Source organism: Panicum virgatum, chromosome 7K (assembly GCF_016808335.1).
Source record: "Panicum virgatum strain AP13 chromosome 7K, P.virgatum_v5, whole genome shotgun sequence".
Classification (NCBI taxonomy): domain Eukaryota; kingdom Viridiplantae; phylum Streptophyta; class Magnoliopsida; order Poales; family Poaceae; genus Panicum; species Panicum virgatum.
The window spans coordinates 7362481-7434569 of NC_053142.1; the positions used below are offsets into that span (position 1 = coordinate 7362481).

Here is a 72089-nt window from a genome sequence, read left to right on the forward strand (position 1 = left end):
TCAAGATATGCGGTCATGCGAACTTTCCAATAAGCAAAGTTCTTGCCCTCGAAGTGGGGCAGCGAACCACCCATCTTGGCCATAGCTCTAGGCGGTGAAGCCTAATGATCCAAATGAGCAACGAGGCTCTGATAACAATTGTAAGGATCGATGGACCAAGAGGGGGGGTGAATTGGGCCTTTTTCAATTTCTAAAACAAAGTAAAGCAACCTTAACCTATGCAAAGCTAGTAGGGCACCAATTCACCAACCGAATAACTAAGCTACCTACACAAGCTAAGAGAGATAAAAACAAAGTAAAGCCTAGCAAGGTAGAGCTAAGTTATGATCTCTAAGTCAAGCACATGAGTAAATTGCAAGAAAGAAAATGCTTGAATAAAGAGAGTGGACAAGAGACGACCGGATTTTTTTTCCGTGGTATCGATGTGTTGGCACACACCCCTAATCCACGTTGTGACACTCACAAAGAGTATTGTCACCTCCCAAGTCACCGAGACGAGGGCGCTCACTAAGAGTCTCCGTTCACCATCCCGGCGTGGTGGAGATCAAGCCACGTACAATCTTCTTCTCCGGGCTCCCACAATCCTTGGCAAGCTCCGCGAGAAACACCTCGATCACCAAGATCGCCTAGGTGATGCCAATCACCAAGAGTAACAAGCTAAGGCCTTCACTTGAGCAAGAACCGATCACCAAGAACGGATGCACACTAGCTTCTCTCTACTCAAGTCCTTAATCTTGCTTCTTGATTGATTGAATGCACAAGTATGTGAATGATGAAGCTCAATGTGGCTCTTGACTATAGTATGAGTGTATGGATGTTGCCTGGTGTCAAGAGTGGGCGAAATGACCCATTGGAGGGGTATATATAGGCAGCTCACACAAATAGAGCCGTTGGAGAAAAGCTGCCAGAAAACTGCGTAGCGCCGGTTAATCCGACGTCCCTCCATTTGTCATCGTCGGTTTAACCGGTGAATGTAAACTGCCTCTTCTGAAAACTAGCCATTATAACTTGGGCAGATTGACCGACGTATCATCGGTTTAACCGGTGAGTGTAGTTGTCCACTGATCAACTGAAAAACCAAGTCTCTGGACAACTGCACCGACGTTAACTCAAACCTATCGTCGGTTTAACCGGTGAGTACAACTTTTGAAATCCACTGAAAAACCATCTCACTGGTCAATTGCACCGACGTCTTGATTCAAACAGCGTCGGTTAATCCGGTGAATAGAACTTGAATTGCCCTGGAAAAACCAACTCTGGACTAATGCACCGACGTTAAATTCAAACACGTCGGTTTAACCGGTGTATGAATTTGTCCAGATTCTGCTGACTTCGTTTAACCGACGTATAGAAAATTGAGAGCGTCGGTTAAACCGGTGTATAGACTTTTTCTGATTTTGTCTTTTCTGATTTGAGTCTTGAATGAAATCCAAATATTCTTGAGATATAGTTTGAGAACCACTTATTTGAACTTCTAGAAACCTGAGTGACCATAGTGTGCATCCATTTTCAAATGACTATGTCCATGCTCAAGTTACAAAGCCTTAACCCCTATTAATAGTGCGATCACTACAAAACTATAAAACCTATACTAACCTAAGTGTCCTTCTCAACCTTGTGACACTTAGGACTAGAAAGATCCTTAGCTTTGACATATATATAAGTTGAAAACCGAGATCGCCTTTTAGAATGACCGAAATTGAGGGGCCTCTTTTGACATATGACCAAATGAGCGATAATGATCTATTAAGCTGCACAAACTCATTAGTCACAATAATGGTTGTCATTAATCACCGAAACATACCTTGAGGGCCTAGATGCTTACAGATACTACACTAGTGTGTGCCCTTGGATGAACCTGAACCCTTAGATAGTATACTCACATTCCTCTGTGGAAACGATACCCCAGAACACTCCTGGGTGAAAGTTACAGCGGTATCCGTGCGCTTGCGGATTTTATTCGTGACATTACAAAATATCAACATGCTTTCTGGCGCCGTTGCCAGGGAACGGCAGCTACATTATCCATAGACTCAGTCGTCCTTGTACCTTTTTCATTTTCTTTGATTCTATCTCAACCCCCGCTACCTATGGAGCAGCTATCCCTTCATCAACTCTCTGCACCCAAGAGCGAGTTCTATGAGCCACCAGCACATGATGACCCAATTCTTTCCACTAGCTGTGAACTCAGCTTAGACTTTATAGCCTTAGTTCAGAAAAATTTCTTTTCAGGAAGAGATTGTGAAAATCCCTACCACCATTTGCGCGAGTTTGAGCAATTGTGTTCGTGTTTGAAAATTTCAGGCATGACACATGAAACTCTTAAATGGAAGTTATTTCCTTTCTCCCATTCGGAGGAGGCGAAACAATGGTACATTCGTATCGTAGGATGTCTAAACAGAAGTTGGAATGAACTTTGGGATAGATTCTATTCCGTGTTCTTTCCGCTCTTCCATATCTGCGCTCTACGAACGGAGGTCTTAATCTTCCGTCAGAATGACAAGGAATCAATTGGTGTAGCTTGGGCCCGATTTACCTTATTGGTTCAATTAGGCCCTGACTTGTCATTACCCGAGCATTTATTGCTCCAGCATTTCTATGCTAGTCTTGACAAGGAGTCTGCACACCACCTCAATCTTACTTCTGGAGGTTCTTTTGCTCATCTTACCCCAACCGAAGGCAGGGAAGTCCTTAACAGGATTTTGGATAGAACTTCTTTCATTTGCATCCACGAGCCAACCCCAGCAGAACCTGAGGTGCATCAAGAGAAAGCCCAGTGATCGAATCAGAACCTTTAAAAAGCCAATCAGTAGATTCGACCTCTGAGCCCTCTCCTAAACTTAAACCCGAGACACCAGAGGAAGAGGACCCTCTGCCCTTGGAGTTTTTTCAAAGTTTCGAGGATGATCTTTTTGAAGATTTCGAAAACATCTCGAACTACCTTTATCAAAAGTGACCACTAGTCCTTATCACTCCTATGGACCCCTCCGAGGAGGACTATATTCGAGAGACAATTCAGGAGCTGACAACTTTAATGAGCAACGAATGGTTGCAAGAAGGAGAGTCATCCTTCGAACCAATCCAGCTTGACTCCCCCTCCTCATCCTTCCATTGCCATATACAAGATCATGATGTGAACGCTCTTTACAACCCCACTGTCAGAGCTAATCTCATGTTAGATGAGTTTGCACTAGCCTTCCTAGGCAATAGGGCTCTAACTCTGACCGATAGAAAATTTAAGAGACCCTCTGGTTCTCTCGTGAATAGCTACGGGGTACTCAAAAATGTGTCCTTTTGTCACGATGATGTTAAGGTTCACCTAAACTTTCATGTTTTCGAAGACCTCAACTTCGATTTTCTGATAGGTCATCCTATCAAGGCTCTTCTTGAGGATGCACCAAAATCAGGGTGCCAAAATATCAACATAGGGAAAGAATCTCTCCTCGTTCCAATCATTCGATCAACCAATTGTTTAGTGGAGGATCCCTCTATTTCTGAGCAAATCGAGGACGTTATGGCAACTTCCACCTTGGATCCACCCGACTCAGATCTCGAAAGGGATGTCAAGGTAAACCTCGAGGAAGTCATTAAGGATGACGAGGATTCTAGCGAAACCTTTGAACTCCCCGAGACTGAAAAGCCATCACGACCCCCGATTGAGCTAAAACCTTTACCTTCTGAGCTCAGATATGCATTCCTAAACAGCGATGTAGAGTCTCCCATAATCATCAGTGATAAACTCTCAGAAGAGGAGACAGCAAAACTTACTGTTGTTATGGAAAAGCACTGACTAGTCCTAGGCTACGCCCTACAGGATCTCAAGGGCATCAACCCTGCTCTTTGCACACACTGAATCCCTCTTGATCCAGAAATAACACCTTCTAGGGAACCCCAACGAAGGTTGAATAATGCCATGAGGGAAGTGGTAAAGAAGGAGGTCCTCAAACTCCTAGACGCCGGAATCATCTATCCCATTCAGCATAGTGAGTGGGTGAGCCCCGTTCAGGTTGTGCCCAACAAAGGAGGTATGACAGTAGTGGAAAATACAAGAACGAGCTTATTCCACAGCGAACCGTCACAGGATAGAGGATGTACATCGATTACAAAAAACTCAACAAGGCCATGAAGAAGGATCACTTCCTACTGCCTTTCATCGATGAGATGTTAGAACGGCTAACGAAGCACTCCTACTTTTGTTTCCTTGATGCATATCCTGGCTACCATCAAATCCCTATCCATCCTGAAGACCAAAGCGAGACCATGTTCACATGCCCCTATGGAACATATGCTTATCGATGGATGACGTTCGAGTTGTGTAACGCACCTTCATCATTCCAAAGGTGCATGATGTCCATCTTATCGGACATGATTAAAGAAATCATGGAAGTCTTCATGGACGACTTCTCCATCTATGGAAAAACCTTCGACCATTGTCTAGAAAATTTGGACAGAGTCTTGCAGAGATGCCAAGAGAAGGACTTAGTACTTAACTAGAAAAAGTGTCATTTCATGGTCTGAGAAGGCATCATTTTAGGACACTTGGTCTCCGAAAGAGGGATAGAGGTGGACAAGGCGAAGATTGAAGTCATCGAGTGACTCCCGCCTCCCACCAACGTGAAAGGAATCCGAAGCTTTCTAGGCCACGTAGGGTTCCAGTGATGATTTATTGCCAATTTCTCTCAAATCGCTAGACCCTTCACAAGCCTACTCGCTAAAGATGTTCCTTTCCGATTCGATGATGAGTGCCATAGAGCCTTTGAGACACTCAAAAAGGCACTCATTTTAGGTTCAATCATACAACCTCCAGATTGGAAGCTCCCGTTCCAGATCATATGTGATGCTAGTGATTATGTGGCGAGGGCCGTACTTGGGCAAACTAAGGACAAGAAGCATCATGCGATCGCATACACTAGCAAGACACTCACAAGAGCTCAGCTCAATTATGCCACAACAGAAAAAGAGCTCCTAACAGTCGTCTTCGCTATCGACAAGTTTAGATCCTATCTAGTGGGGGCAAAGGTCATAGTTTACACAGACCATGCCGCACTCAAGTACCTCCTCACTAAGAAGGATGCTAAACCAAGGCTGATCAGATGGATTCTTCTACTCCAAGAATTCGACTTAGAAATTAAGGATAAGAAAGGAGTAGAGAATTCAGTGGCGGATCATTTATCGCGCATGAGCATTACTAACACACAGGAACCACCGATAAATGACTTCCTTTCGGGATGATATGCTTCTCAAGGTATCAACTTCGCACCCCTGGTACGCGAACATCATAAACTTTATGGTTTTAGGGTATATACCCCCAGGGAAGAACAAAAAAGAAGTTAATCTATGAGAGCAGACACCACCTATGGGATGCACCATATCTATACCGAGTATGTGCATATGGGACTCGGAAGATTTATGCCCACTGCAGAAGGACGTAAGATCATAGAGAAATGCCATACAGCACCATACGGAGGCCACTATGGTGTGTTCCGTACTCAAGCGAAAATCTGGCAGAGTGGATTCTTTTGGCCATCAATGTATGAAGACACTAAAGATTTTGTACAGAGATGTTCAAACTGCCAGAGGCATGGAGGAATTACGGCTCGCAATGCGATGTCCATAACCTACAACCTTCAAGTTGAACTATTTGATGTATGGGGCATCGACTATATGGGACCCTTTTCAAAATTCCATAATTGCGAGAATATCTTGGTCGCTGTGGAATACGTCTCCAAATGGGTGGAAGCCATGCCATGCAGGGCAACAGATGCAAAGCACGCCGGCAAGATGTTCCGTGAGATTATCTTGCCAAGATTTGGCACACCAAGGATGGTAATCAGTGACGAATAGGATGGTAATCAGTGACGGAGGGTCACACTTCATTGACACATCCTTTCGGAACATTCTCAGGGAACTAGGGACCAAGCACAACATCGTGACTCCCTATCATCCTCAGACCAGTGGTCAAGCAAAAACATCCAACAAACAAATTAAAAATATTCTACAAAAGACCATTGACGAAATGGGGAAGGCATGGAAGCTAAAGTTGTCAGACGCTCTATGGACTTACCATACAGCGTATAAGACACCCATTGGTATGTCACCCTACCAGATCGTCTATGGAAAAACATGTCACCTACCTATAGAGCTAGAGCGCATAGCGCACTGGGCTATCTGGAACATGGATCTAAAACAAGCCGGAAAGCACAGAAAGCACCAAATCTCAGAGCTGGAGGAATGGAGGGATAAAGCCTATTATAGCGCCTTGATTTACAAAAAAAGAACCAAGAGATGGTATGATAAGCGGCTGAAGCCTAAGGTCTTCAAACCAAGGAGACAAGGTACTGCTATTTAACTCCAAGGTTAAGCTGTTTGGTCATGGGAAGCTGCGCAGCAAGTGGCTGGGACCATACCATGTCATCGACACATTATCGCATGGAGCTATCACGATACAAGACGACGACGACAACACCTATAAGGTAAATGGTCATCGCCTCAAATTCTTCCTATACCAAAACAAAGCTTTTGGTGATGAAATAGACATGATCAACATAGTCGATCATGCTTATATGCTTGAAAAGGGCCATAAAGGCCAAATAGACAGTTGGGCCCACTTGAACCAGAACATATTTAGCCCAACTTGTCTATCAGAGAAAGCTGGGGCCCATTGGAGCCCAGCCATGGTTGACCGGCTATGGGGTGACTCCAATGTGGCCCATCTTTGGTGCACGGCCTCCTTGGCCCATGTTAAGCCCATCCCGAGCAGGCACGTCGGGTTTAGCGAGAAGAAAAGCGCAAATATTCCCAGTCACGCACGTGACTAGGATTCACGCCATCGCTCAAGCATGCTATTAGACTTCATCTGGTATTTTCTGGCCCGTTAACCATTTCGGGCCCACATCACCATGTGAGATTCAGCGTTTTTTTCTTTTTTATATTTAAAAAAAATCAAAATTTCAAAAATATGTGGCCGTTTCAGGAAATTGTGAAAATGGGCCCCTGTCGCCCATGGGGTGGGCGACAGGACCCCTATCGCCCAGGCAGGGGGCGACAGGCCCTTTTGGTAAAAAATTTTTACAAACAGGTCCCTGGGCAGCGCAGCGCGGGGACTCGGCGGCAGGGGGGCCGGTCGCCCCCCCCAATGGGCGACAGGGTCCCCCCCACTCTATATAAGGGCTCCCCCCTCATTCCCTCCTCATTTGAGCCCAAAAATTCCACCAAAAAACCAGAAAAAAAAGGGATGAGGAGAAGGGAAGCGGCGAAGCCCTGCCGGATTGCGCACTTGTGATCTGCAGGTAATTATATTTAACTTATGTATTTTTTTCATTGCTATTGTAGAGTAATTAAATTTAATTAGTGCTATAGTAGAACCATTTAAGTAGGAGTTTGAGGATATCTTACTTACGTAGTAGTAAATTAGTTTAGGAAATTAAGATTACGCGTTTATTATTATAATTGCAGAACTATTAGAGACGTGTTTATAAATTAGTTATGATTTAGACTAGAATTTCGGATATGCAGTATAGAATTTGAGTGTTATCACGTAGTTATGAATACTTATATGTTGTAGTTAAAATTCGTACTTAGTTTGTACTGATGATTGAATAATGTAGTGAAGTAAAGAGTATGACTCGATAAGTATTTGGTGATGTACAAATATGTCGAGCAAGATGCAGTTTCAAGTATTTTTTGGTAACTGTAATATTTTGTATGGACCAAATGGAGTAGACCTTTCCGCCTTTAAATGCACATCTAGCGCCATAGATAAACCTCTAGAGAGGAGTTTTGGTTCTATATATAAGTGGCTGCAGCATGGGTTCCGTGTTGATCCGGAGACATATGTGATAACCGTCCATGCTCTTGTGAATTGGGAGGTAGAAGGTGATTTATGGGAATTGATGATGATACACAGCACTGATGACTGGCAGAAGTACATGCAAGCAGCTCTAGAGCGTGGGTGGCCTCTGGCAATTCTTGTTCAAACTCGGGAGAAGATACGAAATGAAATCCAACATAGTGCAGATCAAGCAACTCCGAGTATTCAAAGAGATGGTGCAGATCAAGCAACTCCGAGTATTCAAAGAGGTGGTGCAGATCAAGCAACTCCGAGTATTCAAAGGGAGACAAACTATATTGAGCAAGATGAGTCAGAAGAGATATACAACCCAAACATCGGACCACAGGGCCTTGCTGATGAGGGAGAGAGGATACATAGGATCGTGGAAGAGATGGAGGCAGAAGACCATGCCGCAATGGAGATGGAAGAACATGAGGGCTCATCTGATGACGAGCAGTACTCATTGCCAAAAGAGTGGAAGGAGCATGGTTTTGGCAATCATGTCGTAGAAGACGTACGACATCAGGAGTGGGAGTACATAGAGAATGAGGTGGTGCAAGGTGCAACATATCCAAACATTGAAGCCGTAAAAGATGATGTGAGAATGTGGGCAATATCATTGAAGCGATAATTTAGAGTCGTGAAGTCTGGTAGTAGAGAATATGAGGTGAAGTGTGTGAATGCTGGATGTCCATGGCGAGTACATGCATTCAAGGGTAGATGGAAGTCGAACTAGAAATGTTCCATTGTGACAGAGCACACTTATTTGCTGTCAGAAGTTTAGGTATCACATCGCAATATATCATACGACTTTGTTGCAAAGCAAATGTATGGGTTGATTATAGACAACCTAAATTATGAGCCAAAAATGATTGTTCGACATATTGAGCAAACTTACTAGTACAGCATTAGTTATTTGAAGGCATGGCGGGCTAAACAAAAGGTGTTTGAGATGCGGTTCAGCACATACGAGGCATCATATGATAACCTACCTCAAATGTTATCCTATGTTGTTGTTAGAAACCCTGGAAGTTTCTATGACACTTACCTTGTGCCAACCGTGAGGAGGGGACAAAGCTTTCTGCTTCGAGCCTTCTTTTGCCTAGGTGCATGTGTGAGAGCTTTTCAGTATTGTCTTCCGATTTTATGCATTGATGGGACATTTCTGACTGGAAGGTACAAAGGGCAGATACTCACCGCAATCGGGGTAGACTGCAACCACCAAATAGTACCGGTCGCCTTTGTATTTGTTGAGAATGAGAACACAGAAAGTTAGTATTGGTTCCTCGAACAAGTGAAGATTCATGTTGTTGCCGCCCGTCCAGATGTGTGCCTTATAAGCGATAGGCACGCAGGTCTGCTACAAGAAATTATGAAATTACAAGTCGGAAATGGAACAACGCCTCCATTATGGCCAGATGTGCAAAACAGGTGGTGCATTAGGCATATGGGTGCAAACTTCTTTGACCACTTCAAGAACAAGGAACTAAAGGACTTGTTCAAGAGGTTGTGCACTCAGAATCAGTGGAGAAAATTCAATGCTTTGTGGCAGATGCTTGATCAGCTAAATGCGGAGCAAGTGAAGGCAAGGGCAGCAGGAACCAGCAGTAGCCAGTCAGCAGATGCAAGGGCTTCTTTGTAGAAGCCATTTTCGCACTGGATTCGAGGTGCACCGAAGGAGAAATGGTCATTCCTTTATGATACAAACGGAATGTGGTATGGTATCCAGACAACAAACCACGCAGAGTGTTTCAATATGGTGATGCGATGTTGTCGTGGCTTTCCTCTCATGGGAATTGTTGAGTTCATCATGTATGGATGCATGAAGTATTTCAGAGAGCGATACATGGCTGCAACCATAAACATGAGCAACCCCCAAATTTAGTTTTGCACAAGAGTGACACAATATATGCAAGACAAGATAGCAAAGGCCAGACAGCACTGCGTCATATCGACGGGTACAAGGGAGCATAGATTTGAGGTGCTATGCAAGGATAGAACTAGTCGTGGCATCCGTAGAGATAGGGTGGTGCAAGAGAGTTTAATTAGAGAAGATGGCACTGCCCGCTGCACCTGCATGAAGCCAAAGTTATTGCATTTGCCCTGTTCGCACATCATTGCCGCTTGTGCAGAATCTGGGTTGCAGCCCGGAGTATTTGTGTCACCCTATTTCAGCAAGGAGGCAGCTACATCCACCTGGGGACATGAAATATATGGGATTGGCATAGTTGGACCCTTTATTACGGACCGGGAGGTTAAGACTTATGTTTCTGATCCAGCAGCTAAGAAAGGTAAAGGCCGTCGTCAGACGCGTCATATAAGAAATGGTATGGACGAGTCCGAGGCAAGCAAGGCACAAAAGTGTTGCAGCCAATGTGGAGCATTGGGTCACAACTACAAAAGGTGTCCTCAGAATACAATTCACGGTGATGCAGACGCTGGTCCTTCTGGAAATCCAACAGATAGAGCACCTCCTACGTTCAGACCACCATTGCCGAGAATTGCTCGTGGAAGGCACTGTAAGTTCATTCTGTCGACTCGGTGCTGTTGCTTGGTGGCACAATCCAAAACATATAAGGTGTTATATTGTTGAATGTGTTTCTATACGTATGTTTACCTTTGTACTAATTGTGCAACCCTATTTGAATGTTTTAATGCAGGTATGGGCTCACTGCTAGACCTTGTTATCAATGCGAGCCACCGGTCTTTCACCGCAGCAGTTCAGCGCCGAGCCCTTGGAGTGTTACGACTGCGTCCACCAGGAGAGGTCATCCCTATACACCAAGATTGGGTCGAAAGGTATGTATTTAAATTTTATATGTTAGTTCCATTGTTTATTTTATAATATTTGTAATATTTGTACTCACTTTTCTTCGTTTGTTCCATTGTTTCAGGTTACGTGAGTGCGGTCTACTGACTCTGGGCCGTCTTGTGGAGGGTGGGATTGTGAATCTCGACCGATCCCTCCTGACGGCGCTAGTGGATAGATGGAGGCCGGTGACTCACACGTTCCACCTCCCATGTGGGAAGCTGACTCCGACGCTGCAGGACGTGGCCTACCTACTGGGTCTCCCTATCGTCGGTGATGTTGTAGGTCCGCGTGTGGTGCCGGCTTCGTGGAAGGATGACATGGAGGAGCGCTTTGCTCCGGTACAGCGCGTGGCAGCAGCAGGACCGATCAACCCGCACCCGCGAGCCGCAGGTCCTTCGAAGACCTGGTTGCTACAGTTTACAGTACGTATTTCAATTCATCTTTACACTATGTTTTTAAAATTCATATGTTTCATTGTGAGTTTAAATCATACATCATATTTGTGTATGCAGCCTACCCAGTTGGATGCGGATGAGGATGAGTATAGTGTGACCAGATCGCTGGAGGCGTACCTGCTATGGTTGTTTGGTTACATCATGTTCAACAACACCCATGGCAACTCCGTCGATAGGATCCTACTTCCGTACGCACGAGAGATTGCGGATGCAGAGGATGACTTACCGCCCTACAGCTAGGGTTCGGCGGTATTGGCGGCCACCTACCGTGGACTCTGCGACGGGTGCAGCAAGACCGATGGTGAGGCTATTTTCTCGGGGTGCCACTCCTGCTTCGGCTTTGGTCGTACGAGAGAATAGCGGTTGGTCGCCCTATCGTGAGCCAGGAGCCATACGACGACATCTTGTACGGCGACGACGAGGAGGGTTGGCCCACGATGGGTACCCTCTGGAACTGGCGTCAGGTACATTCGCGAAAACTCTACTTCTATCTTGGTTAGTTACTCGATACATAAAGCTCACTATTAATTTCATATGTTTCGATGTGCAGAGATCTTGGGCGCATGCCCAGGTTAGGCGCGCATATCCTGAGTTTGTGTCGGAGCTGGATATGCTGACGCCAGAGGACGTTATCTGGGAGCCATACATCCCAGAGGCGGTGGCGAGACGTGCACCTTTAGGCCTGTCTCCACACTGCTCTGCGAATGCGGGCATGTGGATTACTACAGTCGTCCTTGTTTACGACATCGCGGTTGAGGCGCATTGCCTGCACAGGATCATGAGACAGTTTGGACAGCGACAGGAGTTTTCGGTGGCCACGGCTTTGGACCGAGTCGAACGGCACAACCACAGGTAATTATGAATGCATTTGTATTATTCAATTGTATCGAATCTAACAATTTTTTGGCTACCATGTTTGTAGGTTGTCGAGGAGTGGCATGCCGTGCTCAGCCGTTTGGCTCACCACGATGCAGCCGTGGTTGGAGCAATGGGACGATGCACCTCTCAGCAGCAGACACCGCAGCCTTCTTTGCGTCCTCAGCGACAAATGAGGTCTCCGGATCGTCACACCTACTCGCAGGGACATGTCCATGCCCAGCAGAGGGCGAAGAGGGTCCGACACCGTCGGGGTGGCTAGATATGTCTTATGTTTGTATCTTGTATGTTTCTTTGTAATGACATAGTGGCCGAGCGTTTATGTCTTATGGTACCAACGATGTTGTCTTCTCATTGTTATTAACTACTTTTCATGCATACGCCTCTATTCTCTCACGCATTTTCCATTACGTAAGAATTATAGACATTGAAACCGTAAACTAACATTTATTTATACAAAACAAATGCAAACTTCCATGTTCAGTACAACACATATCATAGATCATGTCATGAAATCATCTACATCGTCATCCGAGTTCTCATAGGGTGGTGCTGCACGAGAGTTTGAAGACTTGGACGAATCTCCGGTTCTCTGATCCTATCTTGGAGGCCAAGGTTTGGGGGCATAAAATCATCATCGTCGTCATTTCAGTTAACACAAGATGGTGCTGAAGGTGGTGCATTACGACTGGACGAACCTCTGGTTCCCTGATCAGGTCTTGGAGGCCAAGGTTTGGGGGGCATGAAATCATCATCGTCGTCCCAGGTAACACAAGATGGTGCTGCAGGTGGTCGAGTACGACTGGACAAACCTCCGGTTCACTGATCAGGTCTTGGAGGCCATGGTTTGGGTGGCATGAAGTCATCTTGGTCGTCGTCGAGGTTAGCAGAAGTTCGTGATGCAGGTGGTGCAGTATAACTTGATGAACTTCCAGATCTATGTTCATGTGGACGCAAAGTTGTATTACCCGACGATCTTCGGCACCTCCTTCGTCTAGTTTGAGACATAGGGCCACCAAAGATTAATACCAATTTACGGAAATTGGGTATTGATTTGTTAATCAACTCTATGTCCTCAGGAAAATCCTTGCATATAAATACAGAATAATATTATAGTTTCAAAAATATGAATTAAAAATACATTTAAATATTAGATCTAAATGAAAGTTACCTTAATGTATATCTCATACACTTCTGGCCGCATCCATATCTTAGCAGTACTTTCTAAGAATCCAATAACATTAGGATGATTTGCAAGTTCACATATACGCATGTATACCTTACGGCGTTCTAGCAGGTGTCCCTTTAGATCTTGCGTTGTAATACCATGAAACAGTGTGCAAACTTGAAACCCTAATACTTTGGCCATAACAATCTCTATCGTACCATCCGCAAGTGGATCCAACTTCTTTCTAAGCACAAGATCTTTCACGATATCAAGTATTATAGTAGATTTCTCTTCGGTCCAGAAAAAACCTCCAAAATTGGAGGAAGCCATGGCGAAATGCTGAAATAACAATAGCTACTATTATTCTAAGATTACGATCCAATATTTCAATATATAATATTTCAATATATAAAGATTACTTCTACTCTGATTCATAAGAAAATCACAATGAAAGGTCAAACCTTAATACCTGCAGATCACAGATGCGCACATCGGCAGGGCTTCGCCGCTTTGCTTCTTCTCACCCCTCTCTTCTTTTTTTTTTATTTTTTCTGGAATTTTAGAGAATAGAATGAGGGGTGAGAGAGGACGGGGTTTAAATAGGGCAGCCCTGCCCTGTCGCCCGTTGGGGGGGCGACCGGCCCCCCTGCACCACGCCCCCTGCCAGGGACCTGTTCGAAGAAAAAAAATTACAAAAAGGTCCCTGTCGCCCGTTGCCTGGGCGACAAGGGGCCACAGGTGGCCTGTCGCCCCCTCCCCCCTCATGGGCGACATGGTCCATTTTTGCAATTTATTGAAACCGCAATATATTTTTGAAATTTTGTATTTTTTTTTAATATTAAAAAGAAAAAAAGGCCGAGATTCACGCGTGTCGGGACACACGATTGCAGAATCTGCCGCTCATGTCGTGGGTTCCAGTTCCAGGTTTGCTTTCTTTTTCTTTTATTTCTTTTTTCTTTGCACTAAGATGCATGTTGTAGGGTGCACGAGAGCTCCTCCTGACACCATGTTTTTTTCTTTTTTTGATAATGACACCATGATTGATGCTAGCCGGTACGTGCTGACCATGACCTGTTTTTTCCCTTTTGTTTCATTCATTCATTCCTTTTTTTTTCTTTCCACTAGGATGCACGGTGCATAGAAGCAATCGGAGAAAGAAGTGGTACGATGCAAGCAACTGACATACCTTGAATTTCGTGCAGGACAAATGTAAATCGGAAAAATACTTTGCAAATCGATTATCCAAATTAAAAACCAATTTTATTTGTTCTAATGGAACTCTAATTAATTAATTCCTTGGGCTTGAGGTTTATTTTGTTCCACATTATTAAATTTTATGGTCCACATGCATTAATAAAATGTTCTACTAGAACAAAATACTAAATCATCACTTTTTTGTGACCCTTAATTTTTTGTTCCATTGTCCTCATTTTGTTCTACTCAAACATTTTCATCAAAACAATAACATTTATGTTTATTTCATCATACATTATTTGTTTTAATGGAATAAATTACTACTCGGACTTTTTGATATTTCTATTTGTTCCATATGATTAAATTTTATGTTCCACAGGCAATAATTAAAAAGTTATACTAGAACAAAATACTGAATCATCTGCCCGTAACTTTTTTATTCCATTGTACTCAATTTGTTCTACTCAAACATTTTCTTCAAAACAATGTTTCATTAAAACATGTATGCTTATTTCCTCATACATTATTTGTTCTAATAAAACAAACTACTCCACTCACTTTGAGATTTTTATATGTTCCACCAATTCCACATGATTATATATTATGTCCGACAGGCATTAATTAAATGTTCTACTAGAACAAAATAATGTGAGTTCAACCTTTTCAACTCAGTGCGCAATGTTAGTATTGATCTCCACCGGGCCAGTCCAACAACTGGGCCAACCTTGACTCGCGTCCTGATCGGGGACGCTCAGCCCAAGATGAGGCTGGTGGGCCCCCGTTGCGCAGCCCTATAAAGTGGAGGTGGGGATTAGAGGCTTAGAAAATGATGTTCGCCGCCGCTACAATTCCCACCATCCAAACCCTAACCCGATCTAGAGAGGGGGCGCTGCTGCAGCGGGAAGTCCACCGAAGCCACCGTCCTCACCACATCGAGGACGTCACCGCCCCTGCGCCACGCCGCCAACGCTGCGACTTCGAACCTCTCCGGCTCGTCCACGACTCCGCCGCCGGCGTTCTAGACATCGCCGTCGGGTTCGTCTTCAACCATTGATGGTGTGTTCTTCAAGAATCAGTGAGTAACCCGCCGATCTACTACCTAGTCGACCTAAAAGGTCGAACAATGGTATCAAGAGCCTACTCTAGTGAGTAGATCGAGATGGGTTGGATTCAACAACCCAAAGAAAATAGAATCTCGATCTTGGATCGAGAAGAAACAAAGAATCGATTCGATCTCGGATCGGAAAGGCTAACCCTAACCCTAGAGAAAAGTGGCGGCGGGACTTACCTGAGCTCCACCGCCGGCCATAGCCGCGCGGCACAGCACCGCGAGGCAACGGCAAGCCGGCGCTCAACCGGCTCCGCGCGGAAAAGCAAGCTCGGGCCGCCGCTTGTCACCGGGATGTCGGAGGCGTGCTCGTGCGGATCCCAAAGGGCACCACCGAGGTGCCGCTCGACGGCGCCGCGCGCGGCTCCGGCCGCACGCGTGCACCGGCGAGGAGCACCACGACGGCGCCAACATCCTCCATAGGTCACCATGCGTGGCCGAGCCTCTGTGCGCTGTGGACGGAAAGGGGGAGGAGAGAAGGAAAAATCGCCGGCATACGGCGGCGCCATGGCGCCGAGCCGAGCCCAGCGGCGGCGCCGCGGGTCGGGCCTGAGAAGGAGGGTGGCAAGAATGGAATTAGGGTTCAGGGGGGAAGAAGCCGGCCGGTGGGTTTTTTGTTCCTGCGAGGATGACGGGCGGCCGTCGATCGGCATCGGACGGCCAGGGGCGGTCGGGAGTTAGAGCACCCAGTGGAGCGGGCCGCGCCTAATTGGGTCGTGGGCTGCGCTAGCGCGCATCTGGCCTGCGTGCGAAGAAAGGGCCTTGGGCCGGATTTTCAGGCGGCGGAGGGCTGGCGGCGCTGGGCGCGTGCGATGCGCTGCAGCTGGGCCGCCAGCCTAGGCGGGTGCCGAGCGGGTCCAGGCGACTGAGCCGCTAGCGGGCCTATTTTGTACATGGGCTGCAAGCACAGTAGAGAAAATTTTATGATTTTGTTCTTTTCAGGAGCCTTTTCTTGATGTTTTATGTCCAGTTTTGTTCCCCATTCAATTTTGCACCAACGTGTATATTGTTTAGAGAATTATAGGAATGCTTCTTAATATAGAATTTTTCATGTTTCCACTGCAAATTTAAAGTTTCATCCTGTTATCGCCATAAATTAACAGCGTTAATTAATGGACCGCGAGTGAGTTGGGCTTAATGAAGAGATTGAAGAAGGCTTACGAATCGGCTCCTGCGTGAGCATTTGGGCCACATGGGCCATGTAACTTTAGATTTAGTTCAAGATTAGAGATAGAGTCCGATCGGGACAAGATAGGATTAGATTGTTTCCCAAGTCTCCGGACTATAAATATGTATCCTATGTTATTCATAAAAAAGAACGTCATCACGTCTCGCAAACAACAACTCTCGGCGCATCGCCACCCCTAATCTTAGGGTTTCATCCAAGTAAGCGCCATGCTGCCCTGATCGCTTCTTGCGATCAGGGCAGCGTTGTTCTTGCTTTTACCTTAGTATTACTCGTACTGAAGTGTTTTTTATGGCGAGTAATGCTAGTTATCCTGATGTTCGTAGCATGGCTTTTAGTAGATTCATTATGCTTTGATCGTTTATCATCTACGAATATCATGTTGTCTCTGTGCAGTCATGTTTCAATCTTATGCTAATTCTTGTTGCATAGAATTAGTTGCACCGAGGCAACACCTTGCTTCTTTTCTGTCTAGTAGATCCAATCTGTTATGGTTTGTTCTTATTTTATAAGGATTAGTTCAATATCCGCTAGGTTAGGCCCTGCAAACGGATTGGATGTTCCGGTGATGTAATAGATGCTTTATCTTAGCCTTGATAGGGATTGTTCTGGGAATCGAATCTTGCTAGTTCTTAGGCCTCTGTTTTCGGTTATGGTTTAGTTATCTGTTACGTTCGCTAGGCCTAGTTACGTGTAGGATGTTCCGATCTAGCAGTGAGGCTTTTACCATCATGGATCGAATCAGCTAGATTTAATTGAAACAAGTTTTTCATAATTATTTGCTTTATTCATTAATATCCGGATAGATGCAGATCCAATCTGACACCGGGACTCGATCGGCTCTTTAAAGCCGATGCAAGAGTCGTCCCGGGGAGCCGACCACGGCTCGGACTTATGATTCCACGTGTTTGTGTATGCAGGCAAATCGTTGCAAGCACGTTCGCACCTTCCTGATCGGGTATAGGTCAGGTGGCACGCCCGACATTCTCTGGAATCTCCGGGCGCGTGATGGAATTACGGGCCGTTGACGAGGGAGCAGTGCCTGCCAGCGCCCCGGCGACCTCCCGGCTCTTCGTGTTGGCTGTCGCTGCTCGCCGGTGGGTTTCGACTGACAACACATTCTAGCACGCCCGGTGGGACCTTCATCAACAACAATGCCCGCCGCAGAGATGACAGGAGCTCTGGACCAAGCACCGGTTCCGCCGGTCACCAAACCTATCACGTATGAAGAGCTGACTCTGGAACATAAGCAAAAATACGACGAGGTCAAAGCTCAGTTCGAAGCCGATCTCATCGGCTCTTTTGAGAGGACCCGCAACCATGGCATCAGGTGGAAGGGGTTCTCACCAGAGGGCGCTCTCGACAACGTTGATCTGTCTGTGCCGTCAGAGGAGCGCACCAGGGCCCTACACCAAGAGATGAACTATATGGTGGCTCATACGCTTCATCGGCACTCAAAAAGCCTGGTGAACGAACTTGAGCACGTGGCACATCGTGTTGTCCAGGAGGTAATCAAGAACCAGTACTCCCCATCGGGACCAATTCTGGGGAGTCACAGGGGGGAAGCTGCATTGCAATCTAGGCTGCCAGTGTCCTACTCGCTCGCGACAGCAGGGCAGCAAAGCTCGCCGATCTACATCATGTACAAGATCGGCGGTGACCCTGGAGAAGGCCAGTTCCTGAACGAGCCACCTAAGGAGATCCCGCATGGCTACACGTGCGTGTACATACCTGACAATATCAGTGCAATGCGCACGGGACAGCTGGCGAGTACTGGAGCCTCAGGAGCAGACGCAGAGAAACAGGCATGGTTGGCAAAGTATGCTACCGGGCCGAGTGCTGAGCCCTCGGCCCCAGGAGTTCTTAGTGTGGAGCAGGTCAGTGCAATACTAAGGGACCAGTTTGGCATCCTGCCCAAGAGAAAGGCGATCGGCTATTCCAAGCCGTATCCAAGTGATTATGACTTGATCCCATTGCCACCCAAGTATCGGCTCCCAGAGTTCACCAAGTTCAGTGGATCAGAGGGGGCCAGCTCCATTGAGCACGTGAGCCGATACCTAACGCAGCTTGGGATGATCTCGGTATCGGATCCTCTGACGGTCCGTTTCTTCTCCCAGTCTCTCATGGGTTCAGCTTTTGGATGATACACATCACTGCCTCCAGATTCGATTCGGACTTGGAGGCAGCTGGAAGATCAGTTTCACACCCAGTATCATTCAGAGGCTGTTGAAGCTGGAATTGCCGACCTCGCTCAAGTCAGGCAGAAGCAAGGGGAAACTGTCTCAGAATATGTATAGCGCTTCAGAGAAGTCAAGAACCGATGCTACTCATCGCGCATCACAGAGAAGGAGGCAGTTGATTTGGCTGTTCTGGGACTCGCTAAGCCGATCAAGGATCTGGCTTTTCAGTTGGAATTCACCTCTCTGGCACACAAGGTGCAGAAGCTTACGGCATATGAGCATTATCATCCGGACCTGTACCAGGAAAAATTCAAGCGCCATGTAAACATGGCCCAAGCAGAGGATTCCGATGATTTTGGCGAGGAACAAGAAGTAGTCGTAGCAGAGTGGACCCGGGGGGGCAAACCCCATCCCATGCAAGTGGGTCAAACAGAAGGGGCTTGTGAAGGGCTTTGACTTTGATGTAGCCAAGGCAGAGCAGATATTCGATCTACTGCTCAAGAAAAAGCACTTGAAGCTCCCAGAGAGTCACAAGCTACCAACGGCACAAGAGCTGCCGGGAAGGCTGTACTGCAAGTGGCACCACTCGTTCACCCATGCCACGAATGACTGCAAGGAGCTGCGTCGGCAGATCCAATCGGCTATCGAGCAGGGCCGATTAATTCTGGCCCAACACATGATGAAAGTGGACAGTCAACCGTTCCCACAAGCTAACGTGGTGGAGCTGTCAGATCTCGGATCCGAGGGCCAGAATTTGGCATTCCAGGTCCACGTGGCGGGACCCATGCGCCGCCGTGACGAGCAGAGGAGACAGGCCGCTTCTGGCAAACGTCCCCAGGATGAAGACAAGCCAGAGCAGCAACACGTGACTGAAGAACAAGTGCGTCACATTCACAACCAGCTCCCAGCTTCCAATCGGTTTCTGGAAAAATACCAGTACCAGTACAAGTTGCGCCGCCGATATGAATCGGAGGAGGAGGAGTATGAGCAACGCACAGGGAGGACGCTGGGAAGATGCCAGGCTATACGAGATCACTGGCATTGCCCGTTCTTTAGGTACTGTTGGAACTCCGGCATGAGCCGATTGCCTACTTTAGATGATTGCTTGGAGTGCAGGCCTCGGGAACGCCAGCAAGGCGAGACATCGGTGTTCCAGCGCTTGGGGCCCAGAACACGTCGCGATGACCGTGTGAGGCGGCCATCCAGGGATGATCTCGAGCCAGAAGAAGAAGACAAGTATCATCGTCCACGATGGTGTCCTGACGGGCTCAGCAAGTATCAGTATGAGCTAGCTACAAATAGAATCCCCATTTCGTCTACTACTGCTCTTCCAGCAAGTATCAGTATGAGCTAGCTACAAATACAATCCCCATTTCTTACAACATGTGAACTACTGTTATATGTTCAACGAAACCATTTTGGCTATCATAGATAGAACAAATTAGATCCAACATGTGCCGAACATTTCCGTTGTTGGTACGGCTTCTCACCCCGCAACTATGCAGCACGGATACGTTTACGTGTATCGGTATCGGAAGGATACGGATACGCGAATACGGCAATTTCCTAAAAAACCCGATACGTGAATATGTTTTACTATTTTTTAAATAAATAAATAATGGAAATTCTAGGAACTAAAATGTGAGGGAATATAAGTTTTAGGGACTAGATTGTGAGAAAAGGGACTATATTGAGAGAAAAAAGAAGTTTCAGAGACCAGAATGCGTCACAACTTCATATATTCATATGTCCTATAATAATTGAAAATTAGAAGGGGTAAAATGATAAAGAACCAATCCTTATCTCTTAGACGAGTGGCTGCTGCTTTGTTCGTCCCCGGGCCTGCCCCTCGTCTTCTCTCTCTCTTGCTCGCTCTCTCTCGCGCCTCGCCTGCCCCTGGCGGCCATGAAGCTCTCCCTCACTGGCAACTCTCTCAGTCCGCGCTCCCTCCCCGCTGCCTACCCTCATCCTCCTCTCCGCTCGGCATGGCGTCCGCCGCCGGATCTCCCCCTCCCCCACTGCCTACTCTCCTCTTCCTCTCCGCTCGGCGCGGACGACTGCGAGGGGAGCGGCGGAGGCGGGAGGAGCGGAGCAGCACACGACCGCGGGCGAGCGGAGCAGCGCGGGCGGACCGAGCGGCACGCACGGCCGGCGAGCAGGGTCGGAGGCTCGTCGCCGGTGGCCGGCGAGCGGGGTTGCGGCGCGAGGGCATGCGGACGGAGGGGCGTCGGAGCGGTGAGCGGATAAGGTGCAAGCGGATAAGGTGGGATGCACCGTATCCACAAGGCAGATACGTATCGGCTCGCGTATCCAATATTCACGAAAATAATAAAAATTCGGATACTCCGAGAATACGTATCCAAGGCGTATCCGACACGTATCCGTATCCAATACGTATCGGATACGCGATCTGCTACCTTAGTGGCGTATCAGTGTTACAGGCCCGCAACAAAAACCACAGTTATATGTTCAACAACACTAAAACAGGCACGTCTGTAGATATTATATGTCAATAATGTTCAACTTTTAAGAATTTATAAAATCCAGATCCTCGATCCAAAACCCAGAATTCATGCCTTTGCTGTAAGGCGTGCATAAAGAATCAATGTTCTGGCCAAATTTGCAGACCACATAACAGCATGTCCATTCAGAATGAGATCCTTACACTGATCATTTGGCGGTCTTACTTATTACCCAAGTTTGCGAGCATGATGATGATGTTATTCCAACAGCACCCCGAGTCAGTTTAAGCATAAACCAGATGATGAAACATCTGCAGAAATCAGAATCGTCGATGTGGCAGTTCACTCTCAAACACCAAACATCAGGCTGAACTTGGTGGCAAGAGGGACGGATATGATGGCAACTCCCAACGCGACACCGAAAATACGGTGCGAGATTGAGAACGTAGCACTGAACTGTGGCTTCTTCAGCGGGAGGTGGGGTGACAATGGGCGGTTTGCAACAGGAGCTGCCATGGGGCGGCTTGTGCGCATGGCTCGGCTTCCAGGTGCAGACACATTTGGTTGCAGGGCTGCTAGAGGCAAAGATGTGTAGCCTCTGGCTTGCTCAAGATTTGAGTTCGAGCCACCAATAGCACCTGAAAAGATGAACGCAATAAATTTAGAATGGCCAACTGTGTGGAATGAACTGAGAAGAGCCACTGCATTCCACCTAAAGCACATCTAAAGACATTGATTTGCACATAATTTACAACAAAGGATGCACTACGTGGACGGTTGTTTTACCATGAAGCTGTACACCAAATTTAAAATTATATCCAAATAAAAAGATGAGACATAATTGGAATGACCACGTGGTATGGATCCTTTGCCTCCAGGTCCCACAGAATTCATGATTAACCATGAACTATTACCTACCAGATATAATAATGCAAAATGACTGGCAACCAATGGACATTATTGATCTTCACTTGACTTAAGCTCAATACACTTATTTCATTTCCAACTATATTACTAAATATTCAAAATAACAATCTACTTGGAAAGATACTAGTGTGCTTTCAGCCTGCCACCATCTCCTAACGAGTACCCAGTGTTGTTGACAATTCGAAACTAAAAGAAGCATAGAAGACAGGTCTCCAGGAGTACTTACCACGGAGAGAAAATGGAGCATCTCTCAAGGGTGCAAACCGAGTGTTGTTGTTATACTTGTCCATGGCTGCACATTCAACCAATAGTCGTGCATCAGCATCAACACAAAATCACAGTTTGGTATAAAATGAATAGAACATTTTGCAAACCTTAAAGTAGAAAGATTAACTAATTAATCAATTAAATTGAAGAATATCCAACCAGTTGATCCTAATAAACATGATTATTTAGAACAAACCAAGTAATGTATTTCAGCAAATTCCTGCACCCTAGTCAGTCTCAAAGTTAATCAAAACCTAAAAACCTGAAATATCGAAATGCAGGACAATCCAACATAACATCTTAGGTTCCTCATTATGTAAACTGTAACTTTGTATGCGGTGCTCAAAAGGATATAGGAACTTCTCACAGTACAGATAACACAAATTTGAGCATTATGTCATTGAAATTTCTAAGCGCTTCACTCATATTAAAAGAGAGCCTGTATAAAAGTCCAGCACGCACACATTTTCTAAATAAGAAAAAGCATGAGTTCTCATATAGTCAAATTATTGTAGCTAACTTACATTTTCCACTTATCGTCAGTGAAGCAAACTACATATGTCTATCCTACTAAGTCCTGTGGATTTAAATGCACGAGAGATATGCAAAAATAGAGCTACCTCACCTGTGGTTTTCTAATACAAATAAATTGAAGGATGCAACTTGTAACTACATTTACAGCAGTGAACAAAGGAGAACATGATTGAAACACTGAACCCCAGAATAATTACAGAGATTTGCACAAAATCAACTCTCCATAAGAACATGCAGTATTTCAATCCTAATACATAAGTCATATCAGGGTAAGATGAGGGATGAGACATTCATTTGAACCCAACAACAATTTTGGGAGAGAAAAAAAACAAGCGCAACAACACGAGATGCATGAAGGCATTCATTCCAGGAAGGAACATTAAGACCTGAGATATCTGCAGAATAAACCGAGATATCCAGTGAAGAAAGGTAGTGCTTCCTTACTGACAATAGAAGAAGCAACATTACATTGTTGTGAAGGCACGCAGTCATGAAAGTTTTGTGTGTTAACGCTACTAAATTATTCACAATTACCACACTTTTGCCAGGGCCCAAAGAGTTAGTATCAAAAACAGTAAATGTGTAAAACCATTTTATACCAGCAACTATATTATAGTAATTTTCATTCATTTGGGGCATGGTACTGAATTGGCCAAATCAACCATGGTATTGGAATGGGCCATGATTCAAATTCAGTTGTTTAGATGACCATTAAATTGGCTTTTGGAATCCTAGAAAGCAGCCAAATTCGATTCCTGATTGTATGTACAGAAACACCGAAACATGGATTGCACGATTGGCATTTGTTCCGGCATGGCAGACGACCACTACTGCAAACAAAGCACAACGACCCTCCATGCCGCCCTGCGCACAGGATTCTCCTTCGGCCCGCCGCCGGCTGGCGGCGCAACTGCCCCGACGAGATCCCACTCGAAGAAGCCGCGTCCGAAAGGAAGAAGAGGGACCGCGGCCGAGAGGAAGAAGAGGAGGGAGCGCTGGTCTTGAGGAAGAAGAGGAGGGTGCCGCGGCCGCGAGGAAGACGAGGAGGGGAAGCCGGCCGCGAGGAAGACGAGGAGGGCGCCGCGACCTTAAGGAAGACAAGGAGGGCGCCGCAACCTTAAGGAAGACAAGGAGGGGAAGCTGGCAGCGAGGTAGACGGGATCTCTGACCTTGGTGCCGGACGACGGAATCTCCGGCAGCGGTGGTCGGCGGCGGAGTGTTCCGGCAGCAGCGTTTTTTGATGCGAGGAGGGCCGATTGCCGATGGGCGATGATGGCTGGAGCAGGAGTGGACGGGTTTATGGGCCTGAACTGCAGAGATAAATGGGCCGAGCCCATTTCGAACTTCCAACGTTTGCAGCCAGCCCATGGGCTGAAGAAGACGACGGGCTTTCTGGAACTTGCGCGTGGTCTCGTCCCGTTCCAGAACACTCCCGTGCAGGTGCGCGCGCTCTACTGGCATGGCGAGCGGCGGCGGCGGCGCTGCGGCGCGGATGGACCCGGAGGCGGCGACGGAGCTGGTGCGAAAGGGCTCCACGCTCCTCCTGCTCGACGTCCCTCAGCGCACGCTCTTCGGAATCGATACGCAGGTAGGCCCGATTCTGCCCCCGACAACCCAATCTGCCAGCGCCGTTCGTGCGGGCGTCAAGCGACTTACGGGACTTCGCCTCTGCCTGCTCCCTGTGCTTGTACAGGTGTTCTCTGTCGGGCCCAAGTTCAAAGGGATGAAGATGGTGCCTCCGGGGCCCCATTTCGTCTACTACTGCTCCTCCAGCAGGTATCAGTATTTCAGTATGAGAACACCTGTGAACCCTGCAGTCCCCATCTTACAACATGTGAACCAACTGTTATCCGGAAATCTGGTGGATTTGGATGATCTTTGTGCAAATAACTCAAAGGCAAACTAATACCATATTGCAATAATCGATTTCCTTTCCGTTTTTTTTTAATTCCGAATCAGTTGCAATTACTTGTGTTACACTGTCATTCTCGTAGATTGTCAGTTGGAAACATCCAACAGGATTAAGCAATAGAAACCATGTATCTTAGAGTTGGGGCTCCTCTTTTTTTTTTTGTCATATGCTAGTGAGATCTCCTACTTTTACTTTGAATTGCTCACAATCTAAGTACTTTTAAGGAGACTATGATACACACTGCATATAGTGTAACGCTGCAATAATGGCACCCAACAGGCTTATAGAGTAGTATTAGATAAGCAGCATCATGCTGCTGCTTTCCTCTTCTCTTGTTTGATCCAATCCTGCAATGTTTTCGTGCTGCATAAAATGGGGGAATATTCGTGTACATGCTCTGTTTGCTTTATTTTCATAATGCCCTGCAGTCTGATGGTCTGTATGAGTAACACCATTTATTTATGTAATACAGTATGCTATACTGTACTGACCATTTACCCCCAACCTAATCACTTTTAGGAGTGGGAATGAGTTTGCGCCTACTGTCGGTTTCTTTCTTATTACTCAACCATCTGAGGTACTTCTCTTTATTGCCCCAAAGCATGTTTATAAGTTCATTGACAGCAGAGGGGTTATTGCACTAATTATTCTTTATAGGATTAAAATGCATCTTTTATTTCTTTTGGCTGTTTCTTACCTGTTTCTTACGGATAATTTGTCTTTGTATGTGCTATCGAATTAACCAATAAATCTATTAGATCAATTGCTTGTATTCCATTAATTATGTATATGCAGGGAGTATCAAATAGGATAGTAAATCATAATGTAAGACGTTTTATGTTTATCTGTACCCTTCATTTTTGTACTATAGTTCTTGATTTGTTCTTTTATTTTAGTCATTAAACAGAAAAGATACATTAGCTTCAGCATTTCAAATAACGCATAGTTCATACTTGTATTTTATATGTATATAGTTACTCCGCCCTGCCCATTTTCGTCCAAATTATCCTAATGGAAGGGACCGGAGAGATTACAAATTTTCGGTTTACAGGATGTAGATATGGAAACAGATAAAGAAGTCAACTAGAATAAAAATCGTAGTCTGTAACAAACAATAATGGGAATGCATTCCATTTTAAAAGATTTGAAGTGTCTCTTCATTTTTTTGGTCAGAAAAAAAGTACGGATGGCACTTAGTTACACTTTACATATACCCATCTTCTGTGTGGTGTTTTTCAGGTGATTGTTCGAAAGTGGGATGCACAAGAGGAGAGGTTAATCAAATTGTCAGAAGAGGAGGTGATATACCCAATGCTATTAGAATCTTTAAGTTATTTCGGGACCTGTACCATTCAGTAGCTAATTAAAAATGCGAAATTATATGTTTATATGATAATGAGCTCTTTGACCAAAGACACTATATCAACAAGAGGTACAAATCAATTGATGTGAGATGTAGCGACACTGTAATTAGAGTAATCTATTATTTCTGATGCTTGCGAGAAGCTCTATTCATGCTCTGCTCCAATTATTCTTATTCATATCTTACTTCTCACTTTTTTATACATACTATACAAGGTATTCTACTGGAATCAGATGACATCAACCTATATTTAGGAAAAGATAAACAAAGTGCATTTTGCTATATGTTATTGTGGAAGCTTCAAACTCCTTTAATTTTTCTTTGCTCTGTGGTTTTATGTCTCGGTGAACTGTCTTTCACTTGTACATTTTTAAGCATATAACTCTAACACAATATGCTTATAAAGCACAACATGGATGGCCTCGACTGGTTTAGGACCTCTCTATATTCTTAGTCTGCTGTGTTTGCACCAAATGTGGCAACCTAACAGATTATATGCAATGAATTTAGTTTAGAGAACTTTATGCCCACATTGTTTTGCATATTTCTGTTGTCAGCGATAAATAATTTATGAAATAAGAAGCAGATAAGACAAGAATATTTATTTATTCCAAAGAATCAACTCAAACATGCCTTTTCATTATACTGAAGTTTATATTTTGGTAGGAAATCAGATACTCTGAAGCAGTAAGGCGCTTTGAGTTTGATGATCAGCTTGGACCATACAATTTGGATTCTTACGGAGATTGGAAACAACTTTCAAGCTACTTGTCACAGAGTGCCATTGAGCGTCTTGGTATGAGACGCATTCCTTGTTTTTTTGCTTTGATTGTGGGAAATAGCCGCATGATAACATGTTTGATGAAATCAGTTAATGGAGAAGAGACTATTACGTTTGATTGATTCATCCAGAACCAATTGGAGGGGAAATTACAATTGCGTTGGAGTCATCATGGATGGATAAAGCTCCCCAAAGTGACATGGAGAGACGCTTGATGGAACAATTGAGAGAGAGCAAGTTTACAAAAACCGCTCCTGTGCAGGCTGAGCAGAGAGGATGCTACTACACAAGTATCCCTGCCTCAGTTAAGCATAAGAACGTCTCCGGTGGTGACTTGACAGCACTGAACTTGGACAAAGTAATGTTATTACCACTTGCTCCCTCTGATTCAAAATCTATGTCCTTTAGCACATTGATACGGTCTACTAGGTGAAGATTTGACCAATAATTTCTTGAAAATATGATATTTCTGTTAATCATGTCAAGGCCCATATATATATTGTAGGCCCATATGACCCATGTGGACTATATATATATATATATATATATATATATATATAGATCCCTCATCCCTAAGGGATGGCTTATCTTCTTGAATTTCCCAAGGTTAGTAACAGTTTCCAATCATGGTAATTAAATATATTAAAAATATGTTTCATGGTGAACCTAGGAATGTCGATCTTATGTTGTCAATCTTCCTAAAAGTTTTTATGTTGATGGTCAAAGCTAAAAAGGTTTGATCAGTAGGAATCCTAAAACGGCCTATATTTTAAACCAGAAGGAGTACAGTTGTCCCATACATATAGCAATCTAGAATTTGATTATGTACTCCTTGTGCTCGGCTGATCTTTTGTGAGCCCCCTATCCTATGGACCAGCCTTGCCAGTCAACTGTCTGATGGCAGCAGGCATGTAGCAAGTATAGAGCAAACATGTGGCCATGCCTCCACTTGCATAACAGTAGGTAGCATGACATAGGGTGTAGTAGTTGTAGAAGTAGTGGGAGTATGCCACTGTGGCCTCAAGCCCTCTCCTGTCACTGTGGCCTCAAGCCCTCTACTGTACTATGGTAGGTAACACCATTTTTACTGAAACTTTTGCATATAAATGTAGAGAAGAGGCTAGCTGGGAAGCTTGATCCAGCAGTACTTTTTTTTCTCGAACGTGCAGGAGAGCTGTGCATCAATATATTAAGAAGAAAAGGAGGGGTGAACCCCAGGTGATACAGTTAGGGGCTTGTATCATGCCCATACATAGGACACCTGTAGAAAAACACTCTTAGCATTGATCCAGCGGTACTACATTCACCCTGTTCATGTGTTCTTCCTACTTCCTAGAGCTCATACATGAGCATTGCTAACAGAATTGAATAGTACAAGAGAGTGCAATCAGAGATTGATTGTCAACACGGTGATCAATAGGCGTGACTATTAATTTATTGCTGCTTAATACTTTCATATGTGAATCATACTACTATCTAAGTTTGCTTGAATCATAATACAATCTGCAAGTAGGTGTTTGCTCAAATTTATCCCTCCTTTAGATGCCATTTATATAACTTGACATTGAATTGATAACTTATAACTGTATATTGATGAGGCTGTTCTACCTCTTCGACAAGCTTGCTGGAAAGTGTTTTGGCAAAAAAATATCAAGGCCAAAAATTTCTGCTATTATTGAATTGTTTGCTCGAATTTATCCCTCCTTTAGATGTCATTTATATAACTTGACATTGAATTGATAACTTATAATTGTTTATTGATGAGGCTGTTCTATCTCTTAGACAAGCTTGCTGGAAAGTGTTTTGGCCAAAAATTATCAAGGCCAAGAAGATTTACTCTTGGGGGAGTTGCAGTTCGCTTTCATAGCTTTTATGGTACTACAGACAGTACTAAATATTTCTATAATGAGTTACAGGTTCCACTAGACTATTCTCATGTATTTGATTTATGTAGATGGGCCAATCGCTGGAGGCTTTCATGCAGTGGAAAGCATTAGTCAGTCTTCTCTTGAGCTGTAGTGAAGCTGTAAGTATTATTCTATTCTTAATCTTAACCAGCATTATTATTGTTATTGATGGATATAATTTTATATGGGGCTTCCTTTTACTGTATAATGTTGCCGAAATATATTTATGCTTATGGCAAATACATAGATTGATTTTTTTTTTTGTCGAGTCCTCTAGCCCATCTTTTATCATATTGGAAAATGTCTTGGTTTCTTATTTTGTTACATCAGTGCTTTGTATTGATGAAATTGAGAGACCATGCTTCCACATGAAATTTTTCAATCACTGTTTTTAAATTTCAAGACCTCATCTGCTACAATTAGTCCCTGTTTGGAACAGGTTCAATGTCTGAACTTCTAACTACATAACCATCTTGATGAAGCTAAGTCACTGTACTTCTCTAAGAATTTTTTGATCAAATTACATGATGACAGGTGTATGTTAGATTTTAACAGCTGATAGTGTCCATCTTGGTTCAAAAGTTTCTGGGTGCTGTAACCTACCCACACATTAAAAAATCATGCCGGGTATTATAAAATTGGATCCTAAAAACCAAGGTTAGAAAAACTCAAAATGGATAGAAGAAGACCACACTATACTAGCCAGGGCGGGTGGGTGGTCTGGGGATGGGGTTGGGGGTCTTGATTATTTCTTTCTCAAATATGATATATGGATAATTTGCATGATTATTGACCTTTTGTTTCCTTATCCCTGGCAGCCTCTTCATACAAGGACTAACCTGTTTGTAAAGGTATTATCTGGCCATTCTACTTTCATGTCTGAGCTCAAGCATGTGTTTATTTATTATCTGGGAGAATATAGCAAACCATGATGACTAACAGATTTCTATTATCTGCTTTCTGTTGAATTTAGTTTCTTAGGACATTTTACTATCAGCTCAAGCATGGGTTTCAACGTACCCAAGATTCCAGAAATGATGATGTGAGCAACTCTCTGTTTTTGGATGAAGCATGGTTTTCAAGAGACATATTCCTGTACCGTCTTTCCAAGGTAATTTTTATTTGTACAGTGTTGGTAGAAAGATATGCACACGTTATTTTTGTCATTTCCTAAACTTGATTATGTGACTAACAGAAATATATATTAAAAACTGGAAACGTGGCACACTAAGAATAGAATTGACCATATCTTGATATGTCAAATTAGCTCCAACAAGCCATCAACAGCAGGACTGAAGTTCCTAACGTGTTCAATTTTAAATTGATTTCTGGCTCATGCATCCTACTCTTAAGAGTATTCAAAGAATTGGGATTAGTAAAAAAATTTATATTCCATCTATGTGCCACTCAAGAAGCATTCTTTTTCACCTTTGCAAGTTTACTTCTGTACTATCTTTTTCGGAAATGGAATTTCCTGTTTCTACAAGGTAAAATATTTTGACTCCGTTGGGTAAAGTATGACACTCAAAAGTAGGTTTTCCTAGTAATCAATGCAGGAGTACTGATACCTCAGGGTTTCCTTGGTTATTTATTCACTATTGAAAACACTATAGAGGGAAATAATTGTTCAACAGCATATTTGGCTAGTTTATTTTTGTTTGGGGTCCCTGAAATCCCTGACATAAAATTTGAAAAAAGAAACTGCTTGAGTAACTCAGCAAGGTAGCACAAAGTTAAATCCTTGAAAAAAGTTTCTGGGTGACCTATCATTCAGCTTATTTTACTTTATAACAATTGTCTCTGAAAGCAATGAAGATTGTGTGGAATATTAGATTAGATTGATTGAGATGTAGGGTATACATATATATAGAGGGGGTGAGGAGATCCTGGGCTTATAGAAACAGAGCCATGCAAGATCTCCTGTCTCTAATAATCCGAATCAAAGGAGGGGAGCTGGCTGGCCAATACACGGCACAGGCTTGGACCCATCCATCCATACACACGAATATGTCTAACAGTTTTATCATGTGATGTTTGCTGTGTAATGGCACTGTTATGTTGGCCTAGCTATACAAAGAAATAAGGATAGGCCAATTTACCAATGCTCTGTCTGTGCAGCCTTTTCTTTCGGGTTTCATCTCTAGCCTACCCCAACTTGCTTGGGAAAAAAGGATATGTTGTTGTTGTTGTTGTTGTTGTCTGTCTGTGCAGCCTTTAAGTATCTTTTAACTAGAAAATACATGATTAGCACTACTTAGTAAATCCAAAGTGATAGAATGTATAGCTGTATGCGTATACTTGAGGCCCATATTGGGCAAGTACATCTTCTTGTATTGCAAGCCACATTGGCTATATAATGAGAGGTCACCCCCCCCCCCCCCGCATTGGGTGTGCGGTGTTTCCCTATTCCCTCTACTATTCTACATGGTATCAAGAGAAGGCAACGATCGGCCTTCCGCTTCCGCTCCCTCCTTCCTTTTCCTGCGCTAGGGTTTCTCCCTTGCGCCCCACCTCTCTGCCCTAGGGCGCGGCCTCCTGGCGCCGCCGCCCCTCCCCCTCCCGCTGCAATCCCTGCTCTAGGGCGCAGCCTCCTCCCCTACCCGCGCGCGATTCCCTCGTGCCGCGTCCACCCACAGGCCGGCGGCCCCTGGATCAATCTGTTCCAGCGCCGCCGCCATGAGCGCTACCAGCGCCGCCACCAGCGCTGCCACCAGCGGCGCCCTGACGGACACCTCCTCGCCTGTGCTCTCCGCCGCACCAACACAGGCCATCTTCGTCCACCCCTACACCACCATCAACGTCAAGGCTCACGTTCCTGTGACCCTGGACACGAAGAGCGCTAACTACTCCAAGTGGGCTTTGTTCTTCACGGCGTTGTGCGGCAAGTTCAGCCTTCGCCGCCACATCGACGGCACCATGGCGCAGCCCACCAACCCTGATTGGGATGTGGCCAAGTGCTGCGTGCGCAGCTGGATCTTCGGCACCGGCGATGACTCCATCCTCGACCTCGCCATCACCGACGAGAACCAGACCGTGCGCGACCTCTAGGTTGCGATCGAGGCCCTGTTCCGCACCAACACGGCCTCCCGCACCGTCTTTCTGCTCGAGGAATTCCATACCCTCAAGCAGGGCGACTCCACCATCGACGAGTACTGCCAGCGCCTCAAGTCGAAGGCTGTCGCCCTTCGACAGGTCGGCAACCCCATCTCCGACTCCCAGCTCGTCCTCAGTCTTCTACGCGGCCTCGACTCTCGCTTCGACTCCACCACCGACGACATCGCCAACGCCACGGTTCTTCCGTCCTTCACGCGTGCCCACGAGCTGCTCTCCCTCAAAGAGTTGTGCCTCGCCAACGACGCGAAGAACACGGCGGCCACTGCTCTCGTCGCCTCCACCGCCTCCTGCTGCACCAGCCCCTGTTGCCGCTCCTCCTTTGCGGGCGTCGCCACGAGCGGTGACAGCAAGGGCGGGGGCAGTGGAGGCAGCAGCGCACCCAAGCAGAAGGGCGGCAAGGGCGGCGGCAAGGGTCACCGTTCCGGCGTCCAGGGCAGCGGTGGCCCGCAAACCGGCGCCGGCGTCCAGCAGGGCATCCCGCAGGGGACCCCCTTTTGCCCCATGGGACCTTGGTTCTGCTTCAACCCGTACGCCCCCCAGGGTCCCGCGGGTCAGCAGGCCGGCGGCTTCTGGCATGGCGGCCAGGGCCGGCGCACTCCTGGGCTCCTCGGCCCCAACCCCCAGGCTCACACAGCGTTCGCCCCGGCGCAAGTCTCCACCCCTCAGATGTGGGATCAGGCTGGTCTCATTGCCGCCCTGAACCAGATGGCACTCCAGAACTCCAACTCCTGGGTCATGGACTCTGGCGCAACCTCCCACATGCACTCGTCGGATGGTATACTTCTTTCCCGCCACCCCCCCTCCCATCCGTTCATCACAATAGGCAATGGTCAAACCATCCCGGTTTCCAGTCATGGCAGCTCCTACTTACCCACCCAGGCGTCCAACTTTTCCCTTCATAATGTTCTTGTTGTCCCTTTCCTAGTGCGCAACTTACTTTCAGTTCGCCAGTTCACAAAAGACAACAACTGCACTATCGAATTTGACGCATTTGGTTTTTCTGTTAAGGATATCCAGACCAGTCGCATGATTCTTCGCTGCAATAGCTCCGACGGCCTGTACACCGTCCCCGCCATCCCAGCAACTCCTCACGCCAGCATCACCATCTCCACCAGTCTCTGGCATCAGCGTCTTGGTCATCCCGGTGTTAGCAGCTCAATTTTCACTCTCATTGAGCTGAGAGGATGACACTCAAGTTGGGGAAGTTTTTTGGGTTTTTTCTTCATTCACACTCACAATGCCATACCATCCAACGGGAGGGGTGGCCACACATATATACAGCCAGCCAAGGGGCTGCTAACTGACTAGTCTAAGATGCTCCTGATGTCCTAGAAAAGTAGATGCTAACTGCTGCTGTCCTACTAACTGCAGCTGTCCTAGCAAACTGAAAAACAGTCCAAGATGCTGTCCTCTAGGGGCGGCACAAACCCACTGCGTGCTGCAGCAAAAAAGGAGATGCTGCAGCCCCACAAAGACCAAGAGTACAAGACTTATTCCCTTCACCCGGGGCCGCCACCATAAATTTGCTTAGAAACAATGCCTCCATCCAGTGTAATAAAACTAGTCATACTCTGTCATTCATGCCAGCTTGGCAAGCATGTGCGTCTGCCATTTACTACATCTAGTTCTGTCAGCACCATGCCCTTTGAACTAGTTCACTGTGATGTTTGGACCTCGCCAGTAGCAAGTATTTCGGGTGCTCAGTATTACCTCGTTGTTCTTGATGACTTCACACATTTTTGCTGGACGTTTCCCCTCGTTCACAAATCCGAGGTTGCTGGTCATCTAATTAATTTCTGCAGCTTTGTCCAGACACAATTCGGCCTGCCCATCAAAGCTGTTCAGGCTGATAACGGCACTGAGTTTGTTAACAATGCCCTCTCCTCCTCGTTTGCGTCCGCGGCATTCACCTATGTCTCTCGTGCCATTACACCTCCCAGCAAAATGGCAAAACCGAGCGCGTTCTTCGGACCCTCAACAATAGCATTCGCACCCTGCTCATTCATGCTGGCATGCCGCCCAAATACTGGGTCGAGGCCCTCGCCACGGCGACCTACCTCCTCAACCAGCGCCCCTCCTCCGCTGTTCGCAGCAGCGTTCCCTATGAGCTGCTCTATCGCCAGCCGCCCAACATGACTGCCACTGCCAAACACAAGTTTGCTCCTCGCTCCATAGCCTGTGTCTTCCTCGGTTACCCCTCTTCCCACAAGGGGTACCGTTGTCTCGGCCTCACATCCCGGTGGATCATCTCTCGCCATGCCGTGTTTGACGAGACGTGTTTTCCGTTCAGTGCTGACACTTCCAATGCACTTCCAAGCTCTCTGGATTTTCTCCTTTCAGGTCGTGCCGCGCCGGTGCCTTGCACTGCAGCAGCGGCTCCTTCAGCGGTCGCTCCGTCGCCTGTCGACGTGGAGCAGTCGTGCCCTGGTGCTCACCTGGAGGAGCTTCCCGAGGATCCCGCTGTCCTCCATATCGGGCCGGTAATCGGCCTCGCGCCGGCTGTAGCACCGGCCGGCCCTGCTCCAGCCCCGGCCGACCCTCCTCCACTCCGAGTCTATACTCGGCGTCGGGCTGCCGGGACCGCTGCGCCTCATGCTCCAGCAGTTCCGGCGGCTCCTGCACCTGCGCCGCCACCGCCGCCCCCCCTCCGCCGGCTCATCCCAGCCGGCCTGTGATGAGGTTCCAGACAGGCTCTCTGAAGTCTGTTCAGTGCTACGGCTTCCCACCACCACCACCACCGCCTCCGGCTCCCTCGGCTCAGGTGGCTTTCACCGCCACTACTGCATCTCCGATCCCAGGGAACTACAGGACGGCGCTCGCAGATCCGCAGTGGCGGGCGGCTATGGCTGAGGAGTACCAGGCGCTCGTCGACAACGACACTTGGCGGCTCGTCCCCAAGCCACCTGGCGCCAATATTGTGACGGGCAAGTGGATTTATAAACATAAATTCCACTCCGATGGCACCCTTGCCCGTCACAAGGCCCGCTGGGTTGTTCGCGGCTTCACCCAGCGCCACGGCGTCGACTACGGCGAGACGTTCAGCCCCGTCGTCAAGCCTGCCACGATCCGAGTCGTCCTCAGCATTGCTGCTTCACGTCACTGGCCGATACACTTGTTTGACATGAAGAATGCATTCCTTCATGGACGCCTGGAGGATCTCGTCTACAGTCAGCAGCCCCCTGGCTTCGTCGACCCTGCTCACCCTGACCATGTTTGTCTGCTGCAGCGCTCTTTGTATGGTCTGAAGCAGACTCCACGGGCGTGGTACTAGCGTTTCGCCACCTATCTCCGTCAGCTGGGTTTCGTCGCCTCGGCCACAGACACCTCCCTCTTTGTTCTTCAAGAGGGGGGCGCCACCGCCTACTTGTTGGTATACGTCGACAACATCATCCTCACAGCTTCCTCGTCGGACTTGCTCCGACGCATCACCGCTCGTCTTCACTCCGAGTTCGCCATGACGAATCTTGGTGAGCTGCACTACTTCCTATGGATCTCCGTCACGCGCTCCTCCGACGGGCTCTTCCTCAGCTAGCGCCAGTATGCGCTGGATCTTCAAAGGGCGGGCATGGCCGAGTGTCACTCGACATCGACACCTGTTGACACTCGCGCCAAGCTCTCGGCCACGGACGGTCCACCTGTCGCCGACCCCTCTGAGTACCGTAGCCTCGCCGGTGCTCTTCAGTACCTGACCCTGACGCGTCTGGATCTTGCATATGCAGTGCAGCAAGTCTGTCTGTTCATGCACGATCCCCGGGAGCCTCACCTTGCGCTGATCAAGCACATCCTTCGCTACGTGAAGGGCTCCTTGTCCGCCGGCCTCCGCATCGGCACCGGGCCGGTCGACAAGCTGGTCGCCTACTCCGACGCCGACTGGGAAGGCTGCCCCGACTCCCGCCGCTCCACATCAGGCTTCTGCGTCTTCCTCGGAGACAGCTTGGTGTCTTGGTCTTCCAAACGGCAAACCACGGTGTCCCGGTCCAATGCGGAGGCCGAGTACCGGGCTGTTGCTCATGTGGTCGCCGAATGTTGTTGGCTGCGCCAACTCCTTCAGGAACTCCATGTCTCGCTGAAGGTAGCTACCGTGGTCTACTGCGACAATATTAGCGCCGTCTACATGACTGCCAACCCGGTTCACCACCGCCGTACCAAGCACATTGAGATCGACATCCACTTCGTCCGCGAGAAGGTGGCTCTCGGTGAAGTTCGTGTTCTTCATGTGCCGTCACAATATCAGTTTGCTGATATCATGACGAAGGGGCTCCCTGTGCAGCTGTTTCAGGATTTTCGGTCCAGCCTTTGCATCCGGAATCCTGATGCTTCGACTGAGGGCGGGTGATAGAATGTATAGCTGTGTGCATATACTTGAGGTCCATATTGGGCGTGTAGGCTCATATTGGGCGTGTACATCTTCTTGTATTGCAAGCCACATTGGCTATATAATGAGCTCACCCCCCCCCCCCGCCCCCCGCATTGGGTGTGCGCCCCGCATTGGGTGTGCGGTGTTTCCCTATTCCCTCTACTATTCTACACAAAGAGAGCAGACAAGCGAAAGAAATAATTTACTTGGCCCTCTGCTGTAATCTGTAGACCCTTCATTGGCTGCCAAAAGGTTCCTGCCAGTGGTTATAGTGGTACTGTTCACGATCCCGCCAGTGCATAGATAAAAATATATAGTTCCTTGTAAGTTGTGTTGTTTCTCTATTCTATGTGTTAAAGAGATCATATCGGAGTATTTTTAAAGGTAGATTTGTCAGTATAGATATGCTAGCTTTCTATCTATTCTCAGCTAAGCTTATATGATCTACTCATTTTAAGTTCTCTTATATCTGCCCATACCCCATGGTTTATCTTCGCTTCACATGACGTGATCCTTCAGGTTGTGCCTTATGTTTATTTGATGCAAGCTGTTAGAGTATATTTGGTAGGTTAGGATATTAATCCCGAACTGCCATATGTATCGGGGCGGTGTCTTACCCCCCAAGTCTCTATACTCAAGCAATACATCAACCACATTATACACAATCTTACATGGTATCACGAGTTAGAGTTTCGACCTAGGCTTTCGCTTCCGCTGCCGCCGCCATCGCACCGCCCCCAGGGAGATCGATCTCAGCGCCCTCGTAGGATACGCGGTGGATCCCTTTGATCCGCCGCACTTGTCGTGGTCAAGCAGAGCAGATGGACCTACCTGTCGTGGTGATTCGATCTCGTCGGTTGCCTCGTCGCCCCTTCCCCGTCGTCTCCTCCCATGCGCCGCTGCTACATATTGGAGTCGCAAGGTCGGGCTGCGCCGCCGGTTGCTGACGGCGCCCTCCGTCGAGATCGCGGGTCAACCTCGCCCTGACCTGGCCTCCACCACGTCGCTTCACCGCCGTGGGGGCGCCGCCCCATCTTGCTACCCCCTGCTGTTCACCGCCTGTCACTCTCGATCCGCCAGAGCACCGACGCTTCCCCTCAGCCGGTGCCCTGCTGTTGGGTCCTTCCGACCTGAGCACGGGCCCCACATCCTTGAGGGCGGGCGAGTGCCCCTCCATGGAGTCTGGGAGGGACGACCTCTCCTCTCCCCGTTTGATTTTTCCCTCTGTCCTTGACCGGGGGAAGGAGATAAGGGAGGGGGGAGGGAGCAGTGCTAGGGGCACCCGAGACTGTACCCCAAGGTTTGTCTGCTGCTGCTAATTTTATTCTTTTCCCGATCAACGATCGGGTTTGCGTCGCCCTGCCGTTTGTCGCTACTCCATCGTCGACACTCCCGAGGACGAGGTTGTCATTGCGCCCTCACATGCTGCAGCGCCGACGCTTGTGATCAAGACACCCTTGCTGGTGTCGCCGCCTGCCCGATCCAAATCCACGCCTCTTGCCGTTCTCGCGCGGACATCGCGCCGACCCCTGTGCGCTTTTCAACTACCTGGTCTACCATTGCCATCCTTCGCTCATCGTCCTGCTGCTGTCCTCGGCCAGAAGCTGTTGATCTTGTGTACTCGGGCGCCTCGACAATGCTTCGGATCCGCGCCCTCCATCACGGCTTTGACCACGTCCACCTCGACCTCGGCTACTTCAGCATTAAAGGGCTATCATCTGCATGAGCTACTCCAGTCGAAGCATTCGCACCGGCATTCCGACTGCTGGGGGATATCTCCATTCTTCTTCAGTCTGTCCGTTCGTGTTGCTACCGTTACGACTGCTACACAATCTTACACAAACCAAGGCTCACTACGACGGTTTTGCTTTTTGGGTTTAGCGTCAAGTCATAATATCATGGGACTAGTAAATGGATAATTTATCTGTTCAGTGTCCTAGTTTCTATTGTGAATTTCCACCTTTGAGCGTTTTAAAATGCCTTTTTATACCTAATGAATTGCTCAGAGAAAAAGAAAGATTTTAATGTTAAGTTGATTTTTCTGTTTGGTTCATGTCCAGATTTCTGATCTCAGACTGCATAGCAAACCACATAAGAAACATATTCAAATATGTTTGAGTATGAAATAGTTTGCCTGAAATTATGTTGGCAGCATTATAAATTGCTCTACATGCACCTCTGACTTCCCTTAATTACTGTTGCAGGATTTCTTTACAGTAGTATTTGAAGCCCCTGTCGTGGATGGAGACCTTCTATCATGGGTTGGCATTTATGAACGTTCTCTTTGTTTACACAAACCTTGCTAGTGATTCTGTATTTTGTACTTGAATTTTGCATTTAAACTGGTAACTTCCTATTTTGTGGTTTAAACAGCACATGCAGAACTAGTTATATGGTTACTGCGATCCCTGGATTAATTTGCACAAATGTTGAGAAATTTGTTTCAGACATGTTACTGTACACTATAGGATATCTCTTAACATTTCCATCCCATATGCAGGCTAGAAAACTAAAAACACTTCTGGAGACTACATTTGGATGGGATCTCGAGGACAATGCAATGAACCTCATTGATGAAGATGATGAGGTACGTTTGGATCATGATTAAGCAATACCATGTCTCTGTTACACTTTAGTGAAATTATTCTTTGCATGAGTGCAGTTTGCTCCTGTGGTTGTGGAAATGGATGGGTCGTAGGCTAATGAAGTTGGATTCCATGACATCTCTGGAAGTTATGGTACGCCTTGAAGAATGCAGAAACCATGCAATGGTCCAACTTTTTATACTTTGATTGGTATGTTAAGTCAAGTCATGTCACGTCACGCACACAATGGTATTAGGATCTTATGATGTTCGGTGTTGATCTCGGCACATGGTGGTGTGCTGATGGCCTGATGTTTATGAAGTTTTATCCCCTGTAACATGACTACTGATGGATTTAGTTGCCGGTTGACATCTTGTTTTTGAAGATAGGGATAAAGTAGGATCCTTTGTATAGTGCACCAGTGATCATGTGGTATCATAATTGCAGGAGTGTCTGGCCTGTGTATATGCGAAAGTTTTGACTCTATAGCTGCATCAACAACAGTGTATCTTTGATCTTGGTAGTGTTATGCGGCTATGCCCCATGGGCTATTGCTTATTAGGCAAAGTATGGGCAACGCTTGGGGTTGTTGGTTTTCCGTGTATGGGACAGCATAAGAACTGCTAGCCAAAGTTCTTTTTATATATATAATTATAATTACGATACAAAGATCTTTGAACTTCAATTTGTGGCTGAACATGCTAACTTTGCAACGCAGTACTTAAAATTTTCACAGAAATTTAAATCCCTGCAGTGCTAACGAATACATCAGATGAAGCCCTTGGTGCTGTGCGTTTGACACATAAATTTAAATCCTCGAGAACGAGCTCCAGCTCGGTTGGTAGCGCTTGCCGGTGGGCATGCTGCCCACCAGCGTTCGAATCCCAGGTTCGATGCTGGTGTTCTCACCGGGAACAGTGTTTCTCAATAATTTTAACTGTCTCTCACGTGTGGAGCCACAAAGAGATTGCGACGCATCCGTCGCCTATGGAGCCTTAGAGGTTTGCGGTCTTCGTATCTATGTGTAGTTGTAGGTCTGGTTGTACATGTGTGGTGTGCGTGGTGTGTGCGTGTGTAGGGTGGTGTGTGTGTGCGTGTATGAACAGATGCTACTGCTGTACCCAGATGAGAGATGTCAAAAAAAAAATTAAATCCTCGATGCAAACCAACCCATAGAAGCGGATCCGGAGGCAGCAATCGAACTAGGGGCTAGGGCTCTATCCGCGCATGGCCCTGTTCGCTGTGCTGGTGCTGGAGGCTGCTGCTGGAGTGGTGAGAGAAAAACACTATTGGCTGGCTGGTGGCTGGAGGCTGCTGCTGAAGTAGTGTGAGAGGAAAATATTGCTGGCTGGCTGGAGGCTGCTGGAGCAGAACAGGATATTATAATCTTATTCAACATCCCACTCTACCACCATGGCCACCGTGCTATGTGGCCAAGGGTGAATGGGTGACATTTAGATGCACCTTCAACTTTTTTTATTGTAAATACTTATATGCTATTTTTTAAATATAAAATCTGATTTTGGAGAAACGGTATAAATATTTGAACTAAAGATGATTAAAAGTACACATAATGATCACCAATTTACAATTATAAAGAACCTGTCAACGCTACCACTGGCCACCCGTTAAACTCCTCTGGCCCTCATGACCATCCTGGAGAGCTGAGCCAGTTTTACGGCACGGGCTGCGCTCCACCACAACGACCTCTCTCTTGAATCCTATCGCCTAGCTACAGTTGAAAGGGTGGCGTGGTCGGGCCAGCGGTCCCTTCCGCCTCCGATGGCCTCAAGGACGTAGACAGGTGGTGGTGTCTGCTGGGCGAGGGGCCGGCGGTCCCTTCACCTCCGAAGGCCTCTGGGCCGTAGGCAGGTGTCGTGTCTGTTGGGCCCTCGCCGGCAGAGGCGGCGCCAAGATGGGTCCTTCCGGGGCTCTTCCTCATCCTTGCGGCGCTTCACTCCGGCGTCAATGGTGAGCCCGTGGAGGTGGTGCTCCCGGCGTAGAGTAGTCGTCCGTCGGCGATTCATCGGCCCAGAGGGAGGGTGAGTTTGTCGGCTTCTAGGGTTCAGGATAAGAAGGCAACTTCGGGCTATGCGAATGATTAGAGAGTGGATAAGGATCAGGTATCTTGCGGCGGCATATGTAAAAAAAAACTCTACCCGGGGGTGTGAAACGGCCCCACCGTTTTTTCATTAAGAGGAAACCTAACCGGCTTAACCGGGTAGAGAAACCCCCCAAACCCTAGGCCATACCCGTGAGGACCAAGCCTTGTGGCGAGCACAACGAGAGGTTTTTTTTCTCTCAGCGACGCTACCAGGCTGGGCTAGCCACTCGGCCGCCCAACCTTTCGCTTGCGGCGGCATATGTAGCCGGTGACGAGCTGCTATCCATGGTTCACCAAGCTCGGGGTGTGTCCCTGGCTGTAGTGGTTGCTTCATCTACTGTGGCTACTTCCAAAGCCTCGTGGGGATAGGGCTTCTCCGATCTTGGTTAGAGCCTAGGTCATCCATCATCACGGTGCTGCCTAGGTCATCCATCATCACTAATATGAAAATAGTCATGATATGATATGTTAAAAAAATATTTGCAAGAATTATTTTCATGTAATTTTGTATCTCTAGGGATAAAATGTTAATTTAACCGCAAATGCTCCTACCAATTACAATAGTCATGAATACTACTTATTTCCTTTTGAACACAAGTTATGGTAACCAATGTAACCCCAGCAATTTCTACTCAAAACTCAACTAATGGGCGGAGAGGAAAAAAGGGGGATAAATTTTATTGGGGCTAGATTGAACCAATTTATATAGTCTAGGAGGAGTCGAATCGATTTTATGCATTGGGTTAAGTGAACAAAGTGAGTTGTTTGAGATAGTAACATAGACTTTTTCCTTAATAAAACAATGAGTTCATTTAGAGGCTATTTAACTAATTACATGCCTAATGTCTATACCAATTTGGTTTGAGAATTTGTTGAACCAAACATTTTTCAATCTTTGAATGCATATAAAAGACCCAAATTTATGAAGTCTAGACAAAGTAGATTCATTACATGGATAAAAGGATAGAAAAAGGGAAAGCAAAACAGGAAGACATCTTACTTTGTTGTCGTGAGGTGAGATGCTCCTTTGAGGTGGGCCGTTCTGGGCCGTTGCGCTTTTGCTAGTGGGCTGTCGGAATTTGGGTAGTAAATTTTTTACGCCTCCAATATATAGGAGTCTCTCATTCCCGTAAACTATTTTTTTTTAAGAGAACAAGGGCCCTTTCGAAGTGCTATTCAAAACAGCTTCACTGATGGAGCTGAAACATGTGAAGTTAAAAGAAGTGGCTTCATCTGGCTTCTAGTTCATTTTTACTTTGATTTACAAAACGACTTCACATTACAGTATCTGATTTGCGCAAAACAGGTGGAGCCGAAGCCAAACGGGTTTTCTCTTTAAAAATGCTCTTGCGGTGGCCCCACTTGCCTTTGATGAAATGATACAGCTCGCACAGTCGGATCGTTTCACCATATATAATCACATATATATGCTGAGCATAGAACTCAAACCCGCATAGGTTGGTTCCACCATATATAAGAAATGTTCAGAGAGTTTATGGTCACTGTCATATGGTCTACGCTAACAATTTCTTGTTTTTAGTGAGTTATTCCCATGTACTACTACTCTATTGCTGTAAGTTGGTTATTGCTTTTGATTTTTGGTACTCTAAGAAATAAGTTGTCTTGAATGTTTGATTTGGTGGATTATAAAAGAACTTGAACTATACCTTGGGCTTCTTGAGACCAAAGAGAAAAATTGGTGTTCAGTTGTCACCATAATACCTTATCAAGGTTGAAAATATTATCATCAATATTTTGTCTCAAGTTTTCTGAATGAAAAACGGCCAACTTTTATGTGAAGTGCCATCGTTCAATTATAGTTGTAACGAACAGCTCCAAGTAGAATAATAGAGCTTATGTTGAATACTTTGAAATAGTACAGTTCATGCTCTAAAATATATCTGAATTGTTTAACCATCTCTTGCTGTAATTTACTAGGATAACACTCTACTTGGATCCAGAAAAGAAAATGGGCATTGCATTGGGATCTAGAATCTCTTGTTTTTGCGAGTAAACATGTTGCTCCAGCTTTGTGCCTGCAGGCTGCAGAGCAAGTACGCAGTAATTTAGTGGCATTTGGTAAGAAGAATTTTTACAACTTGCTCCGCATGTACTTTTTCTAGGATCCACATGCACAGCATGATTCACTTCTTGAAGTTTTAACAGTTTAATCTCTACATGGAGCATGTCTTTACATCTCGCCTTGTTACCCAATACCCACAACCGATCATGATTCTCTGCTGCAGGGCTTATTGGATCAGTTCTTGGGGTTGAGGCGTACAGTAACCATATTGATCAGAACAAAAATGGTCAGCATTTCAGAAACATGTTGCATTAGTAAATTGTAAAACCTTTCAAAATTTCTAGTATTTTGCACAGATAGTTTAATCATCATCTTACTCTCAATTTTCTTTTCATGAAATGGCTTCGTTGAGGTGAAGGTAATAAGCGTGCTAAGTGTTCATGTATGACACTGACATAACTACTGCTCTTCAACCAACCCCCCCCCCCCAACCCCCATTAAAGAGAAATTTAATGTTTTAGAATACTTGTTAGACCAAAGAAAATTGAGTTTCATCATTAAACATTATATGGTTGTAGCATCTCTCCCAAATGTTTCTAATACACTTTTTTACCAGGTTGTAATTTATAATAAGTCCTTTTCCATATTGCCAATTGTTTAAAGAATTGTCATATTAGAAGGTATGGGAATTACAAATGTAATTAGTTAATATATAAAGTTTGGCTTTTTTTAATCCTACTGCGCGCGTGCTTGTGTGTGTGTGGGGGGGGGATCAAACTGAACGCTACTGTTACTATTAAATCCTTGATATGTAGTGAAGTCTTTTGTAACCAATGATAATGTCTTAAATGCACACGAGTGGCAATGATCACTTGTCACTATCCCACGATACCAATTGGCCGTCAAATGGGTCCCCTGTGCCAAACTTTCCAGTGTGACCCGGTTCTTTAAACCCCCCAAAACCAGGAACTAGCAGCATGACCTACCTAATTCAGTGACATCCAACAGCTAAAGAAAAAACAGACAACTCAACTTTAGACCAAAACCTATATGCGCAACCAAAAGTTGATTGGTGACATTTGACTAAAACATTGGATCGTAGGCAAGCTCGTGATTTAACATTGTGGCAAACAATTGTTTGAAGTTTTCGTTAGTTCAACTTTCACCAGTAATAATATGAAGAATATATGATTAGTGTCTCATGGAGAGGTGGGAACATATGTAAGCCTATTTGACATTGCAATCTTGTTATGGCCATATTTGTTTCAGCTTGTAGATTGTAAGCAGCAGCTTGCATATAGTAACATTGTACAAGCTGTGTGGATCAGTTTGTTCGATTGTAACAGTTTGTATATGGATTGTTACAATCTGAGCGAGAAGTTGCTTGCGAGCGCTTATTTCAGCATGCGATTCTAAAAGCTACAATTCACAATTCCACACTGAGACCAAGGCCTATGTTTTAGAATGCTTTTAGATATCTCATTTATTTTTTAAATTTAGTTACAGGAAAAGATATTATTGTCTTCCATCCATGAATGTATCGGATGAATAGAAATGTGGAAGGGATAAAAATAGGATAATATAATAACTTTAATTTCAGTTCCATTTGTCACTACCTCGGAGGATTTCACAACTGTTTTTATGTGACAACACGCACAAGAAACATAAACCACCCAAACTAACTGTGTCTCGAAAAAAAAGAGCATGTAAAGAAAAGAAACATAAATAAATAGCAAAACAAATTGTACCATCATTTTCAACTACATTAATCGTACAATGATCTTCCCCATAAATCGCAACTAAGCACGTTCTTTTTCATATCTACAACCTATCGGGTATACTGTATTAGCAACCTATCTACAACCTATCGGGTATACTATTGGGCTGCCACTTTTTCAAAAGAGAGAGTGAGAGAATCAGTGGGCTCCACACGAAATAGCCTCAAATAGCACCCCTTGGAGGAGATAGTTTTTTGGGGTGGGCTGTTTGCAAATACTCCCTCCATACTTGAAAAAAATGTCGTTTTGGACAGCAACACGGTCTCCAAAGCTTAACTTTGACTTCTTATTTTTCTAAAAAAATATATCGCAAAATGATATATTTATACTTTTATAAAAGTATTTTTCAAGACAAATCTATTCATATGATTTTTGTATTTTAAAACTCAACCACTTAAAGGTTATTCATGATTTATGTTCCCAATGTTTGACCCAAAACTTGTCCAAAATGACATTCTTTTCGAGTATGAAGGGAGTAGCCCAGAAATAGCCTTCCTGTTTGGCCCCCTTTGAGCTATTTGGAGCTATTTGGAATGGGTTAAAAAATAACCCATGGATTCAAACAAGGCCTATATGTATCATGAAGACAGTGAAGGATGAACCTCACGACAAGTCATCCTAATCCAGTGCACTTATGCCTCCCAGTTCCTTCTGCTTTACCTCAAAAGAAACCCCACAACCCCATTCAAATTTGAGAGATTCTTTTCCTGGGGCACAATTGACTAGTTACCTGCAGCCTAACATGGCTCCAATTTAAATAGGTAGCCACAGACCGGAGCCCGAGGCAGAGCCTACCATTGAGCCACCCGGTTAAGCTGAGATTGTCGATATTCTAATATTAGATTAATTAGACAGAAGGTTAGACTGTAGTGTAAACACTGTTAATGTAGTACTAGGACTGTAGGAGTAGAAGTACTTGTTTAGGAATAAGGCATCATAGGGCTAACGTGGTAAAGTTGTTAAAGTGTTAACCACCCCTCAGAACGAAGTCACACTCCCATCCTACCTTCATGTTGAACGTTACCATTTGATTCTAATTAAGGCCATGTTTAGTTCCAAAAATTTTCCTACAATACCCATCACATCGAATCTTTGGACATATGCATGAAGCAATAAATGCAGTTAAAAAATAACTTATTACACAGTTTTACTGTAAACGATGAGACGAATCTTTTAAGCCTAATTAGTTTATAATTGAACATTAATTGTCAAATAACAACGAAAGTACTACAATACCAAAAACCCAAAAACTTTTTGACAGCTCACGTTTAAGTTGCACAAAACTCCCTGGCGTTGTAAGTATTTATTTGCAAGTATACGCAACAGTGTTGTGGCTAAACCTAATAGTGCAAAATAAACGATATCAATTTTTTGTTGAGACTGTTGACAGTCCTTCACGGTTGATTCTATTGTATTAATAAAGATCTTCACATCAATTTGCCAATAGGAACAATATTTGAAATGCCAATCCTTAAAACAAGATATACTAAAACACTTAAATAGTTAAATAAAATGGATCATGATAAATTGTTTCACTACAAGGAGTATTTCTCATGATTCAAAAGACACGAAATGAGTATTGTCTATTCCTTAGGTTTGCTGGACTGACCCAAATTGCCAACTCCTTGTTTAAGAACATGACTTAACAGATATTGACCTCATTTAAACACTTTATATTTTCTCTCACTCATGGTTTAGTGTTGCATGATCTTAATGTATAAAAATATGCATCTAGAGGGGGATAAAATGTGAAAGCAAGAGTAAAAAGGACACGCCACTTATCTAATCAACTCACATATAAGCATCTAGAATAGTCTTTGTCTTGGTTTGTGTTTGATTAGCTAGCTAACCCCTTGTTATTTGCAATGGAGGCTGTTATTGTGGGGGTCATCTAATTTGTACACCTTGCAAAATTTGATATAAACCAGTTCAAATAAGTCACAAATTCAAAGTGAAAAAATTAGCACTAGCTGTGCAGTGCGGCATATCATATACGTGCGTGGAGGTGATGACAACTTGAGAAGGCAGCACATACTCCCTTTGTCCCATGAAAAGTGCAATTTTGAATTTGAAAAAAGTTCTACAAAAAGTGCAATTCTAGAAATCGGATCTTAACTAGTGTTGACATTCAAAATTGGCAAATGCGGAGGCCGACCAGTCTAGGCCTGTTTAGTCCGAGTAGAGTAAGGTCTGTAATTTAGAGTCCTTTTGTAACCCGATTTGGAAGGGGTACGACCTCCCCGGCCTATAAATATAAAGGTTATGGCCGATTGAGAGTTTTCGAACCACAATCGAATCAAATACATCTACTTTTACTCTTTTCTCAAACCCTAGATTTTTCAACTCCTTTGCTGTTCTTCTTGCGTCTCTACGGCGTCTGAGGGCGTTCTAGATGGCCTGCCGACCCTAGAACAACCCTAGTTCTTCAATCTCTGACAGGGTCCCTCTCGAGTTTGAAGTTCTAGGTGTACCCGTGATTTCTGCTCCAACCGGTCTGACCGGTTGAACCAGGCAGTCTGACCGGTCCTGCGTGAAGTCTCGCTAGCGATTGATCGTTGTGATCTGCGCGTTCTAGCGCTTGTGTGTTCACCAAATTTGCGTCAACATATTTTTCGGCGACTCCACTAGGGAAGAACAAATCTCCATCGGCTGCTATGGCCGGTGAGAATGGAGATGCTTCCAAGATTGATCTATCTAACGTCATCAGCGTCAAGTACGATGACATACCCGAGGAGGACCGTCAAGCGTTTGTGGCAAAGCTCAAACAACAACAAGAGGAAGCCATGAAGAACTTGCTCTCGTGCTATGGGAGAACACGGAACGAGGTGGTTAAGAAAGCTGAATTCTCCATACCATCGTTCCAATCTACTTCCTCTACGGCCAATGTAAGCACCCTTCCCCAAACCATGTTTGATTTATTTATGACGGAATTTGGGAAGAAGCTTGAGGATTCACAAAAGGTTACACAAGACATGTTGTTTAACCTTAGTGATCGTATGGATAAGAACGATAAGGGTAAATATATAAATCACGCTTATCCTACTGAAGATCTTACTCCTGATACTTTGGTAGCACCTGCGTCTGCAACAAAGGTAGAGTATGGTATGCCAACAAATTAATTCGCAGGGCAGACACCACCGCCAAGCACAGTTTGGCCACTCAAGGCCGAGCCGGTCCAACCGGCCCGCACCAGATGGTCAGACTGGTGCCTCGGCGTCGGGGGTGGTCAGACCGGTCCAACAGACCGGTCAGACTGGTGCCATGGTGCTGGCCTCAGCGACGACACCACCGCTTGCGCCAATTCCAAATTCAGCTGCTCCTGGCCGAACAGATGAATTGGAGGGCTTTGTGCCGCCGTATACCACAAAATCATACGGCGAACCGCCTTTTCCACCGGCATTGCCATAAGATATTTGGAATGACTTGATCAAAAGTAATCCCCATTATGCCACGCAGACGATGAGCACTACTGACCCAGCCACACATCGTCTAGGTACTAATGCCCAAATATCGACTAGTGACAACTATGAGGCCGATCTCACTAAGATGAAGGCAGGTCTGGCTACTTTGTTTAAAACTGAGCTTGGGCAACTAGGTTTAAGTCCTTGTAGAAACCGTTTGTACCAATGACCATATCCTGTGATTTGGTTTCTTATCCTAAGGGTTGGCGTGTTTCCAATTTTGTTAAGTTTAGGGGTGATGATAATAGATCAACATGGGAACACATTAGCCAATATGTTGCTCAGCTTGGTGAGGCTAGTTCTAGTAATTCTTTGCGTGTTCGATTATTTTCTTTATCTTTGACTGGAACTGCATTTTCTTGGTTTTCTTCATTACCCCCAAATTCGGTCCGCTCCTGAAATGAATTGGAACAAAAATTCCATGATCACTTTTATAGTGGAAAAAATAAAGCTAAATTGACAGATTTGACATCGGTTAGACAAGGAAGAGTTGAATCTATTTTTGATTATTTTAAAAGATTTAAAGAAATTAAAAACTAATGCTTCAATTTGTCAATTTTTGATAAAGATTTAGCAGATATTACTCTTGGTGGTTTGCGCTCACGTCTTAAAGAAAAGCTCGAAGGTTTTGATTATTACACTCTTAATGCTTTGCAACTTAGAGCTATGAACCAAGAGTATAAGTTTAAGAATTTTAAAGATGAAAATAAGACTCATTGTTCTAATATTCATGTTGTTGAATATGATTCTGATTCATCGAGCGATGAGGATAAAGAGATTTACACTGCTGAATTTGTTTGGCCATCCGTGGCCAAACCTTGTTCTTGTGCATCTCTTAAGCCAACTCAAAAGAGTCGAAAAGAAGAAATGAAATTTACCTTTGATGTCTCCAAATGTGATCGTATTTTTGATGAGTTATTGTGTTTGGGGCATATTAAAATTTCTCATGTCATACCACCGCTTGAAGAATTAAAGCGGCGAGCATATTGTAAATTTCATAACTCTCATTCTCATGTGACTAATGATTGTAATGTCTTCTGTCGCCAGGTTCAATTGGCTATGAATGAAGGACGATTGATATTTGTTGACACTGTGTTTTTTGACACGTGACAAGGTAAACGATGGAGTGGAGAAGGGTTGCCGATTTGGACGGGGCCGGCATGCATGGCGTGGAAATCAGCCGATTTTGTTACTGCCGATGGGCCGAGAAGATACTCCAATTTGGAAGGTACTGGCGTCTATGGTATGGATATCGGACGATAATGCCTCTGGACTAAGAACCAATGTGCAGAAAAGTAGTGTGATGCCAATCCAGTGCTCTGATAATAACATGGCTATGATACAAAGTTTGCTGCCCTGTGAAATTATGAGTTTTCCGTGCAAATATATGGGTTTACCTTTGTCTCTCAAGAAGCTCACAAGAGAACAATTTCAGCCCATAATTGACAAAATTGCTGATCAACTACCAGGCTGGAAAGCAGACTTAATGACAAGGGCGGGTAGGGCTGTGCAGGTACAATATGTACTAAAAGCCATGGTGATCTACCTTGCCATGGCAATAGAATTGCCGACTTGGGCAGTAAAGGCCATTGACAAAATCAGAAGAAGTTTCTTGTGGAGAGGGCGCAGGGATGCAAAAGGTGGGCATTGTCTAATTGCTTGGCCCAAAGTTTGCCGAACAAAGGAACTTGGGGGACTAGGAATTTCTGATTTTAAATCACTAGGAATTGCTCTACGGGTAAGATGGCCTTGGCTCAAGAAATCTGAACCTGATATACCCTGGGCGAGTTTACCACTACAAGTTAGTAAACAAGTCGAGTATCTTCTCTCACTGGCCATAATTACTGAGGTTGGAGATGGAGCCAATACTCTCTTCTGGAAAGGCAAATGGCTGGTTGGAAGAAGCATCCAGGATTTGGCTCCTAATCTATATTCTTTAGTGCCAAAAAGAAAAGCAAGCAGACGCAAGGTGGTGGATACCCTGGTTGATGAGAATTGGGTAGCAGACATTCAGGGGGAAATTTCTTTGGAAGCCTTGTGGGAATACTTGGATCTTTGGGATACTTTGACAGAGGTAGAGTTACAGGATGGAGCCTCGGATAAGCACATTTGGAGACTTTCTAGCTCAGGTGTATACACAGACAAATCTGCATATGATGCACTTTTTGAGGGCGCCATCAGCTTCGCTCCCTATGAGCACATTTGGAAATCTTGGGCACCCCCTAAGTGCCATTTCTTTATGTGGCTGGCTGCTCACAACCGGTGCTGGACAGCAGACCGTCTTGCTAGGAGAGGCCTCACCCATCCAGACCGATGTCTGTTGTGCGATCAGGAGGAGGAGAACATTCAACACCTGCTCATAGGCTATGTGTTTGCAAGACAATTCTGGTTTGAACTCCTACATATTGTTGGACTTGCAGCTCTTGCTCCACAGCCTGATGTTACTTCCTTTGATGACTGGTGGGACAAGGCGGCTTTGACGGTCGATGGAGATACATGAAAGGGCCTGAACTCCCTCATAATCCTTGGTGCTTGGACCATCTGGAAACTTAGAAATGATTGTGTGTTCAATGGTGCTGCCCCTAGCATTCCTGTGCCTTAGTGCCTTAGTGAGTGGTGTGGTTAGGTTTTCCTTGAAAAGTAGGTGATTAAGTTCTTGCAAGGTTAGAGTGTGGTGTGTGTTCGGGTCTATGTATGACTCTCTTCTTCTATTAATACAATGATACGCAGCTCTCCTGCGTGTTCGAGAAAAGAAAAAGAAAAAGAAAAAAAAATCAAAGAACTCGATGACAAGGTTCCAGATAGGGAAGTAGTGCTGAAAAAGGCTCCTGATGGCAAGGAGTTGATTAAAATTACTGTCAAAGCTCATGTTCCCGGGGGGCAAGAAGGTGCTTCTTCTTCTGCGAGTCGGCCTGCTGTCCAGGATCGACCGATCAGCTCCAAGGCCGACCAAAGACCTTCAAGCCTAAGCATCCGGAAGTGGGTACTTGGAAGAACAATGAACCAAATGTTCAAGGGAGATTTGCAAATCAGAAACCTACCTTTGGTCAGCTTCTAAATAAGTACACAAAGGTCGTTCATCAAGATCGGCTGCTAAAAAAAAGATCACGATCACCTCCACGCCGAAATGGTTCTCCTTCTCTGAGGGGAGGGCCTAGCAAGCGCAGAGGTGATGCAGTCACTTTGTTTCCACCCCAGAGGGCGTATGTTACTATGCCACATGGTTCTTAAGGCGTCGCCTAGGCGACGCCAAGGCGTCAAGGCGCTCAGGGAGGCCAAGGCGTCGCCGACGCCCAGCCAGAAGAGAGGATGAGCAAGGGGAAGGAGCGACCGGGAGATGAAAGGAGGACCAAGAAGGTTACCAGAACTAGCAGGTGACGACCTCCGTCTTCCTCATCCTCGACGGCACCGGCGCCGGCGAGATCTGCCCCCCAAGAAACTGGGGAGGTGCGAGGACTTGAAGGGGGAGCAGCTGCGGTGCTCCATTTGAGCAGCTGGAGGGGACGCCGGGGTTCGTTGCTGCATGGGTCTGCTGCGGCTGCAGTCAATGTGCAGGGGAGCGCCGGCGGAAGGGAGGAGAGGCATGCGGGGCGGAAGGGAGGACCGGCGGCACTGCTGCGAGGGAGGAAGAGAGGAGCGGCGCTGCTGCGAGGGAGAGGCGGCGGCAGTTTTGGTTGTAGGGTTACGGGGAGGATGGGGTAAATACAGATGAGGTGGTCATGGGCTTGTTAGTGGGCTGGGCCTTACCTTCTCCTTGCCCTTTTCTCCCTTTTCTTTTTTCTTTTCTCATTTGTTTTCCCCTATATTGCTAATTATACTGCTAATATGCTACTTTTATGTTGGTGTATGGCGTCGCCTCGCCTCGCCTAGGCGTCGCCTAGGCGTCCAGAGGAGGTAGGGCGCCACACCTCGCCTCAACGCCTTAAGAACTATGCTATGCCATCGGCGCCGCTGGCGTCAAACTCTACAAATCCAGTGTGGGAGCATGAAGGGGTATGGATGCAGTACTTCCCGATGTCGTACCCACCATATTCTTAGGGGGAAGGTTTCAAGACACTGGTGCACAACCGATTAGGGCCACGCCAATCTACTCAGAGCCAACAGGCTCCAAAAGTCAGACCGGTCGCACCTAACCGGTCAGACCAGTCTCAGTAGAGGCTGGTTCAACTTCGTTCTTCAAGACTGGAATATCGGGCCAAGGAGAAGAAGGAAGATGCGCAGCCCATGCAGGTGGATTCTGGGAAGACCACGGCCGATGATATTGTAAAAATCAACGGTGTGAATGTGGTTGTTAAGGAAGCTGGCAAATGACCGATGATGTTTGGCAAATTGGTTAAATCTAATACCCAGAAACCTATCATGGCCAATGATCATGAGGCTGGCAGCAGTAGCTCTGCAAGCAAGTATCATAAACCCAGGTGGTGCCCACTGGGGTTGAGTCATTCACAGAAAAGAAGATTGCAGCGGTTGCAGCGTCAAGAGCCGAAGGAACAGGAGGCCGAAAAGCTCAGGGACAAGAGTTCAATAGGTATAGGCCTATGGTTCCTCAGGGCAAGGAGTGGCGAGCCAAACCGGCTGGTCAGTCAGCAGAACCGGTTGAACCTCCCCAGGTGACCGGTCCGACCGGTGCTGAGGATCGGTCTGGCCACCAGGAGCAACCAGTCAGACTGGTCGAGCTTGTAGTTGTTCAGACAGCTGAAGCACCTACCTCGGCTCCACGTGAAGAAGTTCGGGAAATTCCTCCAGTACAAGAAGATGAGGAATTGGTGGACTATGAGGCTTCTCCGGAGCATAGCAACATGGAGATTAATGTTGTGCGTTTCTCTGAAGATTACTATGCAATTTCGGAAGAGGATGCGGCTCATTTGGACTTTGGGCCACATGAAGTTGTGTTTCAAAAGCCGGAGGAATCGGATAACCATTTGAAGGCTCTTTACATGAGGGGGCACATAAATGGAAAACCGATTTCCTGTATGCTTGTAGATGGTGGGGCTATTGTAAATCTAATGCCCTATTCATTATACAAGAAGCTTGGGGGGACGGATGAGGAGCTGATCAAGACAAATATGACGGTCAACGGCGTTGGTGGAGGTGATCCCATTCAGTGGCGAAGCCAGGAATGGAAGGCAGGGGGGCTGGTGACCCTTCTTCTTCCTTGCTCCCTCCCTTTCTTCATCAATGGTCTCCAAAATTTTAGGGGGGGGGGGGCTGTGGGGGGGCTCCATGGAGTTTTGGGCAGTAGAGGGGCTGGAGCCCCCTCAGCCCCCCCTTAGATCCGCCCCTGATCCCATTGGCGCTAAGGGTGTGGCTTCCATGGAGTTGATCGTGGGGAGCAAGACGCTTGCTACAGCCTACTTCGTTTCTGAGGTGTAAGGTAACTTTAGCTTGATTATTGGGCGTAACTAGATTCATACTAACAAAATATGTACCTTCTACTTTGCACCAAATTCTTATTCAGTAGATCGGCGATGAAATTGAAGTGGTTCATGGTGACACTTCATCCTTCATTGCAACTGCCTTCAAATATTCTTGGTGTGCCAGAGTTTTTGCTTGTTTTCTTAACGAGCCGAGCCGAGCCGAGCCGAGCTAGCTCGTTATGCTAACGAGCCAGAATGAGCCGAGCCGAGCCGAGCTCGGCGTCCAGCCCTAATTGCAAGTGAAGCCTAGGCTCATAGCTAAATCAAAATAACCAAATTCTCATTTAGCTAGTCTTTTAGTTAGTCATGAGCTTTCCAAAGGGTGGGGGACCAACGGCCTCTCCAAATCTTAACTCTGAATACTCCACCTTCTTCCCTGTTCATGAGTGACCCCGCATCTTCTCCACCGAGCAGCTCGAGCAGTGCCGCTGTGCCGGCCAAATCCTCACTCCTCCAGCCACCACTTCGAAATCCGCCGCACCCATAGCAGCACAACCTCCATGGCTCCCTCCCCAACCCCTCCAAGACAAGCCCCGGCACCAAAGATGCCGGGAGAGCCCATCTGGCAGCCATGGCCACCCGTCGTCGGCGTCGGAGCCGTTGCGCCCGCCGCCCTCGCTGTGAGAGACGCGCGCGAGCCAGCACCTGCCGTGGAGGTGGCCGCTGACGCAGATGAAGTACTCGAGGCGGCCGTCGTTGGCACCGAGCAGCGCCGTGACAGGAAGCTCCGGCTGGGCGTCTTGGAGAAGCGGGACACCGGGGCGAAGTGGCCCGGCACCGCGGCCACCATCCGCGGCGCCAGCAAGACGCAGAGCTCCCGCCACGGCACGCGTTCCGCCACGGCGCGCAGCCGCCGGCTCACCCGCGCCACCACGCACAGCGACTGCAGGTCCCTGAGCAGTGATGGGCGAGTTGCAGTACGCGTCGAGCGGCAAGCTCGAGCAGACCGCCCTGCGTAATGCGGCGAGCAGCCCATGGGGGAAGGCGAGCGCGGGCCAACACCGACGAGAAACCGGTGTTTGGCGAGGGGCGAGCTTGCCATCCTCCGCCTGCCCCAGCACGGGTGGAGCTCCAGTCTTATTGAACAGGATTGCTGGGAAAAATTGAGCGAAAATTCGTCATCAAGCTAATGGGGATTTAGGTAATCGAAGTGGTGGAGCATGCTCTCTGCTCGTGCCGTAGTGGCGTCTTTGCTTTGGGTGCTTGCCCGGTGTTTGTTTGATAAAATGCCTAGGTAGCTAGTGTCCCCGGTTCTGAATATAACCATCACATTTTACTTAGTCTCTTGGACTACCCCATAGAATTAGATGGTTTTCTATTTTTATGAAGGAGTACAATATCCAAATTTAGCTAACATAATATATAGAGTCTCCTGGAGATGCTCTAATCATCGTAATCATTGTCCAATTCCTGCGATGCCGCGTATTTCGCTACAAGCGCAGCAACCGTGAGGAGCTCGCCGCCGCGGCTGAGCTGCTTGGCATGCGACTGTGCACCGCATCCGTGCCCCGCGTAGCACAGCATATCCGCCCATACCTGGCAGATCATCTCTAGCGTGTCACCAGCAGCTCCAGGCGAGCCTTGCTGCTGAAGGCCGATGAGGAACGCGCCCAGCCTGCATCCTTGGCGCAGCGTTTTGTTGACGCCACAGGGGACCTCGGGCTGGTCATCTTCTGCGTAGCGTCCTAGCAAGCAGAGCACCTCTTCATCCGAGCTGCAGTCCAGACCAGCGAGCTGGAGAATATCGTAGCACGCGTACACGTACGGGTCGCGGCTGGCACTCGGAAGCAGCATCTCCGGCTGCGCCGCCAGCAGGAAGAGCATGTAGTTGGAGAGCGCCCGGGCCGCCTCGGCGAGCTCCGCCGCTTGCTCCTCCTCCTCATCCGCCTTGCGCCGCCGCCGCAGGTAGACGTCGGTGGCGATGTGCCAGACGAGGATGCTCTCCTCCATCTTGAGCTCCACACTCCACGCCAGCCTCTTGTGCAGTCTCCTGCGCTTGAGCGCGCTACGACCCCATTGCCTCGCCTCTAGGTCCGCGCCCTTGTTATACTCCCCTGCGTCGATATGGCCGGAGATCTCCGATACGCTATCCTCCTGCAGCTGCTCGATGCTCTTCAGCAGCTGCCGCCTGACGCACTCCGAGACAGGGACGGACCACGAGTAGGCCCAGGTGTTCCACCGGTCTTCGACCCCCATCCACCTTGCCACCCTGCTGCTCCGGCTGGCCCTGCTGCGCGTGCACTGCCGGATCAGGTTCTGCTGGCCCATGGAGCGTGACCAGCTGCGCCTTCGTCTCCGGTCCGCCGCACGGACCAGCCGGCGAAGAGACACAAGCACACGGGCAAGGAAAGTGCGCACAGCAATCCCTAGCCGTTGTGCATTGGTAATCTCGTCGCCCAGTCCGCTGTCCATGTCCGTACACCATTGTACAAGCAGAGCAAATGTCCAGCTCGAGAGCATGGCCCTGAGAAGCGACGTAGTCTCCAGGACGACGGCCCCAACGAAGAGGACGTAGGTGACAACGACATCTACCCTGCTGTAACTGTAACCGCCCTTGAGCTTACGACGATGGCCGTCGAACAAGAGCAGTATATTGAACAGCAAGAAGGCGACGCCGATGGCCAGCGACGAGAGTAGACGGAGGCAGAGGCCGTACCAAGTGTGCGTGACCTCCGCCTTGGTGTAGAAAAGATCGTGGATGAGGGAGAGCTGCATCTCGACCACCTTCAATACTTCCTCCTGTTGCGGCCGCGTATCCAACGCTGATGCTGGAGTCATTCTCACAGGTAGATCAGATAAAGGCCCCCATTTGAAGAACCCCTTGGCAAAATCCATGAGCAGGTGAGCTTTTAGTAGGAAGGCTTCTGCATCCGAGCGATCTGTGAAAGCTGGGCTATCCAGAAACTTCTGAGACTCTCCTGGAGGACCATCGTAATTTATATCGTCATACCCTTCAGTTGGCTTGCAACCGTCGAACCTGAGCGCCCACACTCTTTCCCCGTACTTGAAGACACCGACCAAAGACACGAGGATGGTCGCCGGCAGGAGCAGAGAACGGCTGTCGCCGGCGACGGCGACGACGACGGAGAACACGTAGACGACGTACGCGGCTGCGGCCACCTGCACGACGAGCATCTGCAGGTGGCGCAGCCACAGCTTCCTGTCCTCGAGGGCGTAGGCGGTGATGTTGTCCTGCCCACCCAGGTGCACCAGCAGGAACGGCCCCCAGAGCGCCATGAGCTCGTGCTCGGGCGACCTGCTGGCCAGCACGGACAGGTGCCCAAGCACGTAGATCGCTGTCGTGTCGGCCAGCATGTACGCCGACCAGACGAAGGCCCTTAGCACGCCGGAGTCGATGTGCCGGCGGAACTCCGCCAAGATGAGGAGCGTCACCTGGAGCGTTAAGCTTAGCAGCACCAGCGCTTGGAGACTCCATTCCTTCCATGCGTTCGTGACCAACTCTACTCCGCCTCCGGCCATCGATCAATTTCTCTACCTGCTGCTTGCTTCTGAAACCAATAAATTGGGACAAGTCAAAGTTTTATTACGCCGTCATCTTTTTCCGTTTATGTCTCAACTCTATCTATATATTTTGTTGTACTATATCTGCACTACCATGAGAACTTCTATTAGAATTAGAGGGGCTCCATGTAGGAAACATATCAGGTGCAAATCTCCCCTTCCACTCTCCCATTCACCCCCTTGGATGAGCATTGTGTTGCCTTTATTGATAGTTTCCAAGTCTGCTTTGCACCTGATATGTTCCCATCTATATATGAAGTACTAATTAAGTCTAATATATAATTACAAGGTGTGCCTATACAAAGAAAACCACTGAGAGTGCGTACGCAATAGCAGGATTATTTTTTTATATAATGTAAAATAGAAACAAGTTTGCAGCCTCAACACCACAAAATGCATGGATAGCTTGGTTCACTATTACAATCCAAGTGCATTGCTCATCATGCATGTCGTTTGAGAAAGCAAAAGCAAAGGAAAAAAAAACAAATGAAAACTAGATATACGATGGTGCATAGGGTATTCAACCTTTTAGCTCTACATTCCTTCCATAGGGAAAGAATCAAGAACGGTGTACGACAATATAATTAATGTGGCCAAGTCAAAAATTAACTTGATGTTAACAACACGACTATATTACATATACATCATGATCAAAACTATAGAAGAAGATGCATCTTTTGTGTAACAATAAAGGGTACTAATAATTAATATTGGCTGAATTAATTATCTCGTGCAGTAAAACACACTTCAAAGCGTATACATTATGTGAGAGCTACATATGTAAATAGAGCGACTTACATGGAATGACTGAATCCAGATGCGCGGATGATTTAGATGGGACGCTATATGATGGCTCATGGGGCATGAATGCAATTCATAGATATAGAGTGGCATGTATATATGTAGCAGGACTTAAAGGGCATGCATGTAGAACCTGGTGCGATGCCTCCCAAAGGGTTAACGCATCAGGAAAAACCAAGGCTCAAGTCATCAACCGATACCCTGCGCAGCTGGCAAGTAAATAAAAGGAAAAAGGTATAGTATTCACTACCTCCCCCACCCCCACCCCCTCCAAAGAAAGCATTATGTTAACAACCAAAATTGGCACCGTGCAGGTTTTTTGGTACAGACCAGTTCCCAAACAGGTCTAGGCCGGTTTTGGTGACCTTGTCAAACCTTCAATTAGATTTCACTATTGTGTAGCCCTCGTCAATACGATCGAAATGCATATGTGGAACACCTAATTTGAAGTTCGGGTGTGGTAGATATGGCCCTGGAAAGAATCGCCCGAGAAAACAGTTTTGGGTCGGTTTCAAACAGGTCTGGATCGGTTTTTGCCTAGACAGATCCAAATTCGAGTTTGACACGAGATTTGCAAGGAGTTTGGACTCCTAACGGGATTAGACAATCCCACCCTTTAAATCTAAAGTGCCACGACCAATTAGAACACACCCAATCGAATCAAACAACTATGCATCTACATTTTTATCCCTCTAAACCCTAATTCTCTCTTCCAACCTCACATGTTGTTCGTATTTTGATCTCCATGACCAAAGGATGATGTCCTAAGGCTCGCTGGTCGACCTAGGGCACGCCGGCGACGTCCATGCCCTGACAGGGTCCCTCCCGGGCGAGAGCTTTGATAGTCTTTGGTAGTTTGCTCGTAAACTAGTCGTTCTTCGCCACGTAAGTGTGTCAGTTATCCTTTGCTGGTTTGCTTGTAAACCTTGCCGTTCCCCACCACGTAAGTGTGGCATTACCCTCCTCAAACGACCGATTCCGGTGAAACCTGACTAAACCGGCCTAGACCAAATCCAAAACCGGCACGGACCAGTTTCCGCTAGCCGACGGCGATTCGATCCATTTGCGACCTGCACTCTATAGGGCATCCATGTGCTGACCGGATTTCGCGTCAACACATTGCATAAGTACTCATTCCTTGTTAGAGACTAATTAAAGAAATATATTTAGTTCACAGCACTGTATAAGTATAGAGGTAACAGCACCTTTCACAGAGAAGGAAGTCTGGAATGCAGTGTTTGTGATGGAACATATAACAAAGTACCTGACCCCAATGGTTATCTAACGGATCGAGTTCTATCAAATGTTTTGGGATGTCATAAAGAAGGGATTAATGGAAAAGCAGCTATATTCGGTGAAGCGCTTTAATTTGTCGGTCTCTTGGCGCCATGAAATGGATGCCGTCGGGGAAGTGGACACCGCGTGTGCTAAAGGCGGACCAGATCGAGGACCCTGGCCACCAAAGGCAACATACATCATGGTGAATTATGACTTTTTTAAGAGGCTTGCTACAATGCTTTTTAAGTACCAACAAGTACTTCTGGGTAATTTTTCTACAAATAGTTGCCGACCGTTGATCTAAGGAATACTTAATTAAAAATTAAAAATAATTGATTAAATTGGATCCCGATCCCACTATTTTAGGTACTTGACCCCACCTATTTGGTACCTCTTAGTACTTTCTCTAGGTATCTCTAGATACTTCCCTATCTTTGGACCATAGGGTCACTCAAAATGGACGGCTCCTATTTTTTTGAAAGCATTGTAAAAAAGTTACTTTTTTAATATAGCTATGTATGGTGAATTAAGGTATTCTTATAGATTTCAATTAATCAACTATTTGTGTATATCCTTAAAAATTACTAGCCTGTGCGCTTGCAGGGTAGGGCTTTGATTATTTGCCTAGTTATATTGTTGTAGAACGCAAATGTAGCACCTGTGTGAAGTGTCAATGAGGTAAGAGGAATTTTCACTGCTAGAAAAAAGCTTATAAGTACCGGGCGGGAACCCCCGGTTAGTACCGGGCTTCCGCCCGGTACCGCCTGGCCGGTACTAAGTGGGCCGCCACTTAGTACCGGTCAGGCCGCCCGGTACTAAAGGTACACTTTAGTACCGGTCGGTAACACCGACTGGTCTGCGTGGCAGGCACTTTAGTACCGGTCGGTGTTACCGACCGGTACTAAATTCCTTTTTTTTCTTTTCTGCTTTTCCATTTTTTGGGTTTCAACTAATTCGTATTCGTATACATTTGCGTATTCGTATTCGTGTACGTCTGCATATTCACATTCTAGCACATCTGCGTATTCGTATATATTCGTATCTAGCATACAATTGAATACCTTTATTATAATTATATAAGCTTGAAATATTATATGTACTTCTAATATAAATATGTTAATAATAAACTCGGGATTTATAATATATTTACAAGTCATCGTGTACATAATTTTTGTCCGACAAATTTTTACAAGATACTAAGGGTCTTTAGGCGCCTCATCATCGCTGATGTCCTTATTCGGATCCGCTCGACCCACACTTATCCTAGAATTCGCGTAAAATTCTCCAGTTGGATTTATGACCTCATCTAGGAGGAATCCACAGATTAATTCTTTGAATTGCTTTGATTCTTTCCGGTTGGATGAGGGCATTCTCCATGCAAGAAATCTGTCAAGTGCAAACACCAATATTTTGAATTAGTACCTAGACGGAACTAAATGCAAGTAATTGCTAGTAATGTTGTTCTACGTACATTGAATTCATGTTGTGATATCGAGCTGCGGCAGCAAAAATCCATCATGTAGTCACAAATGTAGTAGCCACATAGGTTGTTTCCTTCCGCATGTCTCAAAATCTATATATACATACATACATACATACATACATACATACATATATATATGGGTTATGAAATATTGATGTTGATTAAAGAAACGATAGTAGATGTGCGATATGTATTCGTACCGGCCAGTTAGTTGTGAATTCTAGCAGGGCTGGAGGTGACGATATTCCTATATGTTTTTGGAGGAAGCGAGCCCATGCTTTTTTGATGATGTTTATGAGGTTTTGGTAATAATATGTTGGCTTCCTCAAGGAGTCGTACACCCAAACTCGGCATCTATCGATCTCGATAATAAGAAGGATCCAGTGAAACCTGTTTCATGCACATATATGTATAAGAAATATTGGATATATATACACATATATACAGTGAAGTCAAGAAAAAAGATAAAGAACTCACTCGAAGTTGTATGAAAGCAGAATGAATTGACAAGTATTCTGCTTATGCAAGGCCCTGAGTATGTTGTTCTCGGTCCGATTAGGCCATTTCCTTACACTCTCCTCGTGTATATTACATGGGTCTATGAAGCCAACATGATATATCCCTTTTCTCTGGCATTCTTGAACCTTCATCCTACACGATTAAAAATGAAGGAAGAGGATGAGAAAACACATAACTAGTAGAGCTATGGTACTATATACAAATGGTAGGACGAAGTACACTTACATACAAAATACACAGAGGATAGACTTGTCTAGGGCGTCTAGATGGTACAGATCATAAAGATTTTCAAAATAAATCCATATGTCATCCAACCCCCGATGGAAATGCCTATCTTCTACTCGGGAACGAAAACATACATCCTTCGATGCACTTGCTTTCATATACCATGCATGCAACTCACACATCCTAGTTGGTAGCGTCGGAATCAACTCTTCCCACATAAGAGACTCCCCCAACATGAAAGGTTTTTTATTTGCCCCTGGGTGAACCTCGATTGGAGCCTCTTCGAGTAGCTGAGCTTTTGTGAGGCCGCTTTGCAGCACAAACTGAGCAGTAGCTGCATCTTGGTCGGAGAGGACTTTGAGCGGGGGTATCGATTGCTTTGACTGTTGTCCGAGCTGGGGAACTTGGTTGCGCAGACAGTTTCTTGGCTTCTCCCAGGACTTTGTGATCTGGCAGTTGTAGTCCGATAGGGGTGCACTGTACTTCGGTTGGAGTAAAGATCTGAAGTATTTCTTATCTGCCTCTGACCATTGATGCACCGGTGGAGGCTTTTTTGGCGCGAAATGAGCTCTGACTTGCTCGCACACAGTTTCTTCCAATTCCTCCTGAGTCTTATGGTATGCTAACTTCGGTGGTGGAGGCTTTTCTTTCTTCTTCTTGGAGGTGTAACTCTTCTTAGGAGGCGGCGCGACCTTTGTGCTCTTCCTCGCCTTCGGAGGCGGTGGTGGTGGGACCGAAGGCTTTGCGCTCTCCTTCGCCTTCGGAGGCGGTGACGGTGGGACCCAAGGCCCTGAGATGGCACTTGAGTCCCTTGCATCATCGGGAGCCGGACTGGGACTCTTTCCTGCTGTCGGTGCTGAGCTTGGAGCCGGACTGGGACTCCTTTGTGGTGTCGATGGTGACCTCGGAGCTGGACTGGGACTCTTATGTGTTGCCGGTGGTGATCTCGGAGCTGGACTCTGACTAGGACCTCTTTGGGCTGCTGATGTATCGGCAAATTGTATCCCAGAGGCCAATCGTATGTACCGCTTATTCCAACAGATCCACATGTGCACGGCGTGTCCGAGTTCCTCTTCTCCATCGCCTCCAGAAATCTCGAGGTTGAGGTCTCTCCATCCTGGTTCGACTCGATTGACCATGACCCTTGCATATCCTTCCGAAATCGGCCTGCCATGAATTGTCCCACCTTGGACAGGCACTTTAGCAATGCCATGCGCGACTAGTTTTATTTTTTTCCTCTGCTGATACAGAAGCTCGCAGGGTGTCCTCACAGTGATGTCATCCACTGAGTAATGTTCTGACTCGCCCGCAACCACTGTGGGTTGACCTCCGGCTAGGTGCTCCATGGAAGCGACGCTGCTATGGCGTTGCGAGCCGGGGCTGCTCTCCAAATTGGCGGCTGATCTGGCTTCTTGTTGGTATGCCTAGCTGCTACCTGCCATTGCCCCTTCAATCGAAGCTATCCTCTATTCCAGATCACGCATCTTATCTTCCTGTTCAGCCTTCTTCCTGGATCTGCTTCGATCGGTCTCAATGTTAGCACTGAAGCCATGCTTCCATGGAACTACGCCCATATCTCGCACACGTCCTGTTTGTTCCAGTGTCCCGAGACCGTACGTCAGCTCATCTTTCTCTCTGTCTGGCTTGAAACTGCCTTCGGACACAGCCTTTAGTGCCTCATCCAGCCTGTTGGCCGCTTCTCTTATGGCGTCGCTAGTAATAAGCGAGCCATCTTCCGGGTTTAGGGAGCCTCCATGAGCATAGAAGAAATGCTTTGCTCGCTCCGGCCAGTCGAAAGTCGCTGGTACGATTCCCCTCGCAGTGAGGTCGTCTTCCATTTTCCGCCATTTGGGGATCGCCATCGAATAACCTCCTTGCCTAAGATGATGAAAGTGTATCTTCTTGCTCGCATTCTCTTTGGCTTGTGCTGTCCTTTTCTCGCTGGTCTCGGACAATTTGTACTGCACAAATGCATCCCAAAATGGACGTTGCTTCTTGAAGTGCTTCTCGAAGTCTGGCACGCGGCCGTTCTTTATGTAGTCTTTGTTCAAGTTCTTCTTGAACGTCTGGAAAGAAATAGACATCTTCTTCATGACCCAATCCTTAAAGATTTCTTCTTTGTGCTCTGGGAAACTGAAGTGTTGTTTCACATCATTCCATAGCATTTGCTTCTCTGTTTCAGGGACGATGTCAGCATCATTATCTGTGCTTTTGGTTTTCTTCCAGAGCTTGAAGCTAATGGGGATGTTCTCCCTGACATAACATCCGCACTGATTCACCACAGTCGTCTTAACCCCCTTGGGAGACTTGGGTTCCCCATCCGGGTGCAACGAGGTGATCGTCGTACGGCCCTCCATCTTTTTCTTCGAGCCTCGTTTACGTTTCGAGCTCTTCGATCCGGAAACCTGAAATTATATATATGTATATATATAACTACATGTTTGCGACACATAAGTATGTCATATTCTGTGATCGAATTCCATCTACCTCGGGGATGTTATCTTCCACATGCATTTCTTCCCTAGTTTCGGCATCGCCATCACCAGTATCATTGAGATACTGGCTGCCATCATCCTTGTTTTGTTCATCTTGGAAAGTCCCTGCGGCCTCGGTGCCTGCCTGGATCATTTCATGGAGCGCGTACTCGTCGTCTTCGAAATCACATTGAAAGGGATCCATCTCGATCCCTATGCAAACATATAATAATACGCGGAGTTTAGGGGGATACGTATGGAATTATGTGTCGTGATAATATGAATACATTAGATAATATGAAATTTTCATGAATATAAGAGAAATTTATAACATGAATATAAGAGAAATTTATAACATGAATACATCAGAAATACATCAGGTATACATCATATTGCAACAATATAAAAATATTAAACTCATATATATAATACATGATTATACAATTTTCCAACAATTTTCAACAATAAATTACGTGTCGCGATAATATGAATACAGCAGATAATATGAAATTTTCACGAATATAAGAGAAATTTATAACATGAATACATCAGAAATACATCAGGTATACATCATATTGCAACAATATAAAAAATATTAAACTCATATATATAATATATGATTATACAATTTTTCAACAATAAATTCCGTGTCGTGATAATATGAATACAACAGATAATATCAAATTTTCACGAATATAAGAGAAATTTATAACATGAATACATCAGAAATACATCAAGTATACATCATATTGCAACAACATAAAAAATATTAAACTCATATATATAATATATGATTATACAATTTTCCAACAATTTTCAACAATAAGGAAATGATTCTACGATTCTCTAACAAGTTTCGACAATAACGAAATGATTCTACGATTCTCCATCAATTTTCTACAATTTTCCATGATTCTCAAACAATTTTTTAAATTATCTATGATTTTTCTACCTATTTCTATAGTGTTCTACCTATTTTTATAATTTCCTAACTATTTTATCCTATTTATTTCCTATGTTTTTTTTGACTTTTCCAACATAATTAAAAAATCCTAACTATTTTCTATAATTCCCCAACTATTTTCTATATTTCCTAACAATTTTCTATATTTTCTAACTATTTTCTAAAATTCTTACAATAGTCCAAATAATTAAAAAAAGCTTACGTCAGCACGTAGTAGTGCTGACGTCAGCAAGGGTTTCGTTGCCCTGCATCGAACCGGGGCGGCGGGGCGTGGGCGGCCGGCGAGCAGGGCGGCTACGGCGCGGAAGGGGCGCCGGCGGTCCGGGGGTAGAGGGCGGCGCGTCGGCGGTCCAAGGGCGGCACACTGTCCGGGGGAGGCGCGCGATCGGGGCAGCAGCGGTCGACCGAAGCGGGTCCCGCGGCACGTGTCGGCGTCGAAGGGGGCGCCCGGGGCGGTGGGGCAGCGACGAGGGCGCGGCGGTCGAGGAAGCAAGAAGTGGCGGCGGTCGAGGGTGCGCATGCTTCCGGGTAGCTTCGAGGTAGGGACCGGCGAGCGGGACGCGCGCCGTGGGTCGGCGTGCAGGGGCGCGCTCGGTGTGGAGGTCCGGCGGCGGAGGTCGTCGGGAGGTCCTCCTACAGCGGCGGCGGTCGCGGGACGGCGGCGGCGACGACGACGACGTGAGCGAGGGAGTGAGATCGAGAGGGCGAATAGGGAAATCAATTTAAGTGCTGGGTTATATAGGTGCGGCAGATTAGTACCGGGCTGTGGATGCGCCCGGTACTAAACTGCCTCTTAGGGCATTTAGTACCGGGCGCAGCCACGACCCGGTACTAATCTGTTCACTTTAGTACTGGGCCAAGGCTCTGCCCGGTACTAAACTGCCTCCACCGGCGGGAAAATTTCGTGGAGGCAGTTTAGTACCAGGCAAAGCCTTGTCCCGGGACTAAAACAAAATTTTTTATATTTTGCTGCCATTGTTTTTGGTAATGGATTATGCATTTCTAATAGGTAAAAAATTGATAATTAAATTTAAAATAGAAGGATATAATATTTTGAATATGCAAAATTATTGTATAATACTTTTCATTAACAAAAATTTGTAGAATATGTTTATGCGTATAAAATTTGTTTCATTTTCCTTTTATATGTTTCTGGTGTGTAACATATATTTAAGAAATTCATGAAAATGCTAATATATGTTATTTAGATCAAGAAAAATGGTGATATCCCTTTGGCACTATATCTTCCTTATGGTAACATTCTTTGGCTACTAATTGATATTACTTGTGCTAATATATTATTTATGATCACAAAAAATTCATGAAAATGCTAATATATATTACAAAAATCACTTAATGAAATTAACAATAAAGTAAAACATAATGGATACACAATACTATAACTCAACATTATTTAATGGAACATTTACAATTTTCTTTTTGACGAACGTCCCTTGGTCGTGATCGCGGCGTAAATAAGGAGCGTCCTCTTTGGCTAATAAGATGATTGGGTCAACATCAACCGAGAATGGAGGACGGTCATCAAACTGATCAAAGTCTTCTGACTTGTCCGAAATATCCTCAACTCCAATGATTTTTCGTTTTCCTGGAAGAACTATGTGGCGTTTTGGCTCGTCGTCGGACTTGACTGAATTTTTCCTAGGCTTGCTTGACATGTCCTTCACGTAGAACACATGTGCGACATCCTTGGCTAGGACGAATGGTTCGTCTTTATATCCAATTTTTTTGAAGTCCACAATTGTCATCCCATACCGGTCTATCGTTATGCCGCCTCCAGCTCAGTTCACCCATTGGCACCGAAACAAAGGAATCATCAAAGGCCCATATTCTAGTTCCCATATCTCCTCTATGACTCCAAAGTAGCTATCCTTATTTCCATCATTGCCTATTGCGTCTATACGCATACCACTATTTTGGTTGGTGCTCTTTTCGTCTTGAGCTCTTGTGTAAAATGTATATCCATTAATCTCGTACCCTTGGTATTGCATGATTGTTATTGATGGGCCCCTTGCCAGCCATTGAAGTTGCTCTGCAATTGTGCCGTCACCCATCAACTTTGCTCTAAGCCAAACAGCAAAGTTATCAATGTGATGCTTAGTAATCCAGGTCTCAGGCTTCCCTGGGTTTTCAAACCTTACAATATTCATGTGCTCATCCATATATGGAGCCACGATGGATGAATTTTGTAGAACTGTGAAGTTTGCTTTGCGGATTTCACTCTCTGGGATGTGCATATTAGATTTCTTCCCTAGTATGCCCTTTCCCTTCAATCTCCCCTCGTGGCGTGAAATGGGGACCCCCTATTGGATTAAGATCATCAATAAAGTCAACACAAAACTCAATGACCTCCTCTGTTCCATAGCCCTTGGCGATACAACCTTTTGGCCGAGAACGATTGCGAACATACTTCTTAAGAACTGACATGTATCTCTCGAAAGGGAACATGTTGTGCAGGAATACAGGTCCCAGAATATTTATCTCTTTGACAATATGAACCATGAGATGTGTCATAATATTAAAGAACGAAGGTGGAAACACCATCTCAAAGCTGACAAGGCATTGCACAACATCATTCTGTAGTTGTATGAGCTTCTCCGGATCGATTGCCTTCTATGAAATTTCATTGAGGAAAGCACAAAACTTCACGATTGCCAATCTAACATTCTCGGGTAGAATACCCCTCAACACAACTGGAAGCAATTGTGTCATCAGGACGTGACAGTCATGAGACTTTAAATTTGTAAACTTTTTTCCTTCATGTTTAATCTTCCTTGTATATTTGACGAGTACCCAGACGGTACCTTTATATTGTTCAAGCAATCAAATATGCTTTGCTTCTCCTCTTTACTGAGAGTGTAGCTAGCAGGACGTAAATAGTGTTGTCCCTTCTCTCTCTTCTCAGGTTGAAGATCTTCTCGTTGTTTTATTTCTTTCAGGTTGCGTCTTGCTTCGAGTGTATCTTTTCCCTGAACTTAAGTACCAAGGAAACCTAGTACATTCACACAAAGATTCTTTGTCAGGTCCATGACGTCAATTGCGTTGCAGACCTCCAAGGCTTCCCAATAAGGTAGCTCCCACAATATAGACTTCTTCTTCCACATCGGTGCATTGCCATTTTCATCATTCGGAACTGGTTGGCTGCCGCGACCCTTTCCGAACACTACATGAACATCCTTTATCATCGAGAAAATACGCTTTCCGTCATGGAACATAGGCTTAGCACGAGTTTTCGGTTCCCCTTTGAAATGTTTCCCTTTTCTTCTCAAGGGGTGTTTGAGGGGCAAAAATCGACGATGGCCCATATAGACGACCTTCCGAGAATTTTTTAGGTACAAGTTGTCGGTTTCATCTAAGCAATGAGTGCAGGCCTGATATCCCTTGTTCGACAGCCCGGACAGGTTGCTAAGTGCAGGCCAATCGTTGATGGTTACGAAAAGCAATGCTCGGAGGTCGAAATTCTCTTGTTTGTACTCGTCCCACACACGTACACCTTCTGGCTTCCACAACAATAAAAGCTCATCAACCAACGGTCTTAGGTACACATCAATATCATTGCCAGGTTGTTTTGGGCCTTGGATAAGCGCCGGCATCAATATATACTTCCTCTTCATACATCACCAAGAAGGAAGGTTAAACATACAAAGGGTCACAGGCCATGTACAGTGACTGCTCCCCCACTCACCGAATGGATTCATTCCATCAATACTTAAACCAAACCTTATGTTCCTTGGGTCCCTGTCAAAATCTGGGAATTGTCTACCCCACGTTTCTCCACTGAGACCCATCTGCAGGGTGTCTCATCAGCTGATCTTGCTTACGCTCTTCTTTGTGCCACCGCATCAACTTAGCGTTTATTTTGTTTCTGAACAAGCGCTTCAAGCGTGGTATTATCGGAAAATACCACATCACTTTAGCCGGTACTTTTTTCCTTGCGGGCTCACCGTCGACATCACCAGGATCATTTTGCCTGATCTTATACCGCTTTGCATCACAGACAGGATATGCATCCAGTTCCTCGTATTCACCGTGATAGAGGATACAATCGTTAGGACATGCGTGAATCTTCTATACGTCCAACCCAAGAGGCCAAACAATCTTTTTTGCTTCGTAAGTTGTTGGGGGCAGTTCGGTCCCCTCTGGAAGCATCTTCCTTACAAGTCCTAGTAGCTCCTCAAATCCCTTATCTGAAACACCATTAGCTGCCTTCCACTTCAGCATTTCCAGTGTGGTGCCCAATTTTTTTTAACCCTTGATTGCAATCTGTATACAACATTTTCTTGTGATCCTCCAACGTCTTCTCAAACTTCTTTGACTCCTTCAAAGTTTCAGCGTCTCTGTGTGCATCGACTTAAACCTTCGTCAGGTGGTTGTTGTTCTTCCGCAGCATTTGCTTCTGCCTCATGCATTGGTTCATCTTCAAAGACACCCGCTTCATACAAGTGAGCCCAGTCTGGAATATTATCATCATCATTATTTTCTTCATTGTCTTCCATCGGAACTCCAGGTTCACCGTGCTTGGTCAAAAGAGTATAGTTATCCATGAAACCCTTTTCAAAAAGGTGGACATGTAGAGTATGTCTTCTTGAGAACTCCTTTTGATTTCTGCAAATGCGACATGGACAGAACATGAAACCTTTCGACGACTTGTGGGCCTCAGCAGCATCGAGGAAAGTTTTAAGACCGTTAATCCAATCCATTGTGCAATGATGGCCGTACATCCATTGTCGATCCATCTACAAATAATATATTCTCGTTGGATAAGCAATTTCATTCAGTGGAAAAGAACTTCACAATTTTGTAATAACAAATATTTTAATTACATCGAACACAATTTATTCCACAACACATACATAGATTCCACAACACATACACATTTTATTCCACAACGATCACCCCCACCGGCGCCACTCCCTCCAGCTGCTGAAGCCATATTTTACTGGAAAACACTATTATTTTTTACAACATTATAAATTCTTACAATTAGAATAAAATCTGAATAAATTAATTAAAATAAATCACATTAATTTGCAAATTGATTGAAAATACTTTTATAATTACAATGTAAATATGTACATCATTATATCCTCATATTCGAATTGCACAGGTACTTACAATGAAGTTTGAAATGTAATGAAACTAGAGTTGCTATTGAGGCATTAGTCATCATTGTGTGCCATGCTATGTCACAGCTCTGTCTAAGCCCTTATTCTTCGTCGGTCCTGACGTCACCCTATCTACATAATGAAGGGTCTAGAAAAAGCTGTGACAGAGCAGGCACAATGTGACTAATGCCCCAATAGCAACACTACTTGGTTTACATTTCACACTTGCTGGTAAGTGTCTGTGAACTACAATGCAAAATCACATTAATTCTCAATCAGAAAGACCTGAATAAATTAATTGAAAGAAATCTCTAATTAATTGAAATAAATCTCCATAACTCCTAATTATTTTGACACCCTTCAGTTCCAGGAGAACACTCTTTTCAATATCCAGAAACCATCTAGAAGAAAAAAAAAACTTTATTTCGGAAAATGTATATGTCGGTAACCTCGACCCTGCGGTGATGACACTGCCTTTCGGGGGGACACGGTGCGGTACAAGGATGTCACCAATCGGCCAGACGCAGCACCAACATTTCCGGTTAATAGGAACACAGCACTTGGCACAGGCAGCATTCTCATTGATATGCTCTCAGTGCAACAACGGCCACGCTGACTGCGTCAAATGCTGTCTTCGTATCAATCGGAAGTGCTGGTGATGCGACCAGCCGATTCGCGACGTCCATATAGCGCATCGTGTATCCCCGAAAGGTAGTGTCATCACTGTTGGATGGAGATTAACGATGTATACTTGTTTCGAAATAAAGATTTTTTAGCTTCTAAATGGTTTCAATGTGAGCCTGAATAAATACATCACTAGAGTGTCAAAATAATCAATTCATAATAAAAAAATCTATTATAATTCTTTCATTAATTCATTATAAAAAAATTAATTATCCACATTATGGTCATATCTACTACAATCACATGCTTTGTCTACACTCATTCTAAAAATTTGTACTATCCACATGCTCATTTGAATCTAAAAATAAAAAATGTGCTACGGTCATTCTAATATATAGAAAATGATTGAAAAATATGTCTATAAATTTTCCATATTCAACCTAGCCAATAAACCTACTCCCACATTCAAGTCATCGGTTCTATATATCTCAAATCATTGCATAAATCAAAGAAATCATGCTCACCCTCACTATTTCCAAAAGTCACAAATTTCTCTAACTATGGAGCATAAAACGAAGAATAAAGACTATCAGTGAAGAGCGAGTGAAGTTGCAAACCTTTGTCGCACTTGGATGACTAGAACACTCACTAAAACTAGAACAAATGGCGGCAACTCTCTAAGGGGAAGAACAACCCCGAGTACGAGCTTATCTGGTGAAATGGCACTGGCTCGGGCTCGGGGAGGAAGAAGGCGCGAATTTATAGTGGGCGCACTAGTACCGGTTGGTGGCTCGAGCCGGTACTAACGCGCCACATTTAGTACCGGCTGGAGCCACCAGCCGGTACTAAGTTTCCTGGCGGCCATTTAATACCGGTTGGTGGCTCCAGCCGGTACTAAATTGTCACTAGTCGTTGCAGGCGGAGGTCAGAGTCTGTCGGTGGCGCACTTTAGAGCCGGCTGGAGCCACCAGCCGGTACTAATAGGCTCCCAGGGCCACTGTTCCTTTGGCCCGGTACTAAATTTGCACGTTAGTACCGGCCAAAGCCGTGACTGGTACTAACTGTCGTGGACGAATGTGCATTTTTCCAGTAGTGTTTATGGCGGTTAAAACAATTGAGGATCACCCATCAAGCTAAAATCGACGGCTGAAACATAAACAAGGTACAAAAAAAAAGATATCAATCGGTACCAAAATATGTGTGACTCATACCAAAATAGAAAAGTTACCTCTTGGTACCTCCTGGTACCTTACCGTAACACATCTCAAAGTATA

General features: G+C 45.8%; 3 protein-coding genes across 5 annotated transcripts; 1 reads left to right on the forward strand and 2 right to left on the reverse strand.

The window, feature by feature from the left end:
- Positions 1–21323: 21323 nt before the first annotated feature.
- LOC120639704 (succinate dehydrogenase subunit 3-1, mitochondrial-like) lies at positions 21324–24324 on the reverse strand. The gene is made up of 3 exons (XM_039915582.1): positions 24170–24324; positions 22426–22491; positions 21324–21910 (listed from the first exon to the last, which is right to left on the reverse strand). Exons 2-3 carry the CDS (start codon positions 22487–22489, stop codon positions 21621–21623), a joined length of 354 nt encoding a protein of 117 aa, XP_039771516.1. The 5' UTR covers positions 22490–22491; positions 24170–24324; the 3' UTR covers positions 21324–21620.
- A 72-nt stretch (positions 24325–24396) lies between these two features.
- On the forward strand, positions 24397–39688 carry LOC120639703 (protein AAR2 homolog). 3 transcript variants are annotated; one of them, XR_005661621.1, is made up of 13 exons: positions 24397–24588; positions 24694–24776; positions 25432–25489; positions 26152–26211; positions 26942–27071; positions 27188–27414; positions 28839–28931; positions 29011–29082; positions 29782–29814; positions 29937–30074; positions 38639–38695; positions 38798–39021; positions 39097–39688. XR_005661621.1 is itself a non-coding variant. In XM_039915580.1 (13 exons), exons 1-13 carry the CDS (start codon positions 24460–24462, stop codon positions 39506–39508), a joined length of 1209 nt encoding a protein of 402 aa, XP_039771514.1. In that variant the 5' UTR covers positions 24398–24459; the 3' UTR covers positions 39509–39688. The 3 variants fall into 3 exon arrangements, 2 of the variants coding, with proteins under 2 accessions (XP_039771514.1, XP_039771515.1); XM_039915580.1 differs by having other exon boundaries at positions 24398–24588; positions 38935–39021; positions 39467–39688; XM_039915581.1 differs by having other exon boundaries at positions 24400–24588; positions 38935–39021.
- Positions 39689–55123: 15435 nt separating this feature from the next.
- On the reverse strand, positions 55124–58180 carry LOC120639705. Its single transcript, XM_039915583.1, has 2 exons — positions 58123–58180; positions 55124–57311 (listed from the first exon to the last, which is right to left on the reverse strand). Exon 2 carries the CDS (start codon positions 57280–57282, stop codon positions 55186–55188), a length of 2097 nt encoding a protein of 698 aa, XP_039771517.1. The 5' UTR covers positions 57283–57311; positions 58123–58180; the 3' UTR covers positions 55124–55185.
- Between the last annotated feature and the right edge of the window lie 13909 nt (positions 58181–72089).

Coding starts and splice junctions, on each gene's coding strand:
- LOC120639704 (XM_039915582.1), bottom strand. CDS start 22,489: ATGGACAAGTATAACAACAACACTCGGTTTGCACCCTTGAGAGATGCT. Junction 21,911..22,425: donor TGCTCCATTTTCTCTCCGTG/GTAAGTACTCCT, acceptor TCATCTTTTCAG/GTGCTATTGGTGGCTCGAAC.
- LOC120639703 (XM_039915580.1), top strand. CDS start 24,460: ATGGCGAGCGGCGGCGGCGGCGCTGCGGCGCGGATGGACCCGGAGGCG. Junction 24,589..24,693: donor TCTTCGGAATCGATACGCAG/GTAGGCCCGATT, acceptor GTGCTTGTACAG/GTGTTCTCTGTCGGGCCCAA. Junction 29,083..29,781: donor TCTTGAGCTGTAGTGAAGCT/GTAAGTATTATT, acceptor TATCCCTGGCAG/CCTCTTCATACAAGGACTAA.
- LOC120639705 (XM_039915583.1), bottom strand. CDS start 57,282: ATGGCCGGAGGCGGAGTAGAGTTGGTCACGAACGCATGGAAGGAATGG.